Source organism: Neoarius graeffei, chromosome 2 (genome assembly GCF_027579695.1).
Source record: "Neoarius graeffei isolate fNeoGra1 chromosome 2, fNeoGra1.pri, whole genome shotgun sequence".
NCBI lineage: Eukaryota > Metazoa > Chordata > Actinopteri > Siluriformes > Ariidae > Neoarius > Neoarius graeffei.
This window is the reverse complement of record NC_083570.1, coordinates 70,160,866-70,232,954: the sequence shown is the minus strand read 5'-3', so window position 1 is coordinate 70,232,954 and position 72,089 is coordinate 70,160,866. Positions and strand designations below refer to the sequence as shown.

The 72,089-nt window shown below is 41.8% G+C and overlaps 3 protein-coding genes across 19 annotated transcripts in view; 2 read left to right on the top strand and 1 right to left on the bottom strand.

The window, feature by feature from the left end:
* The window catches only part of tpm1 (tropomyosin 1 (alpha)), a 20,582-nt gene extending 13,781 nt beyond the window's left edge, over positions 1 to 6,801 (top strand). For 4 of the 16 annotated variants that reach the window (XM_060914851.1, XM_060914846.1, XM_060914845.1 and 1 more), the window contains 4 exons: positions 178 to 253; positions 587 to 649; positions 732 to 801; positions 5,982 to 6,801. In XM_060914851.1, the coding sequence (XP_060770834.1) occupies positions 178 to 253; positions 587 to 649; positions 732 to 801; positions 5,982 to 6,064 (292 nt within the window). In that variant the 3' untranslated portion in view covers positions 6,065 to 6,801. The other 12 variants (XM_060914856.1, XM_060914853.1, XM_060914858.1 and 9 more) reach the window with 5 other exon arrangements.
* A 7,977-nt stretch (positions 6,802 to 14,778) lies between these two features.
* Positions 14,779 to 36,996, top strand: lactb (lactamase, beta). Of its 2 annotated transcripts, none has more exons than XM_060914844.1 (6): positions 14,779 to 15,221; positions 27,545 to 27,611; positions 27,706 to 27,896; positions 29,107 to 29,422; positions 32,387 to 32,552; positions 36,236 to 36,996. In XM_060914844.1, the coding sequence occupies exons 1-6, from the start codon at positions 14,883 to 14,885 to the stop codon at positions 36,756 to 36,758; spliced, it is 1,602 nt and encodes a 533-aa protein (XP_060770827.1). In that variant the 5' UTR covers positions 14,779 to 14,882; the 3' UTR covers positions 36,759 to 36,996. The 2 variants fall into 2 exon arrangements, with proteins under 2 accessions (XP_060770827.1, XP_060770826.1); XM_060914843.1 differs by having other exon boundaries at positions 14,779 to 15,227.
* Positions 36,997 to 46,911: 9,915 nt separating this feature from the next.
* On the bottom strand, positions 46,912 to 52,220 carry LOC132873616 (pro-neuregulin-4, membrane-bound isoform-like). Its single transcript, XM_060909352.1, has 5 exons — positions 52,169 to 52,220; positions 51,553 to 51,616; positions 50,809 to 50,902; positions 47,885 to 48,037; positions 46,912 to 47,382 (listed from the first exon to the last, which is right to left on the bottom strand). The coding sequence occupies exons 2-5, from the start codon at positions 51,560 to 51,562 to the stop codon at positions 47,328 to 47,330; spliced, it is 312 nt and encodes a 103-aa protein (XP_060765335.1). The 5' UTR covers positions 51,563 to 51,616; positions 52,169 to 52,220; the 3' UTR covers positions 46,912 to 47,327.
* Positions 52,221 to 72,089: the final 19,869 nt, after the last annotated feature.

Here is a 72,089-nt window from a genome sequence, read left to right as displayed (position 1 = left end):
CGTTTCCCTTTTCTTTACCCTTCTGTCTTTACCCTTTGTCTGACTTTCTCTACATCCAATCTATTATCTCTTTCAATCTACCTTTTATATTCTGTCTTCTTTATCCTTTCCCTCTTGCTATGTTCCCTACCTTCCTTCTCTTGTACTCCTTTTGCACCCTTTTATGTAAAACACTAGCAAATGCGCTGAGCTTGAGGAAGAGTTGAAAACTGTGACCAACACCCTGAAGTCTCTGGAGGCCCAGGCTGAGAAGGTAGGTGTACTGAGTGTGTGATTTAGGCCCCCTGAAAATCCCTATGCTCTAAACAACCTTCATCCTCCTATGATAAGAATGTAGAGCAGATCAGAACTGTAAGAAGGTTATCTAATGTATAATACAAACGAGTGTTCTATTCGTTTAAGCTACTATATGTAATCAAGGTACTAAAAAGAAAATAAGCTGAGTTAAAATGAATACCCTCGTTTTCCTATCGACAACACTATTGACAGAAAATGTAAATCCGATTGTGTAGCAGACACTGTGGTGCAGGTTTGGTGAATTGCTCGTCTGAATCCTGACATTTTGTTTTTCTCTTTACCTCTACAGTACTCACAGAAGGAAGACAAATATGAAGAGGAGATCAAGGTCCTCACCGACAAGCTGAAGGAGGTAAGATTTTTATAGCTGTTATCAGAGAACTTTACACACATTTGTGTTTGTGCATATGAGCCAAAATCTATTCTCCCCTTAGGCTGAGACTCGTGCCGAGTTTGCTGAGAGATCAGTAGCCAAGCTTGAGAAGACCATTGATGACCTGGAAGGTATGACACCCCCCCCCCCACCCCCCACCCCCAATGTAGAGTTATGGGTTTATTATGGCTATATAGCTTTATGCTACAAACTATATAAAGCCTCCATATATTCACAAAAAGCTTCTTGCTTTTCTTTATTCTTCTCAATTCTTTACTATCTATTCAGTAAAACTGTCCCTCTGTGTACAATTCCTTTTAATTTCCACTGTCTTTGATGGACTTGCTCTCATGAATGCAGTACAAATAAATAGTCTCAGTTTCTGACCAGGCCTCACACAAGACACTACAGTGTTTTAGATTAGTTTATGATTAATTTTACAGAGACATAAACCTAAGCTGCCATGCATTTGTCCCTTGTTCTCCCGGTCATTTGATTATTCATGCATCCATCCAATGCATCATATTCATAATTGTGGCCCAGTGAGTTGAATATTTGCACTCTGGAGATATGAAGTCATGGACGTCTTTTAGTGGTGTAGAAAACTGAGTATCTCCTTACCGGTATGTTACGGGTCTCTGCAATTGTAATTGGCCGTTCAGTAAATGAACTGTGGGGCCTGGACACTTGCCGTAAGTATATTCTTAGTAACATTGAGAAATTTGACATGGCATCATGTTTCATGTTTTCTTTTCTAAATGTTTTTTTTCCCTCCTCCCACTCTTCCGTGCTTTCTGTCTGTCTGTTTCTCTTGGACCCGTCATTCTGCTGGAATGGATGCTTCACGCACCTCTTCACCTCCCTGTCACCTCTATGCTTCCCTCTCCCCTTTCCTTTCCCTTCCTCCACCCACCCACCAAAAGATGAGTTGTATTCCCAGAAACTCAAGTACAAAGCTATCAGCGAGGAGCTGGACCATGCTCTCAACGACATGACTTCAATGTAATTCATGCACTCATTTTGCTTGTGCCCCTGCCTGCCCGTCCTCCCTTACCCGTCTACTCTCCTCCATTTTCACTTGATCACTTCATCTCTGACTGTGTGATCTTGTTCCTTTAATTCACCAACCTTATCTCCCTTTTTTAAAACTTCCTGCTATCTCTGTTACTCAGCAAGATCAGTGGCTGCTGTTACTGCTCCTCTTGAGAGAGAGAGAGAGAGAGAGAGAGAAAGTTCATTGCCTGTGGCATGTTCACACCTTTGCACACTGTCGCAAAGGCTGTGAACATGTGCTAGTCCATGTAGTTTCCTCTCTTGTACATAAGTAGTCAAGTTGTTTTTGGTTTTTTTTGTGTGAGGAGCAAAAATGTAATATGTTCAACAGTGAAGCCAGATTTTGTGAAGGCAGTGTATAGTAGAGTGCTCTTTTTGTAACCTCTCTATGAATTTTACTGGCTGATGATACAAACAGGGCTCACACCAAACTCTAAAAAGTGTTTACTCATCAATAACAATGCATCTTATTTGTATTGTAACCTTGACATAAAGCATGTACACAGTTTGTTAAAATGCAGTATTGTTAAAGGGGAAGCATGTCCTTGAATACAGTATCGAGCTACTTCCTGTGTGTATCCTCTTGCTCCGCTCCTACTAATATTGTCAACTTCTGTGTAGTGTGCTCAGTGTACCTCAGTTCACCATGATGTTTGAAACTGAGATGACATGGTGTATAATATATGGTGTTCTACTGTATGACTGGCCTGTATGCTGTTTGGTAAGTCAGCGCAGGTACGGTAGTTTTTGCATTTTGTGTCTCACCATAGCTATTAAAGTTGCAGCTAGATTGCAGTTTTTTTTATTTGTTGTTTTAAATGTGTTGTCCATTCTAAAATAGTTCTAAATGGATGTCCTAGGCCAGAATTTTGGAAGGCAGGTTAATGGCTAGCGTTTTGCAGGGCAGTTAATCTTCCATTAACATCTTATAAGTAAAGAATAAATCCCTCTGGGCTGGGCTGTTACAGGAAGAAAAAAAAAAAAAGTTATTGGATAGATTATTTTCTGTAACAAAATAACACCAAGTGTCATTACTCTATATAGAAAAGCGTTTTTCCAAAAATTACCATCAAGTTATTGTTGAACAGCAGGTCATGACTTCTAACCGTTGTAGTCGCATTTAATGTTATGGAATGCCCATAAGATAAGTTCCTGTTGTCAATTCTGTTTCTAGCAGCTATAAACAATCATTCTCTTCCCAGTCCATTTTTTTTAAAATTTGAATAAGCAAAAATCCCAGCTTGTCATGTTGCCAAGAAACTGGAAAGCACAAAACCTTTTTTCCTGAAGACTCTCCTGTAACTTAAACTGAAACTTAAATATCAAATCAAAGTCCTTCCCATGCCACAAGGCACATTGGGCGGTGCTGATCTCCTTTTCAGTAGCCCTCAGCATCTTGCCTATTACATAGCTAGGGTTACAGTGAGAGTTTGACTCCCTGTTCACATCTGTATTGCGGCATGCCTTGCCAGATGGCAGTAGGTACCTTTTTTTTTTTTTTTTAAATGATGGTCTTTGGTATGGCCCAACCATGAATAGAACTTGGGATCTCCCTGTCTAGAGGCGGACATGCTAACCACTAGGCCAACTCGCTGTAAATGTTAAAAAAATAACCAAACAGGAAACGTCACCATATCACAAAGTAAATTATTTTTTGTTAAATAGTATGTTTTTAAATCTGTCCTCATTCACAGGGACTTGTCTAGCATGGTTAATATAGAAACCATAACATAGAACAAGCACACTGAACTACTGCGATTCCATATGCATCGTTTCTGACGGACCGTGTGTGTGTGTGTGTGTGTGTGTGTGTGTGTGTGTGTGTGTGTGTGAGAGAGATTTTATACACTCGGAGCCCAAGTATACAAGTTGAAAAAGTTGTATATATTAAAATAGTTATCTTATCTGATCAGGAAATTCACAATGAGCCCTGGTTATTATGCCTGTTTTATTTTTGAAGCGTGAGTGCTGCACACCAGTGTACCCCTGAGCAATGTCCCTGTGGTGGACATTGTGGTCATGTTTGCAGTGCCCCTTTTCTTATCCTTTCTGATGTGTGCACGCTGTGCATCGTCTCAGCCCCACAGTGAGGGCTCCATCACGTTCTCTCTGCTCCTTTTCCCTGCACAGATAAATTGTTTACGCCCCATCAAAGACGCCTCCTGTCCGCGGAGCGGCATCACCCTGCTCTCTCCAGCCTTCTGTACTTTTTTTCTCCCCTTCACCTGTCTGTCTTTCCCCCCTTCCCTTTTCCCTCATTTTTGTCTCCTATCCTTCAGTGTCAGTTTGTTTCCCCCTCTCTTGTACAGAACCTTTGATTCTTTCTGCATTGTGTAAAAATAAACATTCTTCCTTCTCTGTAAAACTATATCTCCTCACTTTTTGTCCTTTTTTTTTCTTTGTTCTTTTATGCTGTCTTATTTTCATTTCTATGTGCTTTAATTTATTTCTGAGTGGCTATAATAAAATCAAGATGGCCTCCTGTTAACTCATGCATTTTATTTCCATCATATGGTACCCATTTAAAGGATAATACTGGTATTAACACTAGAGCCTGTTTATATAGGGGACTGCCTATATACACTGTGGCTTAAGAGCATATATGCAAATCCTACATTATCTCCCATTTAGACGTACGAGTCTGAACCTTTTCACAGTCCTAGAGGATGTCACTTCTTCATTTAGGTTTATTACAGAGATTAAATTTAAGCTACTGCATTAACTGTAATACATTTACAAATGAAACAGACATTTAAGCATCTTTTAGCTCCTCTTCAATGTTCTTGCTTTAGAATTGTCATAAGCCCTCAACATGATACTGCCAGGAAAGAATATCAACTGCATTCATTACAAAGATAATTTTGTTCTTGAAGCTAATATTCAATGGTTGAAAAAGTAGTGTTTGGCAAACAGATTGAGAATATTAATGAAAATCCTATTGGTTTTCAATTTGCATTTACAATAATTTCACAATGAATGTTGCTGAGCAGCGTGGCCTATTCAAGATATTTCACTTTTTTTGAGCAGCATGGCATGTAACTTAATGCAAAGTGGAAAACTAAGGAAACTTGTTTTATGAGTGAACAAAACCTTTTTCTTTCTGATTCCAGTGAACTTGGTCCTTAGTTACACATTACTATAAGATATTTAAAGAATGCATGAAAATGTTCTATTCATTGGTGTCAGTAAATATCAGACTAAATCTCCCATGATTCATTTAAGTAATTAACTAATTATAGATGATTTGTATAGTGAATTTAGGGGCATGAGGTTTCTCTTTTACTAGAGAACCAGTTCCTATCTCATTAGTGTTTTCTCCTGCTTTCAACATACCTGATCTCATTAATTAACTAATTAGCAGTCCTTCCTGAGTTGAAGTGTTTGTGTTGGAGCAGGGGAAACACTAAAATGTACAGGGGGTATTCCAGGGCTAGGGTTGGGAACCTGGGTACTAGAATATAAGACCAGGTCACTTAGTGGTTGTTTCTTATTCATCGGCTCTTTCTCCACAGAGGAATATTTCACTTTTTGTCCATTCTATAAATGTTCGGTTCTTACCAAGGTACAGTCCATCCAATTTGTACTAACACTACTTCTGCACTTTAGGTGTTCTTTTTTTCCCCTCTGTTTCACTTTCTTGTCTTTTTTTTTTTTTTCTTCCTCCTTCCCTAACCTGCTGCCTGACTGCACAGACCGTCTCGACCGGCAACTTGAGAAAAACCGTGTTCTCGCTAGTGAACTAAGGCTGGCCTTGAACGAGGACTAATTCTAGTGTGAATTGTTTTGTTCCATGTTAATAACCAAATGAAGTATGATTTTACATGAAGATGTGTGTGATTACGCCATATTTATGAAAACTATACTATCCAATATGTTAATCATACTCACAGCCTGGTACAAAGTGTCTGAATTAGCACTGTGTTAATAATGTCTTAAAATCTACAATATTGCTTATGCACGCCGTAGCTATTAAGCATGCCTTAAACAGGGACACTGTCACCTTTAAGTACTGGTGAGTGTTGCATGGTCTCAAGGCTCCTCATCTGTCTCTGAGTGGAACAAGTACCAAGATATTTTATTGCTAACTCAATGACAGTGTGTGCATTTGTAAAGCCGCAGTCTTATCTGGAGTGTATGTTGAATATCAGTGTAACTGTAGTACTTGTGCATGCTCTGTTCTGTCGTAAATGATCACTGACATGATTTAATGTTGTTTAATCTATTAATGTTTGTTTTCTAACACTTGATGTTCTAACAGAGAAACTGTCACATGCTAAAGAAGAGAACCTCGATATGAACCAGATGTTGGAACAGACTCTTTTGGAGTTGAATAATATGTGAAAGACCTGTACACCTGACGATGTCTGCATTTTTGTAACTTTTGAGTGGTTTCTTTCTTTATCAAATTGCAAGACATGTGCCATAGGTAATGACCTTTTGTTTTACACTCATTGTTTTAAAGTAATATTCTGGTACGTGTTCATTTTTACTCTGGTTATGCACATGCTTTGTCATTTCCATAAGAAATAACAAGGTTTTGCCAAAAATTGCACTTAAGCCTCAATTTATGCACGTTATTCTGAAAGTGGACACGGTTGAGTCTTAAGCCAAGTTTAGATGAAGTAGCTGTATTTTATTAATCCAAAGATTCCTTTAAAGTGTACATTTGGATTAGGTTTCCAACATGTACACTGGTGCTACTGTGAAGACAAAGGTCGAGCAGTGTGTAGCTTTTACATAGCAAATCATAGACCATATACATTCGCAGTTTAGTTTAGGGTTTTACTTGGATGCTAGTAGTAGCCCTAGCCAGAAAGGTCCCCATCTACAGTGTCTGTTTATTTTCAACTTTTACTCAGTGCAAAATGTCAGACAGCATTATTTTTGCAAATAATTTTTTTTTTGCCCATTATGAAACCAGTATGGGTCCAATGCCTGTGTTGAGTTGAAAGATGATGAAATCATGTTTGGTTGTGCCTCATACATTTGGAGTAATTTTAAATATAGATGTATTAAATGTGTGTCATATCTAAAATGTAAAAAGCTAAATATAAATAAAACTACACAGTTTTACATTTTCTAAAGCCTGGGATCCATTTTTAACATTTTAATTTATTCAAATGTGTCAGAGGAAACTTCATCCTTCTTCCTTATGGCTCTTTTTGTCCTTTATCACATTTATGTACTTTGCACAGATGTAAATAACTTCCACATTGTGGTTTATACAGTGGTGCTTGAAAGTTTGTGAACCCTTTAGAATTTTCTATGTTTCTGCATAAATATGACCTAAACCAACAGATTTTCACACAAGTCCTAAAAGTAGACAAAGAGAACCCAGTTAAACAAATGAGACAAAAATGTTATACTTGATCATTTATTTATTGAGGAAAATGATCCAATATTACATATCTGTGAGTGGCAAAAGTATGTGAACCTATAGGATTAGCAGTTAATTTGAAGGTGAAATTAGTCAGGTGTTTTCAATCAGTGGGATGACAATCAGGTGTGAGTGGGCATCCTGTTTTATTTAAAGAACAGGGATCTATCAAAGTCTGATCTTCACAACACATGTTTGTGGAAGTGTATCATGGCACGAACAAAGGAGATTTCTGAGGACCTCAGAAAAAGCGTTGTTGATGTTCATCAGGCTGAAAAAGGTTACAAAATCATCTCTAAAGAGTTTGGACTCCACCAATCCACAGTCAGACAGATTGTGTACAAATGGAGGAAATTCAAGACCATTGTTACCCTCCCCAGGAGTAGTTGACCAACAAAGATCACTCCAAGAGTAAGGCGTGTAATAGTCGGCGAGGTCATAAAGGACCCCAGGGTAACTTCTAAGCAACTGAAGGCCTCTCTCACATTGGCTAATGTTCATGAGTCCACCATCAGGAGAACACTGAACAACAATGGTATGCATGGCAGGGTTGCAAGGAGAAAGCCACTGCTCTCCAAAAAGAACATTAATGCTCATCTGCAGTTTGCTAAAGATCACGTGGACAAGCCAGAAGGCTATTGGAAAAATGTTTTGTGGACGGATGAGACCAAAATAGAATTCTTTGGTTTAAATGAGAAGTGTTATGTTTGGAGAAAGGAAAACACTGCATTCCAGCATAAGAACCTTATCCCATCTGTGAAACATGCCGGTGGTAGTATCATGGTTTGGGCCTGTTTTGCTGCATCTGGGCCAGGACGGCTTGCCATCATTGATGGAACAATGAACTCTGAATTATACCAGTGAATTCTAAAGGAAAATGTCCGGATATCTGTCCATGAACTGAATCTCAAGAGAAGGTGGGTCATGCAGCAAGACAATGACCCTAAGCACACAAGTCGTTCTACCAAAGAATGGTTAAAGAAGAATAAAGTTAATGTTTTGGAATGGCCAAGTCAATGTCCTGACCTTAATCCAATCAAAATGTTGTGGAAGGAAGCGAGCAGTTCATGTGAGGAAACCCACCAACATCCCAGAGTTTAAGCTGTTCTGTACGGAGGAATGGGCTAAAATTCCTCCAAGCCGGTGTGCAGGACTGATCAGCAGTTACCGGAAACGTTTAGTTGCAGTTATTGCTGCACAAGGGGGTCACACCAGATACTGAAAGCAAAGGTTCACATACTTTTGCCAGTCACAGATATGTAATATTGGATCATTTTCCTCAATAAATAAATGATCAAGTATGACATTTTTGTCTCATTTGTTTAACTGGGTTCTCTTTATCTACTTTAAGGACTTGTGTGAAAATCTGATGATGTTTTAGGTCATATTTATGCAGAAATATAGAAAATTCTAAAGGGTTCACAAACTTTCAAGCACCACTGTATATTTTGATAGCTTGGCTTTAGGAGAGTATTGTTGCCAACAACTGAAAGTTGTGCTTTAGCCTTCCGAAAATGATCGAGTTTGAGTCTTGCACAGCAAGGACAAAAGTAACTGGTGGTTGCATGAAGGTCAGACATGGTTCTCTAGTGAAATATTTTGAATCCATATCAGTATTTTGACTTGAACCCTAATGGTCTCTAAACAAAACGCAAACAAGCAAGGCACTTTTTTTTTGGTTGCCCTGATCCTGATAGGTGACATATTGTAGATGACAAGACCGCTTTCATATAACTATGAAACTACACTCAACAGTTAGTACACTTTGTTCTGTTGCTATGTGCAATTTGTATATTGGTGCACCTTCTTGTCCATCAGGCGTCAGGTACCAGCACAGAACCACCACAGTCCGTGCATTATTTATCAGCAGTAACCCTGAAATGGATGTGGTGTTGTGGTTTTAAAATACTGTGTACTTACTGGCCACCGCATTAGACACACATAGCTTGTTGGTAAAGTCTGTAGGTATACAATAAAGACAACTCATCTTTTTTCCATGCTTACCTTTCTCAATCAAGCAATGACCCAAAAATTAAAGTCTAAGCCCAGGTTCAGCCTGCCTTGGCATAGATTCTACAAGCCTCTGATACTGTACTGTACTATACTGGAGTAATAAACACCATTCTTCCAAAATAGTGTATATTCACTCAGCTTTGAAGATGGCTTTAGAGCACTGCTTAACACGTGTTCAGCTGGGTTGTGATCTGGTGACTTTGTGGAGCCTTGGCACATAGTTTTCACATTCATCAAAAAGGAAAGTAACAATGCATTGTGACATCTCGATGCAAAACTGTGACCGTGTGCATCATGGAAATGTGTGGTTCACGTAATGGATAGCAGCATTCTATTAATTATGCATCAAACAGAATTGCACTGTTTGAACACCAGACATCCAAATATGTGCAACCTATAGAGTTAAGATGGATCAAGAGCATGTTGGTCACATGATTAAAACCCTTTTTTTGGTGAGCCTGCACCATTACCAGGAATCATCTGTGCTTGGGAAGTCACCAATGGCTCCAGGTCCCAAGTACTGACATGTATTATACTCGTAGATTATATGGTTACACAAGAATGTTACAACCAGGGCTGTGTCTAGAGTGTACTGAGGTCAGGGGCTTAGACCACACGTTGTCTACATGCCCACCCCCCATACTCTGTTCTACAATTTATTAAGATTTACAATTTATCAAGCTATTAACCCTGATTCCAAAAAAAAAGTTGTGATGCTGTGTAAAACGTAAATAATTATATAATGCAATGATTTGCAAATCCTTTTTGACCCATATCTAATTGAATACAATACAAAGGCAAGATATTTAATGTTCAACCTGATAAACTTTATTGTTTTTTGTAAATATACACGGACTGTGAATTTGATGCCTGCAACACATTCTAAAAAAGTTGGAACAGGGGCACTGTGTTACATCACCTTTTCTTTGAACAACACTCAGTAAGCATTTGGGAACTGAGGACACTAATTGTTGAACTTTTGAACATAATTTGCCACACATTTTCAATAGGAAGGAGTCAGGCCAGTCTAGCACCCACACTCTTTTACTACAAAGCCATGCTGTTATAAAATGTTCAGAATGTGGCTTGGCATTGTCTTGCTGGAATAAGCAGGAATGTCCCTGAAAAAGACATCATCTGGATGGCAACATGTTCCTCCAAAACCTGTATGTACCTTTCACCATTATCATAGATGTGTAAGTTACCCATGTGTCAGTTACTCTCTCTCTCTCTGTATAAAGTACACGTTTCCAGAGAAACAAGAAGTTTTGGACAAAAGTCTTTCATCAGCTGTGCAAGCAGTGCGATTCAGAAGCTGTATGAAGTACTTTTATCTGAAACGTCCTGCTTCTCCAGAAATTTTGTGTATTACACTTGTATTTTTTTCCCCAAGTGGTAGAAACGGGCTTCCATAACCTAGCTAGGCTAGTTCAACTCACTGAGCTCTCTGTAAAAATCTGGAGAGCTCTTAAGCTCATCGCAGTGAAGCCATCTGGCCCCCATCTTACCACTCACAACATCACAGAGCGGCATGGTCATTTAGGCTACTGGAAGCTACACAAAACTGGACAAGTTATTTATGCAGTTGGTGAGAAAAATTACAAGAAAAATGTCTGCATTTGCAACCGTGAACTGTACAAACCGTCAAGTCAAAGGTTGTGGACAGACATTTCACCTGTAGTGTGATCATTTTTACATGTGCGCACAGTGCCATTTGCATGGACCCCCTATAGCATTTTATGATGGTTTGCAAGAGCAAAGAAAAAAATCTGTCTCATCGTCTTGTCTGTTTTTGTCGAAAATCTGGCATTGATATCTGGGATGAACACTAACTGTGTCAGATTTTCGATGGAAATGTCCCAGACTAGATCAAAGCCAAAGTGTAGACATGTTTGATATTGAATGTGAGAGCTCAAGCTCAATGGCTCAAATTCAAAAAGAAAAACGAACTGAGTAAATTAGCCTCAGGAGCCTAAATGAAAAGAAACACCATAGAGGCAGAAACGGCAGTGAGGGATGCAAATAAAAAGAGAGATGTTATTGTTCTAGTTTGATCAGTAATTATTTTCATTTACCTGAGGCTAAGCACAACTGACAATGTTGATCATCTACATGTCACACCCACTTACACAAATTGACAAAATGGACATGAATTGATTGGATACGATGGTTTAACACACACATACAAATACACGTGATGTGAGTGGTAAGATGGCAGCCAGATGGCTTCACTCGTCTCTACAGCGGGGAATGGGCTATGACAAGCTCCAGTTAGTTCAAAATGCAGCAACAAGAGTCTTTACTAGAACTAGAAAATATATCCACACTGCATTGGCTCCAATCAAATTTCGTATTGATTATAAAATACTACTATTGACCTTTAAAGCACTGAATGGTCTCGCACCACAGTACCTGAGCGAACTTCTGGTCCTTTATGACCCACCACGCCTACTTAGATCAAAAGGTGCAGGCTATCTGCTGGTACCTCATATAGTGAAGGTACATCAGGGGGCAGAGCCTTTTCTTACAAAGCCACACAGTTATGGAACAGCCTTCCAAGTAATGTTCGGGAATCAGACACAGTCTCAGGGTTTAAGTCTAGGCTGAAAACATATATGTTTAGTCAAGCCTTTTGTTAATGTCAAGTCAAGTTTATTTGTATAGCGCTTTTAACAATAAACATTGTCACAAAGCAGCTTTACAGAATTTGAACGACTTAAAATATGAGCTAATTTTATCCCCAGTCTATCCCCAATGAGCACGCCTGTGGCGACGGTGGCAAGGAAAAACTCCCTCAGACGACACGAGGAAGAAACCTCAAGAGGAGCCAGACTCAAAAGGGAACCCATCCCCATCCGGGCAACAACAGACAACATGACTATAACATTAACAGTCCTAACAAAGTCAGCTTCGTTGATGCTATAAACCCCCCACCAATGGAAACCCAAGTGCAAAACTGTTCACGACAACCGCAGTCCCAAAGTCAGCAAGTCAACTGCAGTCCCCAGCCACAAAAACACCACTGCAAGAGTCCAGAGCGTCCTCCAGGCACGACCCCCAACTGTCCACATGGGGCCGCCCTCCACAGGAGCGATGCGATGAGACTCCAACCAGACACAGGGCACCAGGATGGACCAGGCAGGTCTGAGGTTAATGGTGTTTATGAGGTAAAGGAGTAGATCTGGAGGGTCCTCAGACGTAGAGTGTTTTGGTAAACTGGGATGTATGGATACTGTCAGTCCCCACTCGCTTGCTCACTCGAGTTTGTTGACGGTGTAGTGGCTGCTGCTTTATGTCTCGGGATGCTCTCATGCCTGTGTTACCTTCTGGCACTCCCCTTTTAGTTATGCTGTCAGTGCTTCCCAAAGACCAGGTAGCAATTTGTGGTGCTCCACTGTGCCGATGAGGGAATCGTGCGCAGTGGTGTCAGTTACTGGGGTGTATAATGCAAAGTGCATTATACACCCCATGCATAATGCAAAGTGTTTACAGCAGGCAGTGTTCAAACACACAGTATTTTTCTTCAGAGTCACCTGCTGGGACTATTTTAAAGTTACAAGAAGCATTTGAGATTATTCAGTTCAATCTAAATTCTTTTAAGTTCTTTAAGAGAAGACAGCTAAAACAATTTTTACCAGAACCCTGCCTGGTTTCATTCCTCGACCCAACTTTCCATTACAGGGCCGGCCATTAGTTTGCTGGGCTTGATGCTGGTGGAAAACCTGTCTTTTAAATTTATGAAAATTACTCACCAAAACTGAAGTTAAAGTTTAGTTTTTACCTTAGTTTTTTGCCTTTTTGGTGGCAATCTTTCAATCATTCTTTAGTTGACATTCAAGGAATAAATTGCAAAAAAACAAGCTGGAGGTTTTTATTTTAAATATTGAACTCAACACTTACCTCAACCAATACTAAAATGAAATAAACAGTATAATGTAACAACAAAATAATAAAATAAAATATCATAATTAGGCAAGGCAAGTTTATTTATATAGCACATTTCATACACAGTGGCAGTTCAATGTGCTTTACAGAAGTAAAAGCAAAACAGTAAACAATAGAAAATAAAATTACATAAAATAAATGGGGAAGAAAAATAATAAGAATTAAACAATAGTAGAAATAAAATAATAAAATGAAGTAAAAAAAATTAGATGTAAGAAACCACTTAAGGTAACACCAAGGCAACTAACAATAATGAAAAAGCATTACCCTAACTGGTGCAAAGCCTGCATGCCCTATCAGAACATTTAATTCTGTGTGGCTTCCTGAAAAGAAAACTCAACGGGATAAATGGGATAATGCAATAAGGCCGGTTCCTCGCGTCAAGCTGCTATTGTATGCATCAAAATTGGTTTATAGCCTGACTCAGGGATGTCCGTTTCCTGTAAGCCAAGAAGGCTATGATAAAGCTCATCACGAGCACGATGTAGGCTACCTTTTAAAATAAGGGGTCAAAATCGCGAGTCTGATTGTGTGGTGCTGCGCCACACAATGGTCTATGTATGGGAAACCCTGTGCTGTCATAGTTAGTTTTGCCGGAGTCCCTGTTTGCACTCAGTGCAAAATGTATACTGTTCCTACTTATTCAGGTGACATTGGGCATACCGAACAACCTGTGTTTTCTCTCGCTCTCTCCCCCCCCCCCATCTGTCCCGCTGAGTTACATGTCAATCCTGAGATTGAGATGTTGACCTCTTCTGCTCCTCAGACCTGCCTGATCCATCCTGATGCCCTACGTCTGGTTGGAGTCTCATCACATCGCTCCTGTAGAGGACAGCCACATATGGACAGTTGAAAGTCAGACTTGGAAGACGTTCTGGACACTCACAGTAATGCTTTTATGGCCGAGGACTACGGTTGACTTGCTAACTTTAGGACTGCAGTTATCATGAACAGTTTTGCACTCAAGTTTCCATCAATGAAGAGTTTATAACATCAACGAAACTGACTTCATGTTAAAACTGTTAATGTTATAGTCATGTTGTCTGTTGTTGCCCAAATGAGGATGGGTTCCCTTTTGAGTCTGGTTCCTCTCGAGGTTTCTTCCTCATGCCGTCTGAGGGAGTTTTTCCTTGCCACCGTCGCCACAGGCTTGCTCATTGGTCATAGATTAGGGATAAAATTAGCTCATGTTTTAAGTCATTAAAATTCTCTAAAGCTGCTTTGGGACAATGTCTATTGTTAAAAGCGCTATACAAATAAACTTGACTCGACTATGAGCTCTCTAGATTTTTACATAGAGCTCAGTGCTTCATCTTAAGTAATGGTGTCGCAATCTGAGGCTGGATATCAAACGACTCCCTACTCCCTCTGAATGTGCACTAGCTAGGGAATGATATTGTAGCCTGTACGCTCTATATAGTGCACTACCCTTACCCAAGAGCGCTATTTTGGAATTCGGTTCTTGTTCCCCTGAGGTTGAAAATGTAGACTAGTTTATCACTTTATTTTGAGACGAAATGTTTTTCAAAGTAAAAGACACAAGTGTGTGAGGAAAGCAATTTAAAAACTAAATGTAAAAAAAAAAAAAAAAATAATAATAATAATAATAATATGTTGATCATAGGAAGAATTACTTTGAGTAAATCATTAAATGTGCGTTCATTTATGATGATATTTACACTCGTAATCATAATCAATTACCCAGAATCCATTTCGGCAACAATATTGCCGCTGGCTTCGTCTTTGCTCTGTGGTGAATGTTTATGTTTACATGCCTGGAGGCAGAGTGTAACTTTCACGCTTTGTTTTAGTCTAAACACAGCGATGTCCCGGTTATTAAGTTTGTCCCCGGCTGTTATTTTCTCCCGGTGTAAACACCGTCCTCAGAACAGCGGATGTTTCTCCTCCGGGTCCGCGGCTCGGGTAAAGCAGCTGCTCTCTGGAAGAGTTCCAGCACAGCGGAGGACCCCGGCACTAACATGGCGCTCTAATAATGACGGGAAACGACGGTTTTGGGCTCTGGGCATCGGGACAGGGTTCCTGTTAGCTGTAGGGCTGAAATATCACGGTTATAGTCGTGAGCGGTGTGAGTGTGAGAAATCAGTTAACTCAAAATACAGAGCAGCCATAGAAATCAGCCGCGACCTAATTCAGCGGATAAAGGTACAGGTAGCCTATCATCATCATCATCATATTACTCTACTCGAGTCAAGTTTATTTTTATAGCGCTTTTAACAGTAAACATTGTCGCAAAGTAGCTTTACAGAATTTTAATGAGCTAATTTGATCCCTACTCTATCCCCAATGAGCAAGCCTGTGGCGACAGTGGCAAGGGAAAACTCCCTCTGACGACATGAGGACAGTGTTGCCAGATACTGCTGACGTTTTCCAGCCCAAAATGTGTCTGTGAAGATTCTCAGCCCATGTTTACATTAGACCGTATCAGCGGATCATCAGATTAACGTTTTTAAAACGATTAGTGTGCACACAGCAACACCAATACACGATTTGCGTGCACACAGCAACGCCAATACACGGATACGCTCGGCTCCGCAGGCATCCTGCGCTCCAAATCACTCCGCCCTGAACAGCGAGTGCCCTCTGGAGGGTGCGCACTCCGGCCCTGCGCAGCTCACAGAGCGCGCGAGTGAAGTGCACAAGCAGTGATTCGGGACTGAGCCGCTGTGTGCGCGATCCCAGCGCATATCACTTACTACTTGCAAGTGGAAGGATGGCAAGCCTAAAGACAATCATAACTACACAATGGGCAGTATTTGCATCAGTATTTGCAGAATTTTCATACTTTTATACTCTTTAATGAAAGGTGATACAAGGCGGAAGTCCGGGCCGTTTTTCAGCAGTCGCGTCACATGACCAACACCAGCGAATCAGGAAGGTGGATGTCACAGTGACGTTGTCCAATGACGACGCCAGCTAGAGCTCAGCACAGCGTATCCGCGTATTCTCAATGTTTACACAGCACCGGAGCTGACACGATCTGGATTGAATACGTGGACCCTGGCGGATTCCCGTTTCCCGGCGTTTCCAGGCGGTTTAATGTAAACGGACAGTGCATCCGCGAAGAAAACGAGACAGATACGGTCTAATGTAAACTTGGCCTCAGTCATCCAGGTCACAGTAACTGTGGGTGGTAAAAGAGAGCAACTGGACTTGCTTGAAGATTCTTGAAGACATTTCACCTCTCATCCGAAAGGCTTCTGCAGTTCTCATACATGTCAACCTTTGGTCCGGACCCGGCGCCGTGGGGGGCGAAAGGGGGCGTCGCCCCCTCGTGGCTACAGCCCCGCCCCCTCAACGGAGACTCAGATCACTTAATTGTTTTCTTATGAAAATATAATGTATTATAGACGTATTAATAATTTGCATTTTCAAATACGAAATATTAAGTGGTTGCGCATTGCACAAAAATACATTTCACATAAATCCCTACTAAAACTGGCACGGTAGGACAAATCTGATTGGTTGTTATATGCCGCTTTTCCACTACCAACGCGGCTGAGTTGGGCTGAGCTGTGCCGTGCTGAGTTGGGCTGAGTGAGGCTGTTGGAGTTGCATTTTGACTACAACCACGCTGAACCGTGCTGGCTGGAAGTGGGTGGACACACTGGGTGGAGTTAGCGAAAGTGGGTGGACGTCACGTGATGTCGTTAGGCGGCGCAAACAGTGACATCAGTGACCTTTTAAGTGGTAGTCTCACGACCCGGATAGTAAACAATAAACATGGAGGACATGGAGTTGTTAGTGTTGCTGGTCTTGGTTCTGTGGCTTGTTGTCACCGACAACGCCAACAGATACTGGCAAGAGCGTATAGATGAGGCGAGGCGCATAAGGCTTCAGAAATTCTCATAATTCTTCTTCTTCCGGGTTTACGGTGTTTACAGATCCCAGTGTGCTCGCGGGGCGTGTGTGGGCATGTGAGGACACTCCTCCTCACCAATCAGTGCACAGGGGAGTGTCTGCTCACGCCCCTAGCCCCACTCGGCTCGGTTTAGCTCGCTTCAGCCCTACTCCAAAACCGTGCGAGTTTTGGGTGCTGAGTAGGGCTGAAGCAAGCTGAGTCTTGCTGTTCTGAGGTAGTTGAAACGCGAGCCGTGTCGGGCTGAAGTGAGGTGAAAAAGGGTAGTGGAAAAGGGCCAATAGACACAAGTGCACTGTCTCTGCAATATCCTGTAATATGCAGTCAGTTTGCGGGAGTAGTCTTTCCCCCACCGAATTAAACGAATTCAATCACAATATTGTGAATCCATTTTCTTTCTTTGTAGGCTAAGTTTATCTCCGTTTATGTTGGTGTATGTGTTCATATATGGTCCGCTTTGTGCGCAAATAGCGTAAGAATATGTGTCGTTGACGTCACCCCCCATTCAGCGGGGGTGAAAATTCATCACTTCAGAGTGTTTTGTCCCCTACACGCCTAAACTGGGATCGCAGATTAAGTGGTTAGCGTTGACTCGGTGCGAGTCAGGAAGGCTATTACTGGTGCAGCCGCGGGGTCTGTTGATTTTTTTTTAAATTATGATTTTGGCCGCCGAGCCAAGTACCTTAGACTTGCATTGACGTTTTCATGCCGCGGAGCTATTTGTATGTATTTTAAATGTAAAGGACTTGCCTGTAGGTTTGTGTGTGTTGTTTTATGTTTGGCATCTTTCCGGTTGTACCGCGTGTCTGTGAGAAAATTGGAGGGGAGGGTTAACAGGTGGGCACGGGGGTTGATAAAGCGCAACTGCCCTGGTAATATGTCACATGATTTTCCCGGACTAAAGCAACCTTCGGGGCCGTGGTTTTGTGGTTGGCACAGTTAATTGTTTGAAACACGTTGTCAGACCGCCATCACTACTACACACTATATGAAAAATATTTGCCCCCTTGCGATTTCTAATTGCCCCCTTAGTAAACTGTTCCTGGTGCCGGGCCTGCTTTGGTCAATCAAACCTGTATAGACCCCTTTGCATGTTTGTAAACAAACCGACCGTTGCCAGGATGCACGCGCAGCCTGGACTCAGAAACAATGGCGCTGCCCATAGACCGGCATTATGAGCTGTCAGATTATGTCAAACAATTGTCGTAACAAGATCGAGAATGCTACATAAATAAGTTAACTCTAACAAGTGGACATCGCCTACCGGATCCGTATTTAATTAAAGAGTGGACGGACGATGTTAGTAAGTTCCCTGGTATACAATGGCCAGATATATACTCGTACCTTATTGACAAGACTTCAGTGTACACCCACGAAAAACTTCGTGCCTACAAGTCTTTAGACGCATATGATTATGTTATGTGCGGGCATGTACAGAACGTGTTTTACACTGAAATTGATGAAAACATGCTAACAATATTCACTACATTGTGTAACTATGACCCAGCTAATCAGACAAACGCTACCAAAGTATTTTGCTACATCAATAAACGAAGACTAGAAAGAATAAAAAAGAAAGATTTAATAAATAGCCTGATCTTACCTGTGATGAAGTGGGCGCTGCAAACCCGCGCATTTTTGATAGTGCTTTCATCCCAGTCTACACATTTGATGGCTTGTAGCCATAGACGTCGGCGATTTTTTTTGGAATGGGTGAGAGCCTGCTGGAATTCTGTACGTTTTAACCCCATCACTGCTACGATTCTGACACCCAACAACACAACAACTAGGCATTTCTTCCAAATATTTCTTCTCGTCTCTACCGTCGCTGAGTCTTTTTTGGGTCCAGGCTGCGCGCGCAATTTCCTCTTACATATGAATGACGTTTACTGCGAAGGGGTCTATAACCAACCTCCAAAATCCATATTTCCCTTATAAAATCCGTATAAGATGCAAATTAAAATAATTTACCTAAAATTTGAATGATAATTAACAATGATATCCAAGTTACTTTTTATTCAATATTAATAACAATAAACCTTCAGAATGAATACAAAGCTCCAATGTTTGACAAAAACACAAAGTGTCACTCTAATGTTCTGAATTGTACTCCATGACAGCTTTTTTAGCGCTCTGCACCAATACCTCACGAGGCTGCATGTCACAGCAAGTGTCTGTGTTGATCTTGCCAGAGTGCCCATTCAGAATCTTTTCAGTCGCTAGTGAAAGTCGCTCAGGTGGAAATGTTACTTCCTGGTTGGCGGGATTCTCGCAATGCGGTGTGCGCATGATCAGAAGTGGAACGAAGTCTCGCTACCACAAGATAACGTGCGATTTCATAAGACTCTTTACTGGCTGTCAGTGCTGTCTGTGGTGTACAGTACGTTTGTAAATGTTATGCACTCTTTTATCATCGTGGGAATTGATTATAGCTCTAAATAAATATTGAAGTTTTTTTAAAGAATCCGTATAACTTTATTTGTACGCCCGTATACTACGTTTATTGAATCAAATCCGTATAAAATACGGACATTCCGTATAGGTTGACTTGTATGAGTTCTGTCTGACTGGTAGGGAGCATGAGGTATTTATCCTCTCATGGATGAAAAGCTCATCTAAAATCACAGAATCACATCAAGAAAGCACTTCAGAACTGCGGGTATCCCAACTGGTCTTTCTTCAAGAGCAGAAAAAGGAACATAACGGACAAGGAGGATAACAGGAACAAACGCAAGAACATTGTCATTCCCTACATTTCTGGTCTATCTGAAGGGGTGTTCACATGGCAACTTTTACTCCGGTGTAGCACCGGGGCTGCCCCGGTAGAGCGTTCACACGGTACAAAGTTATACCGGTGTAGCCCCTGAAAGCTGCTTAAACCGGTGCAAATCTAACCCTGCTCGGGAGGTGGTTTAAGAAATTTACTCCGGAGTAAATGCTAGTTTGCGGGGCAGCACCGATATAAAATGAACGCTACAGGGGTAGACTCGCTACGCGTGAGGAGAGTTGATTACATACGGGCATTGCATAATTTGCGTCCTGGTATTTTGCGCTTCCAAAATGGCGAATATCAACAACAACAGAACTGCGTGTCTTCATCCACGTTGTTTTCCCGGCGCTTGGTGATGCCATGACAACCGGGAAAAGGAAGTACATTTTCACGCATGCGCATATTTCATTTCCGCATTATTACTATCGTATAGCACGGTCGCAAAAACTGCCGTGTGAACGCAAGTGGGGCTGCACCGGTGCTAACACGCTTCTCTCTAGTAAGCAGGTTTGTGACGTGTGAACGCTCCACAAAATTTACACCGGTGTAAGATATATCGCAACAAAATACATCGGTGCAGCATCGATGCAAACATGTGCCATGTGAACACCCCTTGAGAAACTCAGGAGGATCTTCTACAAACACAACATTCCGGTACATTTCAGACCCAGTAACACCCTGAAGCAGAAACTGGTCCACCCTAAGGACAGAATACCCAGACACAAACAGGACAACGTAGTGTATGCAATTCAGTGCAGTGAGGAATGCACAGACTCGTATATTGGTGAAACAAAACAACCGCTTCACAGGCGCATGGCTCAACACAGGAGAGCCAGTTCCTCAGGCCAGGACTCTGCTGTCTACCTTCATCTTAACAACAAAGGACACTCATTTCAGGATTGCAACGTATGCATTTTAGCCAGAGAGGATCGTTGGTATGAGCGAGGGGTTAAAGAAGCCATTTTTGTCAACCTGGAACGGCCATCACTGAACAGAGGTGGGGGTCTAAGGCTACATCCACACGACAACGGCAACGAGATGTTATTTAAAAAAATATCGCGTCCACATGGGCAACGATCAGTAAAATATCAGGTCCATATGGCAACGCAACGCTTGCTGAAAACGATGCAGTACACATGCCACACCTCTAGGGGCGCTGTAAGACGGTCCCTTCGGAGACACCAGAACAATAGAAGTAGTAAGGACGCATGCGCATAAACTATTATGCGCGAGACTTCATATTAGCCACAAAGTCAGAAAAATCTGTTCGTAAAATTACGTTATAATGACCAAATACAATGAAAAGTATTTTTCCAGTCTCACCTGTGAAAGGTAATCCCATGTGATCTCATTTGGACGGTAAACCTGGTGGTACAGTTAAACGCAGCACATGAATGAGGCATCTTTATTCTCCGCTTTGCCCCATCCAATATGGCGGCGAGGATGACGTGTGATTCTACACGGAAGGCGGCGTCTTTAATGGTCCGGAATAAATTGAATGCTACACGTTGATGGATTAATTTGTTGTTCTACGCCCTTTTTGAGGAATGTATTGTAGGACTTAAACCAACATCTGAAGAGGTGAGATCGCTCCTTTTTTTCCCTATTTTTGCTGGCGGGATTGACTCTGCCCTAAGGGCTATTCTCTCTCTCACTTTGCACCATTACACAATAAATATTCACAGTGAAAATATTTTGTAAGTGCGTTTCATGAACCAAGTTATAGGATTTGTTGACAACTCGCATCGAGTTCGTTACACTTCTACCCGGCATGAAGCACTCACAGTCATGTGGTTGTGATGTCATCGTAAACAAATCCGTTCTACTCATCCAGACGACTTCGCAACGGCAACGTTGCCAGATCTTTCCACTCTGGAACCCGTTCTCAAAAGATTTCATTTTGGGGCACCCAAAACGCCGGTGCCGTGTGGACGCCAGGCTGAAACGATAAACAATTGTATCGGATTCACCTGAATCCGTTGCCGTGTGGACAGGGCCTGAGACATCATTTATCAGCCACCTGCAATGCAGTCCTTGGCACACTTCCCAGACAACTGAATGCACACCAAAACCCAGCTGTTTTCAGCGACTCACAGGAGGACAGAGAGAATCAGCATTCCATTGATCACCTTAACAGGCAATCCATTGATCATCCTAACGACTCTCGAGGCCGTTCACATCCAGTCCCCAGTGACCCACACCAACAGGATGACTCAACGACACCTTAGATGAGCTTTTCATCCATGAGAGGATAAATACCTGATACTCCCTACTAGTCAGACAGAACTGAAGAAGCCTTTCGGATGAGAGGTGAAACGTCTTCAAGAATCTTCAAGCAAGTCCAGTTGCTCTCTTTTACCACCCACACCCGCCCAAAATGCACTTAAAACCGCCCAAAATGTAAAATGACTTGATGCGGCAAACTTTGCAGTGTGCCTTCTCTCCGTCATTCAATGAAACTATCCATAACTTTAAATCTGGGTCGTTTTCCCACTCCTTTCTGTACTTTTTTTTGTATTTTGCCCACTTTGGCATCTTGACTAGCCGTCGTTCACTAACTGCACTCTGTGTCGTGTGATGCCCACAATCTCTGATTGGGTCACAGAAGTGTTTAATATGGATTGGAGTGGACGTAGACAGTACATAGAGTGTGCTGCATCAAAGTCCTTCTAAGGCTATATAAGTCTCTCTGGCTGCATTCTCACACAGAACGTTGGTGCGAAATATTTATAAACATTTGATAAAAACCCGCCGAACTAATGTCAAACCCACCCAATTTTTGTCAACCAGCCCAAGCCATTTTTTGCCTGCAAAGTAGAATTCAAAACCGCCCAATTGGGTGGGAAACCGCCCAATCTGGCAACACTGCATGAGGAACCGGACTCAAAAGGGAACCCATCCTCATTTCGGTGATAACAGACAACGTGATTTGAACAGTTTTAAGATGAAGTCTGTTTCGTTGATGTTATAACTCTTCATTGATGGAAAAAAAGGGGAGTCCCATATACGATTCGTACATTGGGGGAGTGCCTGTTAGAGAGCGCACTTGTCCTGGGCCATCGGCATAGTGAGGTAGGGTGGCCAGTTCCTTTCCTCGCCACCTTTAACTTCCCCAGTGTTTCCACCAGGTCCCCATTCACTGCTGGGTGGACAGGGAGCGAGCCCCACATCCCCGTCGAGCCGAGGCTCGAACCAGGGACCGTTTGCTTAGCGGTCAAGCGCTCTAACCACTTGGCCACCCGTGCTCCTCATTGATGGAAACTTGAGTGCAAAACTGTTCATGACAACTGCAGTTCTAAAGTTAGCAAGTCAACTGTAGTCCTCAGCCATAAAAGCATTACTGTAAGTGTCCAGAGCGTCTTCCAAGTCTGACTTTCAACTGTCCATATGGGCCAGTCGTCCGCAGGAGCGATGTGATGAGACTCCAGCCAGACATAGGGCACTAGGATGGATCAGGCAGGTCTGAGGAGCAGAAGAGGTCAACATTTTGATTTCAGGATTGACATGTAACTCTTGTTGCTGTGTTTTCGTCGTCTTCGTCATCACTTCTGTTATGTTTTCACTATTGTGCTGGTGCCTTCAGTTCAGCAGCTGAAAAGAATCACAATCTGTAAGTGTCCAGAGCATCTACCCAAATACCTGAATATACACTGCCTTGCCAAAAAAAAAAAATGAAAGTTGCCCACTCTAACTTTTGGTTGGACCGCCTTTAGGTTTCATTACAGCATGCATTGTTTTTGATAAACTTATGCAGTGTCACAACATCTGTTTCAGTCCAGAGTTGTATTAATTTTTCACTGAGATCTTGTGTTGAGGATGAGAGACTCGAACCACTGTGTAAAGTGGAAGATAGATAGATAGATTCTTTATTGTCATTGCACATTACTATACAACGAAACACTGTTTGAGGGCTCAGATCACAGCAGCATATCAATAAAATAAATAAATAATATACATAACGTTTTTAAAAGCACCATATTGGCATACAAGCAGCAGTATGTAATTATTCAATGTAGCCAAACACAGTAAGGTGCAGAGTGAGAGTCCAAGTCTGGATCAGGCCTCCAGCAGAGCTTTTACAGCCCTGGGGAAGAAGCTATTTTGGTGTCTTGCTGTTTGTGACTTTATGACCCTAAACCTGCCAGAGGGAAGAGATTGTCCGGGGTGAGTGCAGTCAGTCCTAATCTTTGTGGATTAGATGCTCTGGACACTTACATTAATGCTTTTATGGCTGAGGACTAAAGGTTCCCTTTTGAGTCTGGTTCCTCTCGAGGTTTCTTCCTCATGTCGTCTGAGGGAGTTTTTCAGCATGGTGGTGTAGTGGTTAGTGCTGTCGCCTCACAGCAAGAAGGTTCCGGGTTCAAACCCAGCGGCCGGCAAGGGCCTTTCTGTGTGGAGTTTGCATGTTCTCCCCGTGTCTGCGTGGGTTTCCTCCAGGTGCTCCGGTTTCCCCCACAGTCCAAAGACATGCAGTTAGGTTGACGTGGGGCAGCCTTGGGCTGAGGTGCCCTTGAGCGAGGTACCGAACCCCTGACTGCTCCCCGGGCGCTTTGGGCTGCCCACTGCTCTGGGTGTGTGTGCATGTGTTCACTGCTTCAGATGGGTTAAATGCAGAGGATGAATTTCACTGTGCTTGAAGTGTGCATGTGACGAATAAAGGTTTCTTCTTCTTCCTTGCCACTGTCGCCACAGGCTTGCTTATTGGGGATAGAGTAGGGATAAAATTAGCTCATTAAAATTCTGTAAAGCTGCTTTGCGACAATGTCTGTTGTTAAAAGTGCTATAAAAATAAACTTGACTTAAAGTCTTCCCCAGCACATCTCAAAGATTCTCAGTGGGGTTAAGGTCGGAACTGTGGTGGCCAATTCATGTGTAAAATGATCTCTCATGCTTCCTGAACCACTCTTTCACAATCTGAGCCCTAATTTTATGCCTGTGCCATTAGGGAAGAGCAAATCCATTGATGTGATAACCTGGTCATTCAGGTCATCAGCGAACTTCATTTTATTGCCCCATAACGTTGCTGAGCCTTGAACTGACCGACTGAAGCAACCACAGATCATAACACTATCTCCAGAGGCTTGTACAGTGGCCACTGTGCATGATGGGTGCATCGCTTCATGAGCTTCCCTTCTTACCCTGACTCAGGAACAGGGTAAATCTGGAGTTATCAGACCACAAGACCATTTTCCATTGCTCCAGAGTCCAATCTTTATGCTCCCTAGCAAATTGAAGCCTTTTCTTCTGATTAGTCTCACTATTGAGTGGTTTTCTTATGGTCACACAGCTGTTTAGTCCCAATCCTGTGAGCTCTTGTCACACTGAGAGTGTGGAAATGATCTTAATTTCACAATAAAACATAGCTCCGAGTTCTACTGTTTGTTTTTCCAATTCAGCTTCACCAAGCATTTAAGTGATCTCTGATCATGGTCAGTCAGAATCTTTTTCCTTCCATGAAGTTGATGGTTCAACACTATTCTTCCAGGTTTTAATAATGCGTTAGACAGTTCTTAACCCAATTCCAGTCATTGCAGCAATCTCCTTAGTTGGTTTCTTTGCTTGATGTAGGCCAATAATTTGACCTTTCTGAAACACAGTAATATCTTTTCCATGAGCATGGGATACGTCTTCTGACTTGTTTGTTTAAGAAATGGAAGCTACTCACTGCATCGGTTAGGGTTAAAAGAATTGTTGCCAGCCAAAACTATTATTCACTGCAGTAATTATCCAATTAAAGGCTCTTATGTATTTGCTTATTTAAATCCAAGTGGTGACTTTTTTTGGCTGGGCAGTGGTGCTTGAAAGTTTGTGAACCCTTTAGAATTTTCTATATTTCTGTGTAAATATGACCTAAAACGTCATCAGATTTTCACACAAGTCCAAAAAGTAGATAAAGAGAACCCAGTTAAACAAATGAGACACAAATATTATTATACTTGGTCATATCCGGGGGAAACCCACACAGGCACAGTACAAACTCCGCACAGAAAGGCCCCAGTTGACTGGCAGGTTCGAACCCAGACCCTGCTTGCTTGCCACCCAATTCAATTCAGTTTTATTCGTATAGCTCTTTTAACATTGTCACAAAACAGCTTTACAGAAATATATTAATTCTGGATATAAATTGTACATATCTGAATTTATAAATGTATCGTTAGTCAGTGATGGCGGCAAGTAAAAACTCCCTGAGACAACATGAAGAAGAAATCTTGAGAGGAATCAGACTTATCCTCACCTGGATGACACCAGCTAGTATGATAATAAATAACTCGCTTCTATAACCATGTGCTATACGGTCAAAACTTGCAATTATGTAACCAGGAAATTCATTATAGTTTGAACAAATATAGTGCCCTCCGTGATTATTGGCACCCCTTGTAAAGATTAGTGAAAAGGGTTCGAAAAAAAATCCACCTTTTGGTGAAGTATCTGCCTAATAGTTAGAGAAGCAGCTGTTGGACCAAAAGGTTGCCGGTTTGATTCCCTGGACCAACAGGAATGGCTAAAGTGCCCTTGAGTAAGGCACCTAACCCCCAACTGCTCCCCAGGCTGCTCTGGGTATGTTGTACGTCGCTCTGGATAAGAGCATCTGCTAAAGGCCATTAATGTAATGTAGCGTAGCTTTATCTCACATTGAAAAAATGAGAAAAGTCCAAGCTTGAATTAAAATAAATTTACTCATAAAAAAAAAATTCCTCATCAAGAAATAATTATTCTCAACAAAAACATTTAAATCCAAAAATGTGTTTTTCTTTGAATAAACATGTTTTAATTAAAGGTTGGGTTTTTCCTTCTTTTTTCAGTGTGAGATCATCAAAAGGGGGCGGCACGGTGGTGTAGTGGTTAGCGCTGTCGCCTCACAGCAAGAAGGTCCAGGTTCGAGCCCCGTGGCCGGCGAGGGCCTTTCTGTGTGGAGTTTGCATGTTCTCCCCGTGTCCGCGTGGGTTTCCTCCGGGTGCTCCGGTTTCCCCCACAGTCCAAAGACATGCAGGTTAGGTTAACTGGTGACTCTAAATTGAGCGTAGGTGTGAATGTGAGTGTGAATGGTTGTCTGTGTCTATGTGTCAGCCCTGTGATGACCTGGCGACTTGTCCAGGGTGTACCCCGCCTTTCGCCCGTAGTCAGCTGGGATAGGCTCCAGCTTGCCTGCGACCCTGTAGGACAGGATAAAGCGGCTACAGATAATGAGATGAGATGAGATCATCAAAAGATGGATTTTTTTGTAAAGTAATCTTTACAAAAGGGGCCAATAATCTTGGAAGGCACTGTAAATAGATGTTTGAGACATTCAAGTTGCCTTAGTATTATTTCTTACAAATGCCTATTTCAGAAATTGTTTCCTTTCTACAAGTACTTACCAGCTAGTAAAGGTGGTTTTTGAATTTGTCCGACTTGGTCAGCTGGTAGCTGTTTATAATAAACTGGATTTCTTTCCAGCAAGTTTACTCTTCCTCTGGTCAACTTCCTTTCAAAAGGACCTGAGCTGAATTTCCAAAAAGCATCATAAAGTTATTGTAATTGGTAGAGAGAGTATTCAGCGTTTCTCTCATGTTTTCTTTGTGCTGCCCTGATTTTATGAAAAATTCAAACACCAGGGATTCACTTGTATTTCGGTTTAATACAAATAGAGTTGTAAGGGAAGTGACACATGCTATTCCCTGTTCGATCCCCTCCTTGACTTGAGTGATGTGAATGGTTACTAAGTTGCAAGTGAAACCATGTTGGCTGATATCAGTCAAAATTATGCTGCAGGCTTTACTTTTGAACTACTTGGGCACATTGTAGTGTGGACACTTGTGAACTTTGTGACACTGTCTACAATGTGCTGTTTGCTAACAGGATGAAGTTGGAGCTCCTGGCGTGGTCATTGGAGTTTCTGTCGATGGCACTCAAGTGTGGGGTGAAGGTATGTAGCTGCATCAGTGCTCCTTCACGTTTGTTCAAGTTCCCTTTACGAAAAAGAAATTGGCATTACATCTGATGTAGACTTGTTCCTCCAGGTATAGGGTATGCTGACTTGGAGAACAGAGTGCCTTGCGGTGTGGGAACTGTGATGAGGATCGCCAGCATCAGTAAATCTCTGACTGCAGCTGCTGTTGCTCGAGTGTGGGAAGATGGCAAGCTGGAGCTAGATGCTCCCGTCCAAAAATATGTGCCTGAATTCCCTGTAAAACAGTTTGAGGGAAAGGATGTAAGATACAACGTTCAGGAATATTTCTTTTTTACCACAACGCTGTTGAGAGCTGCTTGATTTTGATTGGCCAGAATGTATTATTTCCAATAACAGCAGCTCTGACAGTTGTGCTGGCTGCAAGGTTTATATTAACGTTTTCCTTCGACTACATTAGCATTTCTATAGTAACAACTTGCACAAGTACGTGTATGGTGGATGCTCCACATATACAGATTTTAAAAACGTTGTTATTTAACAAAGAAAAACGCGTAACGGTTGTCTTTATGAAGCTTTCTGGAAGTGGATGTATATTTAGCGTTTTTGGAACGCGTCTCCAGTGTCAGCGCTTTGTAACACTCAAAAGATTTGGAGATTTTTAGGGTTCTATGCGTTTTCTTCATAACATGACAAGCTGCAATATTTTTTTTCCTTATTCACTTCAAGTAAGAGAAAACAAAAAAGTGAGAGAATTACTGTTTATAACAGTGAGATCATCAACAGTGACATGAACTAGCTTGTTTTTTGAGGTATAAATGAAAAAAAGTATGATGTTTTATTCTTAGATTAATACACAATTGAAATCATTGGAGGGGCGGCACGGTGGTGTAGTGGTTAGCACTGTTGCCTCACAGCAAGAAAGTTCTGGGTTCGAGCCCAGTGGCTGATGGGGGGGCCTTTCTGTGTGGAGTTTGCATGTTCTCCCCGTGTCCGCGTGGGTTTCCTCCGGGTGCTCCGGTTTCCCCCACAGTCCAAAGACATGCAGGTTAGGTTAACTGGTGACTCTAAATTGACCGTAGGTGTGAATGTGAGTGTGAATGGTTGTCTGTGTCTATGTGTCAGCCCTGTGATGACCTGGCGACTTGTCCAGGGTGTACCCCGCCTTTCGCCCGTAGTCACCTGGGATAGGCTCCAGCTTGCCTGCGACCCTGTACAGGATAAACGGTTACAGATAATGGATGGATGAAATCATTGGCATATTGCTGTGGTTTAAGAGAAATAAAACACACTGTGACATGTTGTTATTGGGAAAAATATCAACTTCAAGTTGGTAACAGCTCTCCACTTTGCATTATGCCTCATCACAGCACCCCGTGGTGGATCATTTCCCCACTAACAGCATGTCACTGTGTGTGTGGGTTTTTTTTATTATTATTTTTGTATGTGTGTAAAATCAAAAGACAGATGCATCTCTTTCAGCAAGAATTATTGTTTTGTGTGCTTGAACCAGGTCACAATCACCTCACGACTGCTGCTGTCTCACCTGAGTGGAATCCGTCACTATGAAAAAGACCCCAAAAAAGTGAGAGAAGAGAAAGAGAAAGCAAAACGTCTATTAAAGCCTCCAGAGAAAAAAGAAGAGAGAGGTTCTGATGAGGCCGAAGAGAAATCCACACAGCAGGACAACAGAAAGAAAAGCAAAGATGCAAAGCATGGCAAAAAGAAGAAAGAGTTTGAGCAGGAGGAGTACTACATCAAAGACAGCTTCGAGAGTGTTATCCAAGCCTTAGACCTGTTTAAGGATGATCCACTTATTTTCGAGCCAGGTGAGCGTTGTGCATGTGCTACACAATGAATGTGAAGTAATTGGACTTGCTCCATGTGGATAATTAATAATAAAATAAACTGCAACTAATGTGTTTTATTTTTCCTGATACGATCTGACTGGTAACTGTTCTCAGATATTCTGACTGGGTGCACAATAAAACCAGCTTTTATGCAGCCTGATGAATCATAATTACATTAGAATGACATACTATTTGGCAAAATTTTGCAAACGTTTCCTTTTCAGGGTGGTGCAGTGGTTAGCGCAGTCACCTCACAGCAAGAAGGTTCTGGGTTTGAACCACGTGGCCGACTAGGGCCTTTCTGTATGGAGTGTGCATGTTCTCATATCTGCATGGGTTTCTTCCAGGTGCTCCAGTTTCCCCCACAGCCCAAAGATGTGGATTAGGTCAACTGGCTACTCTAAATTGCCCATCGGTGCGAATATGAGTGCGAGTGGTTGTTTGTTTCTGTGTTAGCTCTGCGATAGACTGGCAACCTGCCCAGGCTGAACCCTGCCTCTCACCCAAAGTCAGCTGGGATTGGCTCCAGTTTCCCCTGATGGATAAGCAATATAGAAAATTGATGGATGACTTGGATGTTTAATTTTCTGTAAAATAATCACTTTTAGATTATTTTCATTATGAGAATAATTTAAAACCCACTGACTCAGATCAATTAAATGGAAACTCCACACTAACACAATAAATGTGTTTATAATGAATTGTGATTCTTACTGATTCTTGTCCTAATTTGTTGGTTGGTGTTTGGTGTATTTTCATTATTCCTGAGAGAAGTTTGCGGTTGTCTAGGTATATAGAGATCTTGCAGTCACGTGACCGGAAAGTACACAACCGCCATCTTGTCGGTCAAAAACACCGCTGAATACTGCTGCACTCGTGTACAGAATGGATCAATTTCAACCGACGGACTACACGGCTCATTTTTCTAATGAACAGATAACTAGATATATGTCTAAAATAAACGATCTACAGATTAGTGACCCTTATGGCTTACCGGACGGAGTTTTCACGACCGGATTTTGAACTGCCAGCGGAATACCCGGACATGTATAATTACCTCATTAACTTTCCCTCGCTGTTCAGTGGTGAAGCACTGCGTGCCTATAAATCTCTGGACAGTTATCTCTACAGAAATTCAGGATTTGTCAGCGACTCAGATGTGGCATCTTGTAAACAAGAATCCTCATTGGACGGGTAAGTCACTTAAGTATTGAGTATAGCACTGACCAGCCGATTATAGAATAGAATAAGGTAATTCCAGCTGTAATTCCAAATCGTCCGTCTTGTTTACATGGATCTGGCATTGGCGAGGTAGAGGCTTAGCAGTGGAGGTTTGAGTGGCTGTTTTCTGAGCTTAGTCAACAGGCCGGCTCTGCCTGCAGCCTCGCTTTTGCTTCCGCTCCCGGTGCCGCCTCCTTCGCTTTGCTTCCGATAACAATCCACGGAGACCCCGCTGGTCTCGCTATCTCATCCGGAACGTTGTGCATGCGATGGAAATCGCTACAAACCGTCATTTTCTGCTGGAAACCAATGTCCAGTAAGTCCATACGGTTGTAGTGGATATTGAAGTCCGGTACAGACGAACAACACGCAAAAATACACACACAAAACATAAAAAACGTGCACAGGTAGGGAGAGCTTGTAGCCGCAGCCGTTGTAGTAGAATTGTATATCGTAGGGTTTTCCAGAAGAAAAGGTAGAAGTAAAAGTAGAAGTAGAAGGCGGAATATGGCGTTTGACCGACAAGATGGCGTCTGTCACAATCTGGATCGGCTGTGACATCACATGCAAGTGCTCCATAGGTCAGGTTTCTCTGTTAGCCTCAAACAATAAAAAGGAAGAGCTTCTTTTCTCACTTACTGTGTTCTGGCAATGTTAATTACATTACATTACAGGCATTTAGCAGACGTTCTTATCCAGAGCGACGTACAGCATACCCAGAGCAGGTGGGGGTTGCATGCCTTGCTAAAGGGCACTTCAGCCATTCCTGCTGGTCCAGAAATTGAACTGGCAACCTTTTGGTCCCAAAGCTGCTTCTTGAACCATTAGGCCATGGCTTGCCCCATGTTCATATTAATGAGAAATCCAACACAGAATAGAGGCGATCTCAAGTGTTTGACTCAGAGTTCCAGAATGCAATGCAGTGATATGACAGATTGACAGAAAAGACTTGGTTTGGCTAGTTCACAATCTACAAGATGACTGACATGATGGTGTTGATTGCAATGTTAGCATGAATGTTGAAGCTTCAGATCTCTTTGTGTTTGAGCAAATTGTACAGATGAGAAAGTATGTGAGCCAACACTAGTTGTGGGTAGTGTAAGATACAGTTAACCAGTGTGAAAACAGATGAATATGGAGATGAAATCATTTTAAATTAAAAATTCATCTCAGAATTTCATTACAAAATAAATCTTAGATGGCCATTGAAAGTCACTTTTTAATTCCATCCATTATCTGTAGCCGCTTATCCTGTGCAGGGTCGCAGGAGCTTATCCCAGCTGACTATGGGCGAGAGGCGGGGTACACCCTGGACAAGTCGCCAGGTTATCGCAGGGTTGACACACAGAGACAAACAACCATTCACACTCACACCTACGGTCAATTTAGAGCCACCAATTAGCCTAACCTGCATACCTTTGGGGGAAACCAGAGCACCCGGAGGAAACCCACGGGGAGAACATGCAAACTCCACACAGAAAGGCCCCCCGTCAGCCACTGGGCTCGAACCCAGAACCTTCTTGCTGTGAGGCGACAGTGCTAACCACTACACCACCGTGTCGCCCCGCTTTTTAATTATAAAAATTAATATGCAAGTCCTTTAGTTCAGTAACAATAATAGCAATTAACTATTAAAAATAACTAGAGGTAGATTTGGTGAGCCGAGATTTGCTAGTCTGAGCTAAAATCATCTGGTAGTATATGACTGTTTGCTTTCTGTAGGCACTACATTCTTATACTCTACTCATGCTTTCACCCTGCTGAGTGCTGTGCTGGAGAGAGCAGCAGGTCGGCGCTTCGTGGACCTCATGATGAACATGTTCCGCGAGTTGGGCATGCTTAACACTGTGCCAGACGAGAACGACCCCATTATCTACAACCGATCCAGGTAATCAGGGCCTCCTCCTGAGGAAGGCAAATGGGATTAAAGTTGGGATCACATGCACGTTTAAAAATCGTCTGGTATGTCGTAATTCTGAGCATAGTGCAAGTCATGACGAGGAAAAACCCATGAAAATGTCCCTTCAACTTGGAATTCCTACTCATATGGTGATTTCAACCCAAATTTAGCAAGAGGTGTCAGCTCAGCATGGCTGATCACAGCATGAACAATAAATAAAGTAGCATGTCTTACCTTTAAATGAGTTAGACTGTATAAAGTATTTTTTAGACCTATAAACAGACATATTAGCTTGTGCAACGTACAAGAAGTCAGGAAATGCTAGAACAGTATGTTGAAATTAAAACTGAAAACAATGATTTGTAAATAATCTTTGACCTGTATTGCACTCAGAATAATACAAAAGCATATTGTTTAATGTTTTACCTTGTGAATTTTATTACTGTTTTTTCAAAATAAATACATTTCAATTTTGGTTCTTGCAACACATTTCAAATAAGTTGTGACGGTAAAGCATTGACCACTTTGTAATCTTGCCATTCCTTTTCACAACACTTCAAAGATATTCAGGGACTGGAGACACCAAGTGATGAAGTGCTTCAGATGTTGTTTTGTCTCATTCTTCCTGCAAACGGGTCTTATGGTGTGCAACAGTACATTTTTTTCCCTTTCAAAATTCACCACACATTCTCTACTGAGGACAGAAGTGTCCTGCATATGACTTTAAACTGCAACCGGTGGTGAGTCTCAGGTCCAGGATGACTTGAGTATTGGGGAAAGTGGAGTTACCCATTGCTCCCAGGTCCGCTCTGACCCAGAGTGGTAGCACCTGCCTGGGTTCCAGCTATGGGTTAAATAGTACATCACCAATAAGGTGCTGGCAGCAGGGCGCTTTTTGGTGCAATGTGGCAGATGAACCCAACAGGGTCAATGGCACACCACCAGATGGCCAATGGATGACATCACTCGGCAAATCAGTTGTCACTGCGGGGCAACTTCCATACCCATCAGGTCTGTGGCACTTTTGTGCACCACTTGGCATCAGGTCTGGAGGTCCAGAGAGACAACACGATGGGTGCACGACATCATTTGTCTTACCTTACTGTGCAAGGTGCTTTGTTAGGAGAGGAGAATAGTATGCGAGAGTTCATGAAGCCAGACATTCTGTGGTGGCTCGGCCAAGCCGCGTGTGCCACCGCTGCAGGCGACTCTGTCACTCTGGTGTGGGGCTCGCAGCCCATTTGCCTTTGCTGCACATTCTAATGAAGCAGTCATCATTGCTAGCGGTAGACAGCTGACACCAATGATTGAGGACAGAGGGGACAGGCACCCTCTTCTTCCACGGCCATGCCTTTGTAATGTGTGCAGAAAATGGTTTTATATTGTCTTGTTGAAATATCCCTAGAAAAGATGTCGTCTTGAAGGCAGCATATGTCGCTCCAAAATCTCAATGTACTTTTCTGCATTAACGCTGCCATCACAGAAACGTAAGTTACCTTTGACAAGGGCACTGACACAACCCCATGCCATGACAGACCCTGGCTTTTGGACTTGTTGCTGGTAATCAACTGGATGGTCATTTTTCATCTTTGGACCAGAGCACACAGCATCCATTTCTTCCAAAAAAACCCTGGAATACTGAGTCGTCTGACCACAATACACATTTCCACTGTGTGATGCTCCATCCCAGATGCTTCCGAGCCCAGAGAAGTCGATGGCACTTCTGGACACAGTTAACATAAGGTTTCCTTTTTGCACAGTAAAGTTTTAATTACCATTTGTGGATGTTGTAGTGCTTGACAAAAGTTTGCCAAAGTAATCCCGAGCGCAAGTGGCTATATTAGTTATAGATGAATGACGGTTCTTGATGCAGTGTCATCTGAGGGATTGGAGATCATGTTTGTTCAGCTTATACTTGCACCTTGCCCTTTACACACTGAAATTCCTTCAGATTTCTTGAATCATTTAACGATATTGTGCATCATTGAGGGTGAAATATCCAAATCCCTTCATATCTTTAGTTTTTTTAGATTATGGCGTGCTCTTTTTCCAATGGTTTAGAGTCTTTTTTTAGGTTTGGGTGCTCTTTAATCCAAGGTATTCTAGATCCACAGCCAAAAAAGAGAAAAAAAATCTCTGACTAAGGCACTCCAAATTAAAATGTCTTTAATATTTTAGACAAGTCCTACATGGACAAATTAAAAACAAAGTCCACGCGTAGCGGCATGGGTGCCTTCTTCAGGGCAATATCACAAAGGAACAAGATAGCTTTGTTCAAGATGTAGAAAAGGACAGGTGAAGACAATTGGATAATTAGTCCTGAAGCTCTACACATTGCTGAGTCCGCCCCTCACACAGCTCCCAGCACTAAAAAGTTTTCCATCAAAAACTGTCAATCAATGGCTTGGGCCCGCCTCTCACACGGCTCCCAATCCAAGACAGCCATCATTCAAAATATTGCAAAAACATCAAAAATACACATATATTCCAGTCACTGCAAGTATACACAACCCACATACATGCACAAAGGGTACAGAGAGAGAGAAAAAAATATATATAAATCTTTTTTTTTTTTTTTAAGATTTTTATATATTTTTTTTTCTCTCTCTCTGTACCCTTTGTGCATGTATGTGGGTTGTGTATACTTGCAGTGACTGGAATATATGTGTATTTTTGATGTTTTTGCAATATTTTGAATGATGGCTGTCTTGGATTGGGAGCCGTGTGAGAGGCGGGCCCAAGCCATTGATTGACAGTTTTTGATGGAAAACTTTTTAGTGCTGGGAGCTGTGTGAGGGGCGGACTCAGCAATGTGTAGAGCTTCAGGACTAATTATCCAATTGTCTTCACCTGTCCTTTTCTACATCTTGAACAAAGCTATCTTGTTCCTTTGTGATATTGCCCTGAAGAAGGCACCCATGCCGTTACGCGTGGGCTTTGTTTTTAATTTGTCCATGTAGGACTTGTCTAAAATATTAAAGACATTTTAATTTGGAGTGCCTTAGTCAGAGATTTTTTTTCCCTTCATATCTTTCTTTAAGAAAGATTGTTTTTAAACATTTCAGTCATTCTCGCATGCATTTCTTGACAAACTGGAGATCCTCAGCCCATCTTTGCTCCTCAGAGACTAGGCCTTTCCTGGATACTGATTTTGTATCTAATCATGATTACAGTCACCTGTTGACATCACCTGTTTCAAATCACATCATTATTTAATTGTTTTACCTCATTACTAGCCTTATATTTCCCCGTCCCAACTTTTTTGGAATGTGTTGCAGGCCTGAAATGAAGAAATGGATGGAAATCAAGTTGACAAGACAAAACATGAAATATCTTGGGTTCATACAGTCTGTAATGAAAGTCAAAGTAAACTTAGAAATCACTGCTTTCTTTTTATATTTGCATTTTCCATACCATCTCAACTTTTTCTGATTTGGGGTTGTAAAATATTGACAATACGGGAGTCCTTTTTTTTCCCCCGCAATTTTGTTGCTCAAAAGCATGGAGGTCAAAAATAACATAATTCTGACTTCCCATTCCCCACCGAGGTAAGCTGAATGCATCATAATGGCAAAGTAAGGCTTTAATCTCATATTGGTCATGTAACTACTACTTGTCAAAGTGGCTGCTTTGGTCTCATTTTAATTCTTTGTATTTATTCCCTCCTCCAGGTATTACCATTGCAATAAAAAGGGCCGCATTGTGAACTGTCCCTATGTGGACAACTCTTATAAGTGGGCTGGAGGGGGCTTCCTGTCCACAGTTGGTGATCTGCTGCTTTTTGGTAACGCCATGCTCTACAGCTATCAGCTAGCAGACATGACTGACACGAGCGGGTTCCTGCCAGGCTTCCTCAAACCCCAAACAGCTAAAGCTCTGTGGGCTCCTGTGGATAAAACTGAGGCTGCGTGGAATAAAGATGGCTGCTATGCTCAAGGCTGGCTGGTGGTTGAGAAGCAGCAGAAGTACGGGCAATGTCGCATGCGCAGGCACTACGCCTCTCACACAGGAGCTGCTGTAGGGGCGAGCAGTGTATTACTGGTGTTACCCAGTGAGGGTCTGAATGCTCCAGGACAGAGAGTGACTCCTCCTAAGGGGGTCGTAGTGGCCATCATGATAAATATGCAGTCTGTAGGACTCAATACCACTGCACTGAAGATTGCACATGAATTTGAGAAGGCCAGAGACAGCTAAAGTGGAAGTAGTACATGTCAGGGTGTGATTATAAGTGATTCACAGTATTTTATAGATTTCATATCACAATGCTGCCCTGTTTACTTTGTTTACAATGTTGAGATATGAATGTGAGTCAACTGTATGCAGTGTAAATCACACTTCTCCAGTTCTTTGTATTGTGATACTGATTTTAATATCTTTTTATATGAATTGCATAGTATATTGTATAAATAAATAAGTGCCAAATTTTTCTGAATTTTCTTTTTTTGTTCAGTTTTCTGTTTATGTTGATTTGGTAAGAAAAAATAGCATTCGTACTATTCTATATATCAAATGAGGTCATAACTTTCATCTAAATTGGAGTGTGTTAATGGTCCCACTAGAGGGAGACTCCTCTCCTACATCTTTCTTACAGGTTCATTTCTAGAATCTTGCAGGCCTCCTTTAAGAGCATGAGGAATGTATGAAAACATGCAAAACACTTCCCAAAGGTTCACAACACGGGCATTACATTAATGGCACTTACCGTAGCAGACGCTCTTAGCCAGAGCAACGTACAACATACCCGGAGCAGTAGGGGGTTAGGTGCCTTGCTCAAGGGCACTTCAGCTATTCTGGCTGGTCCAAGGAATCAAACCAGTGATCTTTTGGTCCCAAAGCTACGGTACATCTCTAACCATAAGGCCAAAGTTCTCCTGGAAGATTTTTAAAGAGCTACAGGCACTTACATACAGTGGGCTCCAAAAAAAAGGGGGGGGGGGATTATTATTTTAAAAATTGGAAATAAACAGATGGTCTTAGAATTTGGAAATATTTAAAACAAAGAAAGTAAATGTTCAATATCTTGAATATTAATATTCAATATTCTGCACTATTTCTAGGCCCCTATTTAAATGTAAGCAAATGTGTGATATCCATGTGAACTGCTTTATACAAAGGGTCAGGTTTTCCTCATGCCTCTTCTACTGAAGCATCTGTTCAGATGAATTTGAAAAACTGTCAGGTGGTCAAGGCTCGTGGTCGCAGAAAATGTCCATTTGGGGTCATTTGCCCAAAAAGCTTGGGAAGCGCTGCTCTAACTGTTCTAACTATCAGTAACGTTTATGAGATCAAATTAAAATATGAACTGAATGAAGCGCAAATCAGTGAATGTATAGCTGAGATCAGGAACTATTTATGCAAACTTTTGCAGCATACTGTCCAAAGTAATGTTCTATCAACCGCATCCATCATTCATTATTATACTACAACCCCAAATCAGAAAAAGTTGAGACAGTATGTAAAATGCAAATATAAAAAGAAAGCAGTGATTTTTCTAAATTTACTTTGACTTTCATTGCAGGCAGTATGAATCCAAGATATTTCATGTTTTGTCAAGTCAATTTCATTTCATTTGTTAATATCCATCCATTCCTGCATTTCAGGCCTGCAACACATTCTAAAAAAGTCGGGACGGGGTAATATAAGGCTCGTAATGAGGTAAAATAATTAAATAATGTGATTTGAAATGGGTGATGTCAACAGGCGACTGTAATCATGATTTGGGACAAAATCAGTCTGCAGAAAAGACCTAGTTTTTGAGGAACAAAGATGGGCTGAGGATCTCCAGTTTGTCAACAAACGTGTGAGAAAATTATTGAAATGTTTAAAAATAATGCTCCTCAGAGAAAGATACAAAGGGATTTGGATATTTCACCCTCTATGGTGCATAATATCATTAAACAGTTCAAGGAATCTGGAGGACTTTTGGTGTGTAAAGGGCAAGGGTACAAGCCTAAGCTGAACATCCATGAGCTCTGATCCCTCAGACGGCACTGCATCAAGAACCATCATTCATCTATAGTTCATATAACCACATGGGCTTGGGATTACTTTGGCAAACCTTTGTCAAGCACTACAATACAGAGTTACATCCACAAATACCAGTTAAAACTTTACTGTGCAAACAGAAAGCCTTATGTTAACTGCGTCCAGAAGCGCCGTTGACATCTCTGGGCTTAGATGCACCTGGGATGGACCATCACACAGTGGAAACCTGCACTGTAGTCAGATGAATCAATATTTCACATATTTTTTTAAAGTAATGGATGCCGTGTGCTCCAGACAAAGACAAAAAGGACTGTCCAGATTTACCAGCAACAAGTCCAAAAGCCAGGGTCTGTCATGGTATGGGGTTGTGTTGGTGCCCTTGGCAAAGGTAACTTGCATTTCTTTGATGGCAGCATTAATGCAGAAAAGTACATTGAGCTTTTGGAGCAACATATGCTGCCTTCAAGACAACATCTTTTCCAGGGATATTTCAACAAGACAATGTAAGGGTGGTGTAGTGGTTAGCACTGTTGCCTTGCAGCAAGAAGGTTCCGGGTTTGAGCCCAGCAGCTGACGGAGGCCTTTCTGTGTCGAGTCTGCACATTCTCTCAGTGCGTGGTTTCCTCCAGGTGCTTCGGTTTCCCCCACAGTTCAAAAACATGCAGTTAGGTTAACGTGGGACAAAACAACACCTGAAACACTTCATCACTTGGTGTCTTCAGTCACTAAACAGCTTTTAATTGTTGTGAGAAGGAATGGTGACATTACAAAGTGGTGCGTTGCAAATGCGTTGCAAGAGTCAAAATTTCAGTAAGTGTTTATTTTAGAAAAAACAATACAATTCATGAGGTAAAACATCAAATAATGTTTTGTTGTATTGTTCTGAATGCAATACAGGTCAAATATTATTTACAAACCATTGTTTTAATTTCAGTATACTGTCCCAACTTTTTTTTTTCTGATTTGGGGTTGTAATTCAGAAGAATTTGAAGAAAAAAAAAGTGTGTGTGTGTGTGTTTGGTGACACCCCTCCAAAAAAAAAGAAAAGTAAAAAAGCTTAAGGGAAGATGTTAAAGGGGACATGCCATACTTTTCAATTATTTTATATTATTACCTGAGATGCTTTAGTAAATTTTGCCATTTGTTTTAAATTAAAAAATGCCTCGGTTCTTTTCTCTCATGCCATTTTAGCATGGTAAAATAGGATAAGACATATCCTAAGGATATGCGGTTGTGCCTTTAATTGTTAAATATGTAAATAGATTTACGCTGATTGGCTAACATCTTTAAATGGGATCACTTGTCATCCACAACCACAAAATTAGTGGTGTGCAGTTTGTGAACGAGTCAACGTTTTTCACCACAAAAACTTTTTCATAATTCAGCTGCTCCCAGTCAACTGTATGCAATCAGTCGGAAACCTATAGTATCCCTAAGCAGTGCACACAGCAATGGGGTAATAAAAAGCAACAAAGAGCAAGAAAGTGTGGACTAATCTGGACTCTTAAGGAAATACCTGGTTTAATTCCTCAAATTATTCAAAAGAATCCGTTCACTAAAATGAATTTTAAAAAAATGCTCACCACGACATGGAATTATTTTGCTATTTTTATGATGATATCCAGATTCTTGTGTACATATGAAACAAATAGTCCTAAAACTATATGCATATAATATTTACATAGCTTGTGTGCCCTATCATATCCCTAACATTGGGGAACCTTGCCAAGCTAACCCAAACTAGCAACAGCTAACTGCCTGAAGTGGTGACAAGCAAAGAACCCTCGTCAAAATTTTGCTTACTGAGTTTGCCTAAGTGCATGATAGCTAACAAATTTATCAAAATCAAACAGGGAGTTGTTTATTACTCCAATGCTATGGTCAATTAAGATAATGCAGCATAGCAAGCCACATATGTCAAACTGCGTGTTTAATCTAAATTTTGCATCATGGAAAGAATGTTAACATTAGTTGACCAGCTAATGTTACCCGTATGCTTTGACTGGTTATGCAATCTATTACAACAAGGGTTTTCAAAGTGTGGGAGAGTCAGCCCCCCCTCGGAGAGCAAATAAACAACAGCGCCCCCCCTTACAATTTTTGTTGTTGCTATACTTAATGTTCCATTCGTATTTTAAAAAAAATGGTTGTTGTACACATTATTTTTTTTCTTTTTCACATTTTAAACATCTGTGCTTTTTAAAACATCTTGTTTTACACATTTTAAACATCCCATAGCATCGTTAGCTAGCACCTCTTGGCAGACAACACACTGTGGCAGTGGAGCATCTTCAGATCCAGTCCATGAAAATCCAAACTTTAAATAATCGTGGTCATACTTCCTTCTTTTTCCAGTCCCCCAGGATTCCGCGGGCCTTTTTTGTGATTGTTGCGGGCTAAAATGTCTGATGTTGCGGGGGGTTTCCAAAAAATTGCGATGAAAGTTGCGGTGTTTTTTAGGTTTTTGTTGCGATTACATTGCGGGAGGAAGTGAAAGTTGCGAGAAATTGTTGCGATTTTCTCTTTTTGTGATTAAAATTGAGTGATATGTTAAATATTAAGTTATTACTGAAAAACTATTGATTAAAAAACAAAGAGAAATGGTCCTATAAACAACTTTACCAATATAAAAGATTACCAGGACTACAAAAATGCAGAAAAATAGGCTTTACTTATCCAAATGCACCTGTTGGTTCAAAAGTTAAAGTGCATAGAACCTCACAGCACAACATGAAGTTACCTTAAAATATAATATAAATGCCTCAGCTTTCATGTAAGAAAAAAAAAACCTATTAATACTAGTACTGTGTGCAGGCAGTCTCTCCTGAAGACTAAATTAAACAATAATTATAAACTAATAAAATAAATGGCTCAGGCTTCATAGAAGAAAAAAACAATTTGAACAGAATCTCACAGTATGATGCTGAAGCTGCCTAAACAATGGAAAATAAAATACCATTTTAGCAAAAATGTTGGCATCCATTAACTTCCTGTATTAAGTAAAAAAAAAAAAATAAAGTGCACACAGTCCTTCACTGTAAACATAACACACTTCAGTGTTGCCAGATGCTGCTGACGTTTTCCAGTCCAAAATATGTTCAAAACCCGCCAAAATACACTTGAAATCATCCAATCTGGCAACACTGCGCGCATACTGCTTCTCTTGAACACACGGAAGTAAGGCGGAAGGTAGTTTGTCGACGTCACCTCAAGACGACGCCAACGATTGGTCAAATTTGCGGGAAAGTTGCGGTGATTGGATATAATTGCAACACCGCCCTGAATTCGCGGGGATTGGTTGAATTTGCAAATCGCAACATCCTGGAGGCTCTGTTTTTTTTGCTTGGCCCAGACTCTGTCTCCTCACTCACTGTAGCTTTAGGTACTAAAAACCATAGACAGCTAAAAACCGATCCATTTTGTCTCTCACGTTGCGCCCCCCCCGAAGAACTCTGGCGCCCCCCAGGGGGGCGCGCCCCACACTTTGAAAAGCCCTGTATTACAATATTCAATACAGCATTTAACATTTGATTTTTTGGAAATTTTGAACATTTTAATTCCAGTTTACAGACTGGCAGTCAACTCCAGCAGAGCTGGCACAGCTCCATCATTCAATATCAACTTTGTAACAAAGCAGGTCTGACAAGGCCCAAAGGTGATAATCATGTTTTTACTGAAATGCTCAGAGCACAACACTAATGTGAGGCTGAAATTTTCAGGTACTTCCTCAAAAAAATAAAGTTCAGTCACTTTTTTTGTGTATTTACTTCCTTTGGAAGAGTGTGCAGTCTCCGATTTTCTTTTGTGCATCCTGGAACAGCATACTTTCTCCGTAGCCGACTCCTCCCCATCTTCTTGACAATATGAGAGGAGTTTCTATGTAAGAAGCATACACTTTTCTACCTGGCCTGTTCTCTTTGCCTACTGTCTCTCTATGGTCAGTACAGACTGGGAAGCTAACATTCTGCTTTGAACGTCCCTTTATGTCCCCAAGTCACATCGATATACCTTATTTAAAAATAATAATAATAATAATAATAATTCCATGGCATGTCTCCCTTAAAATTTTTATGAGTAGTTATTGCCCATGGGCGGCATGGTGGTGTAGTGGTTAGCACTGTTGCCTCACAGCAAGAAGGTCTGGGTTCGAGCCCTGTGGCCGGCGAGGGCCTTTCTGTGTGGAGTTTGCATGTTGTCCGTGCGGGTTTGCTCCGGTTTCCCCCAAAGACATGCAGGTAATTTATTTACTTTGTCTTAGTATCTACAAAAAACAACTGAAATAAAACTAAGACGGGGAAGCCGCAACGGCCGAAGCCAATTACTGCAGGCCCCTCAAAAGACGTTTACAAATATTAACTTAAAATATCAAATAAATGTTTCAAGTTTTTAATAGCAGCAGGTAATTTTCTTTGTTATGTCACGTGTCATATTACATCTTAAGCATATCGATTTCCATGTGCGTGGATCTTCAGGATGGTAATTCAACTGCAATGCTTGGATATAGCATTGCAGGAGTGAAGATTTGAATTTAACAGAGTCATCTTCAGTTCACGGAGTTCTTTCAGTAGAATATTCCATATCCTTGTAGATCTTATAAGGTATGATTGTTGGTATGTTGAAGTCCGGCAAAATTGTTGTTTGAAGGTAACTCCAAGTGAGTTTGTACTTCTTGTTGATCTTACCTGTTTGATGACACTTGGTAGAACTTCAGGATCAATATTTGTCAAACCAGTAATTAGTCTGTAGAAGAACACCATGTCAAGATACTCATGCCAATAACACAATGGAAGTAGATTTGTCATTAATAGTCGTTCTTGGTAACTAACATTACAAATGTTCGGCATACCTAGAATGTATTTTGTAGCCAGTCTTTGCACTCTTTCAATCTTCCTTATTAGTTCAACTGATTGTGGAGCCCATACCTGAGTAGCATACCCTAAGTGGGGGTGCACAATAGCAAGATAGAGAGTACGTTTTGTGTGCTGTGACTTAAGGCATTTCGTTGATCGTTTTACGTACCCTAACAACTTCTTTAGCACTCTGTGTGAACACTTGTTTTTTCCATGTTAAATCAGTAGTAATCCAAACCCCAAGATCACATTCTTCGTTGGTTCGCTGAATAAAGGTCTTATTCATTGAGTAGGGATAGAAGATCTTGTTCTTTTTCCTACTTATTGTCTGTACTTTACATTTAGTTTCGTTAAATGCCAGTCTAGACGTTGATGACCAATCATTCAGATTTTCTAGATCTTTCTGCAGAAGGTCAGAATCTATCGGGTTTGAAATTGGTTTTATCAGCTTAGTGTCATCCGCAAATGTTGCTACTCTGGACGATGTTAATGTCTCTGGTAGGTCGTTGACGTAGAGCAGAAATAAAAGAGGACCAAGTATTGAACCTTGCGGTACACCTGATGTGACTGGTAAAGGATTAGAAGTAGCCCCAAGAACAGTGACTTCTTGTTTTCGATTCGAGAGGTAAGACTGGAACCATCTAAGGATGTCATCACTGAAGCCGTATTGATGAAGTTTGATGATTAGTTGACAATGGGAGACCTTATCAAAGGCTTTACACATATCTAGATATCTCAATTTGTTTCCTTTTATCAAGTAGGCTTCCAATATGGTTAAGAACCTCGATGAGTTGAGTTGTACATGAACGACCAGGAACAAATCCATGTTGAACGTTGCTGATGATTTCATACGCTTGATTTTTTAAAGCTTCAAATATACAACGTTCCATGACTTTGGAAACCAGAGATAAAAGTGAGATTGGACGATAATTCTCCATTTGATCTTTTTCACCCTTTATATGAACGGGAACAACATTAGCTACCTTCCAGTCGTCTAGGACAATACCAAGCCTGAGCGATTTATTGAATAAAGCACACAATGAAGGCGCAATCTGATTGGATGTTTCCTTTAGAAGTCGAGCAGGTATGCCGTCAGGACCTAAAGCCTTAGATGGATCAAGTTTATTCAATGACATCAATACCATATCAACAGAGATGGTGAGATTGTCTATGGAAGGAAGCTCATTATTATTAATAGTTTGTTGGACTTCCGTAATACTTGCACTGTTATCGGTATTGAAGACAGAAGTAAAGTAACGGTTGAAGAGGCTAGCAATATTAGCTGGATTGTTTGCTTTGAGCCTGGTGTCATTATCCAAAGCCATAGACATTATCTGTGGAAAACTGCTTGACTTTGACTTGAGTTTGAACAGTGACCAGAAGCGTTTAGGATTGTTCTTTATGTCTTCATCAAGAGAACTAAAGAATTGTTCTCTACTCTCCTTGAGAAGCTGCTTTACTAAACTTCTTTTTTAGATGTTCTGTAGGTGAGCAGATGAGTTGTCTATGGATGCGATCTTTCTTCTTAATGGCGTGAAGAATCTCACCAGTTATCCAAGGAAGACTATTTCTGCCACTAATAGTTTTTGATGGAACAAACTGCTTAACCGCGTGATTAAAGGCTGTCTTCCAGCTAATCCAGTCGTTGTTGATGTTTCCTTCAGTAGATATCGTATTCTGAAGATTTTCTTCAGTTAAGTAAGCACAGAGGCCATCAAAATCAGCATTGCAATAGTCATAAACAAGCCTTTTCTGTTTTGATACTCAACGGATTAATGCCAGCAAGTCAAAGAGAAGAATTGAGTGGTCTGTAAAGATACCTCCTTCTTCGGGGGATAGTATTTCCCGCATTATATGTTTCTCTGGTGCGCTTGTAATCACTAAATCGAGCGTATTGTCTCCTCTTGTCTTGCCAGAATTTAATTGACTCAAGAAATAATCATTAAGTAATTCAAGAAATGCGATCTCGTCAGTGCCAGTAGTATTTTCTTGAGTTTCCCAAGAGATGTTTGGTAAATTAAAGTCACCTGCAATAGTTATATTATCATATAGATTAAAACCTTCACCCAAAACACGATTAAATTCGCCAACCCATGCGATGTCAGCACTCGGTGGTCTATAACAAGAACAAACCAGAGTTTTTGAGTTGGAAGAGCTTGTGACTTCAACCAAGATGACCTCAAGATTAGTATCGACACTGACGTTACGAATAGATTTAAACGTAGCAGATTTAAGTGCCACAAGAACACCTCCACCTCTAGATTCTCTATCCTTTCTGAATATCTGATAATCTGAGTCAGGAAGAATTTCCTTGTTTTGAATATCCTTGTTAAGCCAGGTTTCACTGACAATGTCACATTCTTTTGAGTAGACTAAGTCTTGGAAGCGATCCATATTTGCTACTGGTGTTGTCCCTGGATCCAATTTATGAATGCTTTTATGGCTTCTTGCATTTAAACACATACATTTGTATGCTGGACAGCTACTACTAGCATACTGAGGCCCTGGATTGGTGCTGATATCGTCTCCAAGTAGAATTAAGAGCATTACATATATGTACTTAACTAAAACCTGGAGTCTCAATCCATAACGGAGTTGTAGTATATCCAAAGATCTTAGCTTAAAGTCTCTCGTGTAGCACCAGAGGAGACAATCATGTTAGGTTAACTGGTGACTCTAAATTGGCCGTAGGTGTGAATGTGAGTGTGAATGGTTGTCTGTGTCTATGTGTCGGCCCTGTGATGACCTGGCGACTTGTCCAGGGTGTACCCCGCCTCTCGCCCGTAGTCAGCTGGGATAGGCTCCAGCTTGCCTGCGACCCTGTAGAACAGGATAAAGCGGCTAGAGATAATGAGATGAGATGAGTTATTGCCCGTGAACCTGATTTCCTCTGAATGGCCCAGTGGAGAGTTGAGTGGACACATATATATGTTTTCACTGTGTTCTGTGAAAATGACGTAAATCACTCCCCACGTCTCCTCAGTGATGCTGACTCGGCCCTAGTGGAAGTCTCCAGAGAGGAGTGCTGATTGCAAAGTCCCATACAATCGAAACTCAGGTGAGCCGGAGGGGATTCCCCACCGAAGCTGAGCGCAGTGTGTTAGCATGAGCATTATTGCGAGCATGTAGCCTGCAGAAAACGAATAGTGTGTTGGGTTCACACTAATCCCATGTTTTGGAAAATCAAAAATGTTGTCTCGGGCCCCTCCGGGGTGTCACCAATCCATGTGCAAAATATGGAGTATGTGTGCTCAGCCGTGTCGATTTACAGAGGTGAACAGACAGAAAGACAGACAGCCTTCCTTTAGTGGTATAGATAGACAGATGCAGTAATAGATATTCAACATTGTTTTAAGATTGGGGAAAACAACCATTTTAATCTACAACTGTCTAACCAGACCTAGTTGATATGCATTGTCTTTATTTTACTAAAATAACCAGGAATAAACACACATATGTTTATTAATACTGCTAGATTTTTATTTTCTTGACATGATTTTTAAAAAATCTATAAAGAGTCTTTTAAATCATTGCATTCAAAGAGTGTTTGATTTGTGTTTTCACTGTCAGAATGAAGAGTGGAATATAAAATGTATAGGGTTTGGTCTGTTTTTAAACCTGTAAAAGAATTATTAGTAGTGTAAAACTGAAGAATTCATTATTATGTGTGGCATCGGTAAGACATTTTCCTCAAAGTTTTATATTGCCAGTAGGTTCAAACTGACAAGAATAATAACTTTATTTGAAATGTATTACATTACTGTAGCATTTTCATTTTCTGGAATATAACCTTTAGTCTGAAGACATATGTATATATTACTTTTTTTAATGTATTGGAAAATAACTATTTACATGTGTTAATTGAAATATTAAGAAAGTTTTAAGATATCACAATGCCTCAGAAGTCGATTTATATCCTTCAGTGAGATCAGGCAGAACTACTCACTGCTGTCCCTGGTATTCTTGACGTTTTCCTTTGCACTCTGGAAATAAAACCATATCCTGAATTAATTTAGGGCACGTAATATTAAGAAAACCAGATTTAGAAACAGCACTTAAGCAAACAATTGGAAGATGTGTTGCTTTACCAGCAAGATATACATTTAAACAAGCCTGACAGGTTTAATACAATTACACAATACAACTAAATACAGTAATCTCTTGTTGCTACTCTAAATTGCCCACAGATGTGAATGTGAGTGTGAATGATTGTTGGTCTCTGTGTTAGCCATGTGATAGATTGGCAACCTGCCCAGGGTGAACCTCACGTCTCACCCAATGCCAGCTGGGATTGGTTCCAGCTTCCCCCATGACCCTAATGGATAAGTGATATAGATAATGGAGGGAGGGAGGAATTCCCCTTTTGCTATAATGATAACTTACCAAATATCTAAAAAAAATATATATGAAATGCAAAAAGGGAGTGATGACTTTCTCTTTTCACTTTTTAACAACTTCAGTAATGACACTTTGTTTTTCACTCACTTGCAGGTGTAGTAGATGATCAGAGCCAGCACCAGCACAATGAGGATGAGAAGGATGGCTATAGCAGCGATCATGCCTGTCTCATGGTTGTTGTCTGATGTACTCTCCAGTTGAAACTGCTCACATCTGCTGCCTACATAATTGGTATTGCATCTGCAAGGGACAGAGATCTTATTGGTCCATACCATGTGAGTGACAATAACAGATCTTGCGCATTAAGGTAAACAAACTTGATATACAGTGCCACTGAGTTTGTGAACCCTTTACAATTTCTGCATAAATTTGATCTGAAATGTGATCAGATCTTCATCTGAGTCCTAAAGTTAGATAATGAGGACCCGATTAAACAAATGACACAAAAACGTTACAGTTTTTACATTTATTTATTGAGAAAAACGGAATGGCAATCAGGTGTGAGTTTAGCAGGCCCACTCATGTTTCAAAAACATAAATTTGGGTTTTCACTATGAAACTCTAGGGCGGCATGGTGGTGTACTGGCTAGAACTGTCGCCTCACAGCAAGAAGGTTCTGGGTTCAAGCCCAGTGGCCAACGGGGCCCTTTCTGTGTGGAGTTTGCATGTTCTCCCCGTGCCTGTGTGGGTTTCCTCCGGGTGCTCCGGTTTCCCCCACAGTCCAAAGACATGCAGGTTAGGCTAATTGGTGGCTCTAAATTAACCGTGAGTGTGAATGTGAGTGTGAATGGTTGTTTGTCTCTCTGTGTCAGCCCTGTGATGACCTGGCGACTTGTCCAGGGTGTACCCCGCCTCTCACCCATAGTCAGCTGGGATAGGCTCCAGCTCGCCCGCGATCCTGCACAGGATAAGCGGTTATGGATAATGGATGGATGGACGGACTATGAAAATCTGGTTTTCACCATACAGGTTTATGGAAGTGTGCCATTGACTCAGTCAAAGGAGATTCCTGAGAATTTCAGAAAAAGGTCACCAGCATTGAACAGATTCCAGCCTGCAGATATTGATGCTCACCAGGCTGGGAAATGTTCCAAAACCATTTCCAAAGAGTTTAGCCTCCACCAATTCGCTATGAGGCAAATGGAACAAATTCAGTACCACTGTTACTCTACTAAGGAGTGGTCATCCAGTAAAATTCACTCCAAGGTGATGGAAAATAATGTTAAAGAACCTCAGGGTAACATCTAAGCACCTACATGCCACTCTTGCACTGAGTAATGAGTAATTCAATATGAAGTCTTCTGTATATGAAGAACAGTGGACTGTATACACCTAAATCACATAGAACTTAATGCGATGACTAATTACCTTATAAGATAATTAGTCATTCTGTAATTAAATTGTTCCAAAAAACTTGGCAGATTCTGTGGGGGTGAAATTAAAACATTTTAAAATCCTGTTTAATCACCAAGCTCTACATTATTGTTTGCAGCCATATGTTTGAGTTATTACTGGGGGGAAAAACAGTACCGACATTTACAATAGGGATTCTCAATCTTTTAAACTAGCGAACCTATATTAAGTTGCTAAAATCCTCATGAACCCACTCCCCATCATTTTTTGAGGCTTTAAATGATGAGGTGTATAAATATCCATGGTGCATTTCTGTAAAATAGTTCACTGAAGTTAGGCAACTTTCTTATTCAAAGATTAAGTTGCCTTTAATAGATTTAATTGCTATTGTCACTCTCACTCACTCATTTTCAGTAACAACTTTATCAGTCACGATGGATCTGAAACCTGTCCCAGGACACACTGAGGATGAGGCAGCAATACACCCTGATTGAGACATCAGTCCATTGCGGGGCACGATGCACACACTTATTCACACTCAGTCAGTGCCCACCTGCTGGCATCTTTTTGGTAGGTGGGAGGAAACCAAAGAACCTAGAGAAAACCCATATAAACATGGGGAGAACATGCACAGAAACTCCATGCAGACAGTAACCAGAGCACAAGATGGAACCAGGGAGCCTGGAGCTGTGGAACTGTGAGTGACAACACTCTCCATTACATCACTGTCCTGCCCTCATTGTTACTGTATTACACTGATACTTTCCTACATATATATGGTGTTTCGGCACAAGCAGGCCAGCATTTTACATTCAGTTGTCTTACCGTACAATGAAGATGGCAAAATCACAAATGGGTTCTTACACATCTAAGAATGGGTTTACGAATCATTGTGTCTAAGAGCTTTATGTCAGGCCACACTAGATGACTTCTTTTGAAAGCTCACATTTCATCTTTGCTGTTATATCCAACCTAGATCAATACTTTGGATGCAAGGACACTGGACCAACCATATATCACACAAAGAAGTGCTAACAAATGGTACCAGTAGTTGGGTTTGTTGGTTTATTTGAGATCACATGGTGCAGTAATAGGTATAAAATCATGAAGCCCACTTTATGCCACTTTTTATTTCTGCTTTCTTTCATTTTTCTGCATTTATTTCTGCTTTCTTGTACTGACTGTCAGTGTTATACACAAGCATTACACTTTTTTCTTTTTTTACCTTTACACTTATGACAGAAAGTTATGCCATTTTCATAAAATTTGTATTTTAACTAATGCACAAGCACACGCTACTGCAGAACGCTCTGGCCTAAAATATACCTATTGTGCTGTTTAAATTGTGTCCACATACAGGGAAAAAAAAGCATGAATATTGTATTTTGTACTGTTTCTATCTATAAACCACTGAAATAGGTCTCAGGCAATTGGTGTAACTTGTAAATAGGAGCATATTAGATGCAGCATAACTGCGGTATGATGTAAAATGGGTGCTCTAAATTAGGTCGCTGAAGTAACTACATTTTGGTTATTACTTTGAAATGTTCCATAGTCCAAGTTTATCTGCACAGAACTCCATAATAACAGTTGGTCAAAATCTTCTGCAGCCCCATTTGCTTGTCAGGCAAACCCTAGATCAAGAAACTATGACTTACACACAGGTGAGTGTGGACATAGAGGGTATTTTAAAGCATTTTCCTTCATTCATGCAGTAGGATGCATCTGACCCAGTGCAAGGTTCACCATGATCTAAAAAAAAAGATGAAAATGCAAAAATGCAAGTCATAAGTCTGCATTTATTTAATGAAAAATGTCATGTTTTTGTCTGATAGCAGTAACTGATGCATTAGAATGTAGCACATTGGTTATTAAATGTTATTGTACAGTTGTGTGCTAAAGTTTGCATCCCCATTGCTTACTGGGTAGGAAATACAGGGACCCTGTTTCAGGTTTTCAATACATCAGAGAATCTTATGTTAATCTAATGGTGTTTTCTTGTTGAATGCTCTTGACAAAATGATCTAACTATTATAGCAATGGAGTCTAGGTCAGCAGTTACCTTTATTAGCAAGCTCAAAAGTGTGCATCCCTGTTGACATGGTCTAGTTATATATTTTTGAATGTGACTCATTGAGGTGTCTAATGAGCTGTGAACGGCTTAAGGTAAGCACTAGTGACCTTCTACGTATAAAACAGACAATCTTGACCTTTCAGAGAGAAGAATATAAAGTATCACTCTGTTTAGGGATACCATTAGCAACAATGAGAAAAATAGATCAGAAATAAACACAGACAAACATCATTTTGATGTATGTAAACTGCTGCACTCAACTGTGTAAAAATGTGTATTTGTTATACAGATTATATTAGGCTTGAAGGTTATGCATTCTTCATTTTACCTGCCATCATTACAGGTTCTGATGAACTTGCCTACTGGATGTAGTTATTATCTTTTGTTTCCACCTGACAAAAAAAAAATCAAGTTAAATCTATCATCCCTGGTTGGCCTTCAATATATTTTGGATATTGCGATTATATCTGGCTTTATGGGCAACAATGAGATGATGTTATAAATCAATTCTTTACATGCCACCAAATATACAGTATGTGAGACATTTTACACAAAAGATTGCTTATAACATAAAAAGGCAAGTTAAAATTTTGTCTGTGCTTTGACTTTGTTGAGAATCAAAACTGTATGGTTCAATATCTTCAAAATACACTGTAGTCATCCAGAATCTTATAATTCTCGATACCTAAATGCTAAAAAGATCTTATTTAACCAAACAGGAAATTATGACAAATCTCACAAACATTAATATTTTCCACTGAAATAAACATTTACTTTGGCAGCCAAAGTAAAAACTTCAGTTTCTGTTGAAATAAAAAGTGTGTTTGTATCACCCTGCTATATATTCGCATGACAGAGCAGTTTTACAATTATACCAGTAAACCTTGGTGTGAAATAAAATGAGATTTTTGAAGAAAATTGGATCATAATAAAGAATGGCTTACCAGATGCAAGTTGCGACTATATGCAAGTTTCTTCAGCTTGTCTAAGTGACATCCAAAAGAAAGTCATTGTGGCACTCGTAGTCACACAAGCATGCCCTGGGCGTATACGTTTGAATCCAGAAATGTTGTGGTTGCTGTTTGTCCACATTACTAGGGTTCAGTTAACACTTCCTTTCATGAGAAAAATGCAGAATGAACTAACAGTGATTGTTTTGTCTCATTACTTCACAAACATTTTGGACTCTTCTTTTCCCAAGTGTACCTATTTACATAGAAATTTGGACATTTTAGCTATTAATCAGCCAGGGTGTTTTGAATAAACGATAAGGGGCTAGTGGCCCACATTTTGAGACAGATCTTGAATCAATGTGGAAACAATGAGAAAATATTTCTCATTTTTTTCTCAGAAAATATTTCTCAGAGTGTACTTCAGGCTTTATGCAGGTGATAGGTGATAGTTATGACTGCTATTTTTAAAGGGAAGTCCTGTGAACACTACAGGTACGTATGGTATTTTAGGAACTTTCTTTATTAAAACCGTTAGAAAGGGCAGTCAAATGCAGCTAAAACCTTGGTACGGTACTGGATTGGTACGGTAACTTACCCAAGGTGTACTCTGCCTCTTGCCCAAAGTTGCTGGGATTGGCTCCAGCTTCCCCCTGTGACTCTGACAGATAAGCGATATAGGTAATGGATGGATACTGACCTTTTAATTTAATATTTTGCAAATCCTGTATATTGTAGGTGTTAATTCAGTGGGAATTTTGATATTTAAGCCTTATTTGTGAGGATTATTATACTCCAGCTGATGCAAAAGTATATGTCTGACAGTTGGCAGTGAATAAGATAGTATAGACATCAGAGATATTAGGGAAATGACAGTATGCCGTTTCACAGATATTACCCATGTGCTTCCACAGACAGAGCTAAGCAGATTCCTCAATTCTAAACTATTAGACTGTGGCAGCAGGGGCGTGGTCAAGCGCCGGTTTGTGACAGGAGGGCGGAGTTAGGGAAGGTAAGTGGCAGAATCACTACACCTGAGGGCAATTAACCTGTGTTTGTGTGTCTTCCCAGTGACCGCGCCCTACTGAAGGAGGGAGAGCGAGAGCAGAGGGGCTCTTCCCCAATGAGACGCCGATTGTGTATTGCGTATTGCGGAGGTGCTCTTCTGCGTCATCTCCCGAGTTGGAATCCCGAAAGAGATTCTGACTGATCAAGGCACCTCGTTTATGTCACGAACACTGAACGAACTGTATGGGTTATTAGGTATTAAGCCGATCCGCACCAGCGTGTATCACCCACAAACGGACGGTTTAGTTGAACGGTTCAATCGCACCCTCAACAATATAATTAGAAAATTCGTAAGTGAGGACACACGTAACTGGGATAAATGGCTCGAACCCTTGTTGTTTTCAGTGCGAGAGGTCCCCCAAGCCTCCACAGGGTTCTCCCCATTTGAATTATTATATGGGCGTAAGCTGCGCGGCATTTTAAATGTGCTGTGAGAAAATTGGGAGGAGGGACCTTCACCAAGTAAAAATGAAATTCAGTACGTTATTGACCTGCGCGCAAAACTCCACACACTCACACACCTAACCCAGGAGAATTTGCGGCAGGCCCAAGAACGGCAAACCCGCCTGAATGACAAGGGTACGCGCCTTAGAGAGTTCGCACCGGGAGATAAAGTACTCGTACTGTTGCCCACGTCGAGCTCCAAATTAGTCGCCAAGTGGCAAGGACCCTTTGAGGTCACACGGCGAGTCGGGGACTTCGACTATGAAGTGAGGCGAACGGACAGGGGTGGGGCGCGACAGATTTACCACCTCAATCTGCTCAAACTCTGGAACGAGGAGGTCCCCGTGGCATTGGTGTCAGTGGTTCCAGAGAAGGCGGACCTGGGGCCGGAGGTTCAAAAGGGAACATTAGCATCACGTACCTCTCCGGTCCCCTGTGGAGACCACCTCTCCCCGACCCAACTCGCGGAGGTTGCCCAGTTGCAGACCGAGTTTTCGGACGTGTTCTCGCCCCTGCCCGGCCGCACCAACCTCATAGAGCACCACATTGAGATGCCCCTGGGGGTGGTAGTGCGTAGCCGCCCTTACAGGCTACCCGAACACAAGAAAAAAGTGGTTCGGGAAGAACTCGAGGCCATGCTCGAAATGGGCATCGTCGAGGAGTCCCACAGTGACTGGAGCAGCCCGGTGGTCTTGGTACCCAAGGCCGACGGGTCGGTCTGGTTCTGTGTGGACTATAGAAAAGTCAACGCGGTGTCTAAATTCGACACATACCCAATGCCTCGTATTGATGAGCTGCTCGATCGACTAGGCACGGCTTGCTTTTATTCGACACTGGATTTAACAAAGGGATATTGGCAGATCCCCTTGACTCCACTATCCCGAGAAAAAACGGCCTTTTCCACACCGTTCGGCTTACACCAATTTGTTACACTTCCTTTTGGGCTGTTTGGGGCACCCGCTACGTTTCAGCGGCTGATGGACAGGGTCCTCTGCCCCCACGCTACCTATGCAGCCGCCTACCTTGACGACATTATTGTCTATAGTAATGACTGTCCGAGGCACCTGGAACATCTGAAGGCCATCCTTAGGTCGCTGAGGCGAGCGGGTCTCACAGCCAGCCCAAAGAAGTGTGCAATTGGGCAGGTGGAAGTATGGTATCTGGGCTTCCACTTGGGCAACGGGCAGGTGCGTCCCCAAATTAACAAGACAGCTGCAATTGCGGCCTGCCCGAGGCCCAAGACCAAAAAGGGGGTGAGACAGTTCCTGGTGATGGCTGGCTATTATCGTAGGTTTATACCTAATTATTCGGACGTCACCATCCCACTGACTGATCTGACTAAAAAGGGGGCACCAGATCCGGTCCAGTGGACGGAGCAATGCCAGGGGGCTTTTTCTGAGGTAAAGGCCGCACTGTGTGGGGGGCCACTTTTACACTCCCCTGACTTTTCTCTACCCTTTATGTTACAGACAGATGCGTCAGACAGAGGGCTGGGGGCTGTTTTGTCCCAGGAGGTGGAGGGGGAGGACCGCCCAGTCTTGTATATCAGTAGGAAGCTGTCAGTGCGTGAGGGGCGCTACAGCACCATTGAAAAAGAGTGCTTAGCAATCAAGTGGGTGGTCCTCGCCCTCCGTTACTACCTGCTGGGACGCCCTTTCACCCTCTGTTCGGACCATGCGCCCCTCCAGTGGCTCCACCGCATGAAGGATGCCAACGCGCGGATCACCCGTTGGTATCTGGCACTCCAACCGTTTAATTTCAAGGTGATCCACAGGCCGGATGCGCAGATGGTCGTGGCGGACTTCCTCTCCCGTCGGGGGGGGAGTCGGCTGCAGGCCGGACGGCCGCCTGGCCTGAGTCGGGCAGTGGGGGTATGTGGCAGCGGGAGCATGGTCAAGTGCCCGTCTGTGACAGGAGGGCGGAGTCAGGGAAGGTAAGTAGCAGAATCACTACACCTGAGGGCAATTAACCTGTGTTTGTGTGTCTTTCCAGTGACCGCGCCCTACTTAAGGAGGGAGAGCGAGAGCAGAGGGTCTCTTCCCCAACGAGACGCCGATTGTGTGTGTGTGTCTGTCTGTGGATTTAAAATAGTTGTTCACTGAAAAGTGTGGCAATAAAGACACTGTACCAACCTGAACTCTGTCCTGCCGTCTTCTGTGCCCCGCCCTTATATGAGAACCGCTACATAGACATTTCAAGACATCAGCAAGGTGATATTGTGTATGCAATTAGGGTGCTAAATACATATGTACCTGTGTGTATCATCTGCACTGATGAAAGTGTAAACATCCTTTAATTACACTAAATAAGAAACATGCACCTGGTGACAAATTAAGAGAAAAAAATTGTGGCTCTTCTGCATTTTGCTGACATTGGTTGGGTCTCCTTAGAGAAAAAGTCACTGTGAATTTATATTAAGTTATTCTGACTGATCACCTTTATCCAATGAGAAAACATTTATATCCTGATGGGAGTGGTCTCTTCCAGGATGACAATGTCCCCACCCACAGGATATGAAAGCTCAGTGAATGGTTTAATGAGGATGAAGATGATGTAAATCATATGCTAAATAAAACACTTATTTTAAGCAATATGTTAGGTAGGACTCTCCATCACCATAATCAAAACACCAACTATAGAAATATCTGTTGAAAGAATGGTGTTAATTGCTACTGTACATATTCAGAGAGTTGCAGAATCAATGCCAAGGTGCCTTGATGATTTACTGGCAATCAGGGTAACCCAATAACTTATTAAAATATTTTAGGTATTTTTTCACCCTTTAATTTGTTACCATCTGTGTGCAGTGTGGTGCAGTGGTTAGCACTGTCGCCTCACAGCCAGAAGATTCTGGATTCAAACCCTGCAGCTGACTAGGGCCTTTCTGCATGGAGTTTGCATGTTCTCCCCATGTGTATTTTGCTCTGGTTTCCTCCCACAATCCAAAGACGTGGATTAGGTCAAGTGGCTACTCTAAATTGCCCATAAATGTGAACGTGTGTGAATGGTTGTTTGTCTCTGTGATAGATTGGCAACTTGCCCAGGGTGTACCCTGCCTCTTGTCCAAAGTCAGCTGGGATTGGTACCAGCATCCCCCATGACCCTGATGAATAAACAGTATAAATAATGGATGGATGGACATATATATTGTAAATAATGATGTGGATTTTATTATGGTATTTTAAAAGTCTTCCTCTTCCTAAAGTCTATAATGTGACATCTGCACTCATTTGTGCTCATTTAAAGCACACAGCTGGCACAAAGAACTTTGGCAAATGTCTGACCTACAGGCAAACTGTACTTGACTATATAACAAGTAAGCTAACTAGCATCTGGATAGGTATTCCTTAAAGTTTCAAGAACAAGTGTCTTTTTAAAGTTAGCTATTCATGTAGGAGCTAATGATATTTGCCTTTGCCAGTCTGAGGTTTCTAAGACTAACTTTGTAGAGCTGTTTAAATTAGCAAAGGCAATGTCTGATGCTGTAATATGCTCTGGCCCCATCCCAATGTGGCATGGGGATGTACCTTCCGGCAGATTATGGCCACTGAACTGCTGGATGTCCAGGTAGTGCTTGGAAATCAATGTGGGCTTTATAGATAATTGGAGTAGTTTTGAGGGAAAGGCTGGCCTGTTGGGTCGGGAGGGTATCCATCCCACTTGGGAAGGTGCTGCTCTTAGTTCTTGCAGCATAACCCTAGCCTCAGAGCAGGCCTAGTTAACTTGTGACAATCTAGAGCCAAGGCCAGGGAACAGACAAACAGGCTAAACTGACTGTCTGCTAGCTGCACAGAGTTGTCACTCAGATCCCACTATATTAAGACTGTGTCTGTTCCCCCAAGCTATACAAAGAAGTAGAATTACTCAGAAAGTTTGTAAGAGTAACCTAATTAACATACAGTTAGATTATACTGAATGTACAGCCACTGCCAGCACCTTTGATCTAAAAGTAGGACTATTAAATATTAGCTATAAAGTCCTAATTGTTCATGAAATTATTACTGATCAGGATTTTAATTTACTGTGTTTAAGAGAAACACGGATTAAACCAAATGAGTATGTAGCACTAGCTAGTCCTCCTGGACACAGTTATATACACCAGCCTCATCTAACTGGCAGAGGAGGCAAGGCAAGGCAAGGCAAGGCAAGGCAAGTTTATTTATATAGCACATTTCATACACAGTGGCAGTTCAATGTGCTTTACAGAAGTAAAAGCAAAACAGTAAGCAATAGAAAATAAAATTACATAAAATAAATGGGGAAGAAAAATAATAAGAATTAAACAATAGTAGAAATAAAATAATAAAATGAAATAAAAGTTCAATAAAAAAACAGCAGAATAAAATAGAATAAAAGTTAAGTAAAATTTAAAACATGCAGAGACTGTAAAAGTAAAGAGTTTAAAACATGTAGAGATGACAATATTAATAATTTAGCAGAAAGCATCTGAAAACAGCTTGGTCTTTAACCTAGATTTGAAGCTGCCAACTGCAGGAGCATTTTTGATGTCCTCTGGCAGTTGGTTCCATAGCTGTACTGCATAGTAGCTAAAAGCTGCTTCACCACACTTTGTTTTAACAACAGGTTTTAACAGTAAATTTTTCTGCTGCGATCTGGTAGATCTGATTGGGTTAGGCCGCTGCAACATATCAGAGAGGTAATTGGGCCCTGTACCATTTAGAGATTTGTACACCAGCAGCAATGCTTTAAAGTCAATTCTGTAGCTTACTGGAAGCCAGTGAAGGGACCTGAGAATTGGAGTAATGTGCTCTGTTCTTTTTGTTCGTGTGAGAACCCTAGCTGCTGCATTTTGAACCAGCTGAAGTCGTTTGATGGTCTTTTTTGGCAGGCCTGTGAAAAGGCCATTGCAGTAATCAACCCTACTAGAGATGAAGGCATGTATCAGTTTTTCCAGATCATTTTTTGACATAAGTCCTCTTAGTTTGGAAATGTTTTTTAGGTGATAAAATGCTGTTTTAGTGATTGCTTTCATGTGAGTGTCAAAGTTTAGCTCGCTGTCAATGAAAACACCAAGATTTTTAACCATTTATTTTGTTTTAATCCCCTTTGTGTCAAGAATAGTGGTAATCCTGAGTCTTTCATCTTTTTTTCCAAATAGAATTACTTCTGTTTTATCTGTGTTCAGCTGAAGAAAATTTTGTGACATCCAGTTGTTGATTTGATCGATACACTGGTAGAGACATTCAAGGGGGGCATAATCATTAGGTGATAGAGCAAAATAAATTTGGGTGTCATCTGCATAGCAGTGATACAAAATTGAATTGTTCTTGATAATTTGCCCAAGTGAGAGCATATAAAGGTTGAACAGTAATGGTCCAAGAATCGACCCCTGGGGGACACCACAGGTCAAGGACATTGATGTTGAGGAACAATTTCCCATGGTAACAAAGAAGCTTCTATCTTTTAAGTATGATTTTAACCAATTGATAACTTTACCAGTCAACCCAACCCAGTGTTCAAGTCGATATAGCAGTATGTTGTGATCAGCAGTATCAAAAGCTGCACTGAGGTCCAGTAATACCAGGACCGATGTTTTGCCTGCATCAGTATTAAGACGTATGTCATTTATAACTTTAATCAGCGCTGTTTCAGTGCTATGATTGGCACGAAATCCTGACTGAAAGTTATCAAAACAGCTGTTTGATATCAAGAAGGCAGTTAATTGATTGAAGACAATTTTTTCAAGGATTTTCCCGATGAATGGTAGATTTGATATTGGCCTGTAGTTATTTAATACTGAAGCATCCAGATTATTCTTTTTAAGTAGGGGCTTTACAACGGCTTTTTTCAGGGACACAGGAACAATGCCAGTCTCTAGGGATGTATTTATGATTTGAAGCACATCTGTAATTATAAGATGAAGAACAGACTTAAAAAAGTTGGTGGGCAGAATATCCAATTCAGATGTTGAGGAACTGAGATTTTGTACAGTTTTTTCAAGAGTCTCATAATCAATTAAACAAAATTCTGACATTGTGTTGAAGTTATCTGTCTGTGTCACTAGTGATTGCAGTTTTTCAATTATTTGCAACTGAGATATATTATGAGCAATATTCTGCCGTATTTTATCAATTTTACCTTTGAAGAAGGATGCAAACTCATTGCATTTATTAACTGAGAGAAGTTCAGGTGCTAATTGTGGTGGGGGATTAGTTAGCTTCTCTACTGTTGAAAATAGCACACGGGCATTGTTCATATTCCTGCTGATGATGTTGGAGAAGAAAGACTGTCTTGCTTTACAAATTTCATAATTATATTTACAAAGCATCTCTTTATGGATTTGATAATGGATGTGAAGTTTAGATTTGTGCCATTTTCTTTCAGTCTTTCTACATTCTCTCTTTAGCAGTTTAACAGCTGGGTATTGCTTCCATGGTGCTTTCTGCTTATCACTGACTCTTTTAATTTTGAATGGAACAATATCATCCATAATTTGGGTCATATTTAAATTAAAAATTTCCAGTAAATCATCTACAGAGTCTGACATTTTGGTTGAGATCCGAGAGAGAGAGAGCTTGCTCAAAAAGAACACGTGTTGTCGTTTATGACTCTCCTACCCATAGTCGTTGAGCTGTTCTGAATGTGAGGAGACATAGAAACATCAGAGAAAACACAAAAATGATCAGATAAGGCCAGGTCAACAACAGTAGTAGAAACAGTAAGACCCTTTGTGATGACGAGGTCAAGGGTATGACCACGAGAGTGGGTCGGCCCCTGTACATGTTGTACTAGGTTGAAGGAGGAGGCATTGCAATTATTTATAATGATAACGTAGGTGTCACACAAAAACCTGGATATAAATTCAATGCATTTGAAGATCTTTATACGAACATAACATATGTAGCTACAAAAAATAAGTATGCCCAGTTGATTCTGCTAATTATAATTTACAGACCCCCGGGGCTACATTCTGAATTTCTTTCTGAATTTGCTGATTTCATCTCAAACATAGGTGTTTCATTAGACAAAGCATAAGTTGTTGTAGACTTTAATATTCACTTTGATAGCCCGGAAGACCCTCTGAAAACAGCATTTGTGTCCATTCTAGATTCAGTAGGGGTTAATCAGAACATCATAGGACCCACTCATAATAGTGGTCACACTCTCAAGCTAATACTAAAATTCGGATAAAATATAGAAAATATACAGTGGTGCTTGAAAGTTTGTGAACCCTTTAGAATTTTCTATATTTCTGCATAAATATGACCTAAATTATCATCAAATTTTCACACAAGTCCTAGAAGTAGATACAGAGAACCCAGTTAAACAAATGAGACAAAAATATTATACTTGGTCATTTATTTATTGAGGAAAATGATCCAATATTACATATCTGTGAGTGGCAAAAGTATGTGAACCTCTAGAATTAGCAGTTAATTTGAAGGTGAAATTAGAGTCAGGTGTTTTTCAATCAATGGGATGACAATCAGGTGTGAGTGGGCACCCTGTTTTATTTCAAGAACAGGGATCTATCAAAGTCTGATCTTCACAGCACGTGTTTGTGGAAGTGTATCATGGCACGAACAAAGGAGATTTCTGAGGACCTCAGAAAAAGTGTTGTTGATGCTCATCAGGCTGGAAAAGGTTATAAAACCATCTCTAAAGAGTTTGGACTCCACCAATCCACAGTCAGACAGATTGTGTACAAATGGAGGAAATTCAAGACCATTGTTACCCTCCCCAGGAGTGGTCGACCAACAAAGATCACTCCAAGAGCAAGGCGTGTAATAGTCAGCGAGGTCACAAAGGACCCCAGGGTAACTTCTAAGCAACTGAAGGCCTCTCTCGCATTGGCTAATGTTCATGAGTCCACCATCAGGAGAACTGTGGCAGCAGGGGCATGGTCAAGCATCAGTCTGTGACCGGAGGGCGGAGTCAGGGAAGGTAAGTGGCAGAATCACTGCACCTGATGTTGGTTAATCTGTGTTTGTGTGTCTTCCCCAGTGACCGCGCCCTATATAAGGAGAGAGAGAGCAGAGGAAGGGAGCTCTCTCCCCTACCAGGCAACTGATGTGTGTATGCGTGTCTGTGTGACTGGGAGGAGTATTTGAAGCTGAAAAGCTGAAAATAAAGAGTTTTTGCAAACTCAGTTCTGGCCTGCCATACTTCTGTGCTCCACCCACCCACTCAACATACTACAGTGGTGCCGAAACCCCGGATGGGAGCACAGAGGAGAACAGCCCCATGGAGTCCTCCCCCTTCACGGACCTGATCCACGCCCTCACCATGGCCCAACAGAGCCAGCACCAGGCGCTGGTCACCCTCCGAAAGGAGCAAGCGCAAAGGTTCGAGGCCCTGGTGCTGGCGCAACAGGAAGATCGTCAGGCGTTCCGGCACCTCCTCGCATCGGCGGGGTCCACCACCGTGGGCCCTCCCCCTAATGAAGATGGGCCCGCACGACGACCCTGAGGCCTTCCTAGTGCTCTTCGAGCAAGCAGCAGAGGCCTGGGGCTGGCCGGTAGAACAGTGTGCAGCGCGCCTCCTCCCCCTGCTAATGGGCGAGACGCAGCTGGCCGCGCTACAGCTCCCCACCGGCAGCTGGCTGGTCTACGCAGACCTGCGCCGGGCCATCCTCCAGCGTGTGGGGCGCACCTCTGAACAACAACGCCAGCATTTCCGCGCTCTATGGCTAGAGGAGGTCGGCCGGCCATTCGCGTTTGGCCAGCAACTCCGGGACGCCTGCCGGCGGTGGCTGAGGGCTGACAACCGCAACGCCGAGGGAATAGTCGATCTGGTGGTACTGGAACAGTTCATCACACAACTCCCTGACGGAACCGCGGAGTGGGTCCAGTGCCATTGCCTGGCGTCGCTGGATCAGGCCATTGAGTTGGCGGAGGATCATTTGGCGCCTGTTCCCACGGCAGGATCACAGATCTCCTCTTCTCTCTCTCTCCTTCTCTCTCTCTCTCTCTCTACCCCCCTCTTGTGTCTTGTCCTCGCCCTGTTCCCCCACCACGGAGGCAGGGGCCGGCTCCACCCCAGCCGGCCCGCCGCACCCGCAGTGCCCTCCCATTTCCCGCTTCCGTGTCTGTCTCTCCCCCCCCTCAGGTGAGTGAGCCCCAGCGCGCCAGTGCAGAGAGAGAGCCCGGGCCGGTTTGCTGGTGCTGTGGAGAACTGGGGCACCTCCAGCATCAGTGCTCAGCAATGGGGGTGGGCGCGATGGTCCAGATCCCTGACACGCTAGGAACCGTCCTCGATCGGGCCGGAGCGTATCGCGTACCGGTGAGTGTCCAAGGGGATATGTATAAGGCTTTGGTGGACTCCGGCTGTAATCAGACCTCAATCCACGAAAGCCTGATGCAAGACGAGGCATTGGGGGGAGCACAGTTGGTGAAGGTGTTGTGTGTGCATGGGGATGTTCACAACTACCCTTTAGTGTTGGTCCACATTCTATTTTGAGGGGAGAAATTTAGTGTAAAGGCGGTGGTTAATCCTCGCCTTACCCACTCGATAATTTTGGGGACTGATTGGCTGGGATTTCGGGAGTTAATGGCACATTTAGTGAAGAGTGGGTCCTGCCGTAGTTTAGCGGGGGGAGGTCCCGGTGTGGCATTGGCGGGAGCAGCTGTCACAGAGCCATCTACGTCATCTCCGCATCAGAATGAGGAGCCGCAGGCTCCTCCTCCCTCTCTCGGGGAATCCCTCGCAGATTTTCCGTTAAAGCAGTCGCGAGACGAGACTCTGCGGCATGCGTTTGACCAAGTGAGAGTAATCAATGGTCAAACGCTCCAGCCAAACGCTGCCCTGTCCTTCCCCTATTTCTCCATTATGAAAGATAGATTATACCGAGTGACGCAGGACACTCAGACTAAGGAGCCAATCATGCAGCTTTTGATCCCAAAGAGCCGCCGGGAATTGGCATTCCAGGCAGCTCTCTTTAATCCCATGGCCGGACACTTTGGGCAGGATAAGACACTAGCCCAAATAATGGCCTGAATCTATTGGCCAGGGATTCGTGGCGATGTCCGTAGGTGGTGTACGGCATGCTGCGAATGCCAGTTGGTAAATCCAGCGGCCAATCCAAAAGTGCCTTTGCGCCCTCTACCATTAATCGAGACCCCATTCGAAAGAATTGGGATGGATCTCGTCGGGCCATTAGATCAGTCAACACAAGGGTATCGCTTTATTTTAGTTCTGGTGGACTATGCAATGCGATACCCGAAAGCAGTGCCTCTCCGCAATATCTCAGCACATAGTATTGTGGAAGTGCTCTTCCACATCATTTCCCAAATCGGAATCCCCAGAAAGATTCTGACTGATCAAGGCACTTCGTTTATGTCATGCACGCTGCGCGAACTGTATGGGTTATTGGGAATTAAGCCGATCTGCACCAGCGTTTATAACCCACAAACGGACGGTTTAGTCGAACGGTTCAATTGCACCCTCAAGAATATAATTAAAAAATTTGTACGCGAGGATGCACGCAATTGGGATAAATGGCTCGAACCCCTGTTATTCGCAGTGTGAGAGGTCCCACAAGCCTCCACGGGGTTCTCCCCGTTTGAATTATTATATGGGCGTAAGCTGCGCGGCATCCTAGATGTACTGCGGGAAAATTGGGAGGAGGGACCTTCACCGAGCAAAAATGAAATTCAATACGTTATCAACCTGCGCGCAAAATTCCACACACTCACTCACCTAACCCAGGAGAATTTGCAGCAGGCCCAAGAACAGCAAATCCGCCTGTATGACAGGGGTACGCGCCTTAGGGAGTTTGCACTGGGAGATAAAGTACTCGTACTTTTGCCCACGTCGAGCTCCAAATTGATCGCCAAGTGGCAAGGACCCTTTGAGGTCACACGGCGAGTCGGGGACATTGACTATGAGGTGAGGTGGATGGACGGGGCGGGGCGCTACAGATTTACCACCTCAATCTGCTCAAACTCTGGAACGAGGAGGTCCCCGGGGCATTGGTGTCGTTGGTTCCGGAGAAGGTGAAACTGGGGCTGGAGGTTCCAAAGGGAACATTGGCATCGCGTACCTCTCTGGTCCCCTGTGGAGACCACCTCTCCCCGACCCAACTCACGGAGGTTGCCCAGTTGCAGACTGAATTTTCGGACGTGTTCTCGCTCCTGCCCAGCCGTACCCGCCTCATAGAACACCACATTGAGATGCCTCTGGGGGTGGTAGTGCGCAGTCACCCTTACAGGCTGCCCGAACACAAGAAAAAGGTGGTTCGGGAAGAACTCAAGGCCATGCTCGAAATGGGCATCGTCAAGGAGTCCCACAGTGACTGGAGCAGCCCGGTGGTCTTGGTTCCCAAGGCCGACGGGTCAGTCCGGTTCTGTGTGGACTATAGAAAAGTCAACGCAAAAGTCACAGCAAGAAGGTCCGGGTTCAAGCCCCATGGCCGGCGAGGGCCTTTCTGTGCGGAGTTTGCATGTTCTCCCCTTGTCTGCGTGGGTTTCCTCCAGGTGCTCCGGTTTCCCCCACAGTCCAAAGACATGCAGGTTAGGTTAACTGGTGACTCTAAATTGACCGTAGGTGTGAATGTGAGTGTGAATGGTTGTCTGTGTCTATGTGTCAGCCCTGTGATGACCTAGCGACTTGTCCAGGGTGTACCCCGCCTTTCACCCATAGTCAGCTGGGACAGGCTCCAGCTTGCCTGCAACCCTGTAGAACAGGATAAAGCAGCTAGAGATAATGAGATGAGATGAGTTACAATTTAACAGTGTTTTGGGTACACTTGTATCACATAGAAAACCCTAGGAAACAAAAGTAGTTTACCATTCACAACTGAGTTAAATAGATTTTTAGTAGGAATTAAATAAGTCTTTAAATAGTTATTGATAAATACAGTGGTTATTTATTCTTCATATTGAGACCTTTACTAGTTTAAAACACAAATAGATTCTTAGTATTGACATGTTATTTATTCTTCATATTAACACCTTTACTAACTGCACTGCACTGCACATGATTGATGATTTGCACAGAGTAAATGACTTTTATTCTCTTTAACTTATTGTCTAAATAAATATTTATTGTATTTTTTATCCTTATACCAGTGAGTGTTGTGTGTTGTTGGGGTGAGTAATTGATTGTGGTCTAGCCTGACCTAAACCAGTCTCCTCTAGAACCTAGAACTTAGAATTAGACTGCTCCTGCACAAGCACAGGCCTCTCCCTCATCCTACGGGTTACAACTGCATTCCAGCATAAGAACCTTATCCCATCTGGGAAACATGGTGATGATAGTATCATGGTTTGGGTCTGTTTTGCTGCATCTGGGCCAGGACGGCTTGCCATCATTGATAGAACAATGAATTCTGAATTATACCAGCGAATTCTAAAGGAAAATGTCAGGACATCTGTCCATGAACTGAATCTCAAGAGAAGGTGGGTCATGCACCAAGACAATGACCCTAAGCACACAAGTCGTTCCACCAAAGAATGGTTAAAGAAGAATAAAATTAATATTTTGGAATGGCCAAGTCAAAGTCCTGACCTTAATCCAATCGAAATGTTGTGGAACATTACAAGCAATTCATGTGAGGAAACCCACCAACATCCCAGAGTTGAAGCTGTTCTGTATGGAGGAATGGGCTAAAATTCCTCCAAGCCGGTGTGCAGGACTGATCAACAGTTACTGGAAATGTTTAGTTGCAGTTATTGCTGCACAAGGGGGTCACACCAGATACTGAAGGCAAAGGTTCACGTACTTTTGCCACTCACACATATGTTATATTTGATCATTTTCCTCAATAAATAAATGACCAAGTATAATATTTTGTCTCATTTGTTTAACTGGGTTCTCTTTATCTATTTCTAGGACTTGTGTGAAAATCTGATGATGTTTTAGGTCATATTTATGCAGAAATATAGAAAATTCTAAAGAGTTCACAAACTTTCAAGCACCACTGTAGTCACACTGTCACAGTCTGAAGCTATATCAGATATTATCTCATTTGAAATACAACCCAGATTCCAAAAAAAGTTGGGACAAAGTACAAATTACAAATAAAAATGGAATACAATGATGTGGAAGTTTCAAAATTCCATATTTTATTCAGAATAGAACATAGATGACATATCAAATGTTTAAACTGAGAAAATGTATCATTTAAAGAGAAAAAATAGGTGATTTTAAATTTCATGACAACAACACAGCTCAAAAAAGTTGGGACAAGGCCATGTTTACCACTGTGAGACATCCCCTTTTCTCTTTACAACAGTCTGTAAACATCTGGGGACTGAGGAGACAAGTTGCTCAAGTTTAGGGATAGGAATGTTAACCCATTTTTGTCTAATGTAGGATTCTAGTTGCTCAACTGTCTTAGGTCTTTTTTGTCATATCTTCCGTTTTATGATGCGCCAAATGTTTTCTATGGGTGAAAGATCTGGACTGCAGGCTGGCCAGTTCAGTACCCGGACCCTTCTTCTACGCAGCCATGATGCTGTAATTGATGCAGTATGTGGTTTGGCATTGTCATGTTGGAAAATGCAAGGTCTTCCCTGAAAGAGACGTCGTCTGGATGGGAGCATATGTTGCTCTAGAACCTGGATATACCTTTCAGCATTGATGGTGTCTTTCCAGATGTATAAGCTGCCCATGCCACACGCACTAATGCAACCCCATACCATCAGAGATGCAGGCTTCTGAACTGAGCACTGATAACAACTTGGGTCGTCCTTCTCCTCTTTAGTCCGAATGACACGGCGTCCCTGATTTCCATAAAGAACTTCAAATTTTGATTCGTCTGACCACAGAACAGTTTTCCAGTTTGCCACAGTCCATTTTAAATGAGCCTTGGCCCAGAGAAGATGTCTGCGCTTCTGGATCATGTTTAGATACGGCTTCTTCTTTGAACTATAGAGTTTTAGCTGGCAACGGCGGATGGCACGGTTTATTGTGTTCACAGATAATGTTCTCTGGAAATATTCCTGAGCCCATTTTGTGATTTCCAATACAGAAGCATGCCTGTATGTGATGCAGTGCCATCTAAGGGCCCGAAGATCACGGGCACCCAGTATGGTTTTCCGGCCTTGACCCTTACGCACAGAGATTCTTCCAGATTCTCTGAATCTTTTGATGATATTATGCACTGTAGATGATGATATGTTCAAACTCTTTGCAATTTTACACTGTCGAACTCCTTTCTGATATTGCTCCACTATTTGTCGGCGCAGAATTAGGGGGATTGGTGATCCTCTTCCCAGCTTTAATTCTGAGAGCTGCTGCCACTCCAAGATGCTCTTTTTATACCTAGTCATGTTAATGACCTATTGCCAATTGACCTAATGAGTTGCAATTTGGTCCTCCAGCTGTTCCTTTTTTGTACCTTTAACTTTTCCAGCCTCTTATTGCTCCTGTCCCAACTTTTTTGAGATGTGTTGCTGTCATGAAATTTTAAATGAGCCAATATTTGGCATGAAATTTCAAAATGTCTCACTTTCGACATTTGATATGTTGTCTATGTTCTATTGTGAATACAATATCAGGGCCCTGTACTACGAACGGAGGTTAACCTACCCAGAAGTAACCCAGGGTTCCCCCGCTAAACCGGGGTTGACAAAACCTGGTTATCTTGTTTGGGGTTAAACGGTACTACGACGCCAGTTATGAAGTTGCTTTGTTGAGCCTGGTTTAACCTAATCAGGGTTAATGCGCGTTCACGTTAAAGGGGAGGTTATCAGCGCAAATCCCCACTGTTCACAATGGCACGGTCGCCGTACTTCACGGAGGAAGAATGCGCTGTCATAATGCAAAGCTACGAGCAGTTCAAAACAACATTAAGAGCAAAATCTAACACAGCGGCTGCCAATAAGGAGTGGCAAGCATGTTGGCAACGAATTTCCGATCTGGTAAATGCGTAAGTACATTCTCCCCTCTACATGTTCCAGAACAGAAGTATAGGATGAGAGAAAACTTCATGATCAATCACAAGTCACAGAAAATGGTCCTTCGACGTGGCCCCAGTCATATATAGCTTGTTTAATGTCCAAAAAATCCTGAATAAAATTTGGTATGGTGAATTCATGGAGTAGCCTACTTAAGCTGATATGTGCACAGAGTCACATGAATTAGGATGACTGACTGTTCAGTCCCTTTGACTAAGTTGGTGTATGTCCTGTGAACATTTCAGAGGCAACAGCAGTGCCAAACGCACCTGGCAACAGGTGAAAATGAAATATAAAAACATCATTCATAATGGTGTGTGTGCGCGCGTGCAAGCAAGCATTCATTTGCCTTTTATTTATTCAAGTTTTATCTGTTTGCCTAATAGTTCAAATTGTTTTGTATATAGTTTATAATGTTGTTGTGTGATATTAATGATAATATTGTGGGAAAACTACTTTGCACGGACGTTCATTTAATTTATTCTATCGTCATTTTGTTTGTTCTATTTTTGTGTATTTTATTTATTTATCTGTTTGTCTAGTTGTATCTATTTTTCTAATAATAATATATTTTTTGCATTAATAGTTTGTTTTTTCCTATTAAAAAATCTTGTGTTCTTGTTATAACTTTATCTATTTATCTGACTATTTAGTTGTATCTATTTTTATTACAATTTCAATATTTTTAATATAGAAAGTTTGGTTTTTTCTATTAAAATGTTCTTGTGTGATAACTAGTTCTTGTGTTATATTTATTGTAGTTGTATCTATTTTGTTTCTCAGACTTAAATATTTTTGTAAAACAAGTGTTTTTCTATAAAATATTCTTGCGTTCTTGGTAACTATGTTCTTGAGTGGGTTCTTTTTTTTTTTTTACAGAAAAGCCGTTCTGCATGGACATTCATTGAAGCCCTCATTGTTTTTTAATGGTTATTTATGAGCGTTTAGGGGTTACAATAATGTAAGTCTAGGTTGCTTTATATAAAAGGTATGTCCAGAAATATTGATGTCACTGTCTAAGCAGAGGGATCTGGCTTCTTTAGACGCTGTCTTCTTAAAACTGAATAAATATTTAAAAAGAGCCAAATGAGCCAGTCTTTTGAACGGCTCTTTTCAAAGAACGGATCACAAAGATGCGGATCCCATCAAAGAGCCATAAATCCCATCTCTAATCTGCGCTCCGATATCGCACAGGTCATCCAGGTACGCTGGCATTGTCTCTAGAGGAAATGTCAGTGGAGAGGTGGTGTTTAAAAAGGGTGTGGTTAATCGGAAACCTCGGGTTAACCAAGAACATAACCTGAGACGAGCAGGTTTGAGATGCAGCGTAAGTTGCCATGGCAGCATACCTCGGTTTGAACATAGCCAGCTTTCATAGTATGGGTTAATCGGGAAGTTACGCTGCACGTAATCAAGTTACTCTCGAAGTTACCCTGGTAAGCCAGAAAACCCGCTTCGTAGTACAGGGCCCAGTTTTTGAGATTTGTAAATTATTGCATTCCGATTTTATTTACAATTTGTACTTTGTCCCAACTCTAAATTGACCGTAGGTGTGAATGTGAGTGTGAATGGTTGTCTGTGTCTATGTGTCAGCCCTGTGATGACCTGGCGACTTGTCCAGGGTGTACCCCGCCTTTCACCCGTAGTCAGCTGGGATAGGCTCCAGCTTGCCTGCGACCCTGTAGAAGGATAAAGCGGCTACAGATAATGAGATGAGATGAGATGAGACTTTGTCCCAACTTTTTTGGAATCGGGGTTGTATGTCTCATCAATAATAATATAGGCACGTTGCCACCCTACTGCATCAAATGTACATTCAGGTCAACACACACACAAAGCACAAAGTTTTATCAATAATTTCCCAGAGTTATCATTATTGATTGGATCACCGTCAGACCCCACAGAACTTGATCAGGCAACTGAATGCTTAGAGTCAACTTTCTGTGATATAGATAATGTAGCTCCACTTAAAATACAAATAATTAGAGAGAAAAACTAGCACCCTGGTATAATGATTATACATGCATCTTAAAACAGGCCACTCGAAAATTGGAACAGAAATGGCATCAAACAAAATTGGTAGTATTCCAATTAGAATGGAAGGACAGCCTTTTGAAGTTCAGAAAAACTCGTATTGCTACTCAATCAATGTATCTCTCCATCCTAATAGAAGATAACAAAAATAATCCTAGATTCTTATATGATACTGTAGCAAAATTAATTAGGAATAAGACCACCACAGAAACCTACACATCTTCAATATGTAGTAGAAATGATGTTATGGGGGTTTTTTCTCACTGGCAAAATTGAAAATCTCATTCTCATCTCATTATCTCTAGCCGCTTTATCCTTCTACAGGGTCGCAGGCAAGCTGGAGCCTATCCCAGCTGACTATGGGCGAAAGGCGGGGTACACCCTGGACAAGTCGCCAGGTCATCACAGGGCTGACACATAGACACAGACAACCATTCACACTCACATTCACACCTATGGTCAATTTAGAGTCACCAGGTAACCTAACCTGCATGTCTTTGGACTGTGGGGGAAACCGGAGCACCCGGAGGAAACCCACGTGGACATGGGGAGAACATGCAAACTCCACACAGAAAGGCCCTCGCCGGCCCCGGGGCTCAAACCCAGGACCTTCTTGCTGTGAGGCGACAACACTAACCACTACACCACCGTGCCACCAAAATTGAAAATATCAGGCAAATAATAAGACTATTAATTTAAAGCCAGACAATTTGAAAACTAACCCTATAGATAACAATATAACTATATCATATCAATGATTAGAATGTTTTCCCCCTTAGAAAGACTGAACTAATTTCATTAATTTTCTCATCAAAATCTTCAATGTGTGTACTCGATCACTTACCTATGCAATTCTTCAAACGGGTAAGCAATCAAAACTCTTTTAAAAATAATCAATTCTTCCCTTAGCACTGGCTATGTAACTAAATTCTTTCAACAAGCAGTTATCAGACTCCTGATTTAAAAAAAAAAAAAAATGACCTTGACATATGCAGCTACACTCTCTGGCCACTTTAATAGGAACCTCTTTTTGATTCTAAGATTCCTGTTCTTGGCTGGCAGGAGTGGAATCCAGTGTGGTCTTCTGCTGTTGCATGCTGAAATGCTTTTCTGCTCACCACGGTTGTAAAAAGTGATCATATGAGTTGCTACATACTTCCTGGCACCTCAAACCAATCTGAACATTTTCCTCTGACCTCTCTTATCAACAAGACGTTTCCACCCACAGAACTGTCGCTCACTCAGTGTTTTTTGTTTTTTCCACCATTCTGAGTAAACTCTAGAGCCTGTTTGTTGTGTGTGAAAACCTCAGGAGATCAGCAGTTTCTAAAATACTCAAACCAGTCCATCTGGCAGTAACACCCATGCCACAGTGAAAGTCACAGAGATCACAATTTTTCCCATTCTGATGGTTGAAGTGAACATTAACTGAAGCTCTTGATTTGTATCTGCATGATTTTATGCATTGTGCTGCTGTCAAGGGATCGGCTGATTAGAGAACTGCATCA

Bases quoted from the DNA above. Each gene is read 5' to 3' on its own strand.
- lactb (XM_060914843.1), top strand. From the start codon at position 14,883: ATGTCCCGGTTATTAAGTTTGTCCCCGGCTGTTATTTTCTCCCGGTGT. The intron at 27,897-29,106 runs GTAAGATACAAC...TGCTTGAACCAG, and splicing joins AACAGTTTGAGGGAAAGGAT to GTCACAATCACCTCACGACT. The intron at 32,553-36,235 runs GTAATCAGGGCC...TCCCTCCTCCAG, and splicing joins ATTATCTACAACCGATCCAG to GTATTACCATTGCAATAAAA.
- LOC132873616 (XM_060909352.1), bottom strand. The intron at 48,038-50,808 runs GTAAGTCATAGT...TGTCCCTTGCAG, and splicing joins ATGTCCACACTCACCTGTGT to ATGCAATACCAATTATGTAG. The intron at 47,383-47,884 runs GTGAGTGAAAAA...TTTTATTTCCAG, and splicing joins ATCATCTACTACACCTGCAA to AGTGCAAAGGAAAACGTCAA.